Source organism: Triturus cristatus, chromosome 5_2 (assembly GCF_964204655.1).
Source record: "Triturus cristatus chromosome 5_2, aTriCri1.1, whole genome shotgun sequence".
In the NCBI taxonomy this organism is placed as follows: Eukaryota; Metazoa; Chordata; class Amphibia; order Caudata; family Salamandridae; genus Triturus; species Triturus cristatus.
This window is the reverse complement of record NC_140588.1, coordinates 217738402-217810490: the sequence shown is the minus strand read 5'-3', so window position 1 is coordinate 217810490 and position 72089 is coordinate 217738402.

Below are 72089 nucleotides of genomic sequence, written 5' to 3'. Positions count from 1 at the left end.
CTCCAGCCTATACAACTCAATGACATCTCCCCAGTTTGATAATCACATGAGCCATACCTCTGACCCATACTGATTTCAATATTTGGTTACACTGATCTTTTCTTCTCCTTCCTGGACACATGACATGTCTCCCCATTCGCAAAGCCCCCTAGTTGGGTGCCCTGAGCTTACGCCGCTCCTAGTGCGCCTATGCCCTCTGCACAATGTTGTTGATTACTGTCATAATATAGCTATGTATGTAAATGTGGTACGCGCTTCCTATTGATGCACGTCATGCATTGTATAGTGTATTGTTTTGTGAAAATCTTCAATAAACAGATTTCAAGCAAAAAAATTGAGCTTACCTCGTAAAGAAAGCCAATTTAGCAGACCTGGTTGGTGATTACGGGAATAATCTTGACTTTCTTTGTAGTATTAGAACATTAGAATGTTGGGAACTCCATTGTAGACAATGAAGTGGCTCAGGGCTAATAATGACTCCAACATTCCAATGTTTATCTTTCTGTTGCTCCCTTTTTAATTTAGAACATTCTACCCACAGTGAGTGGAATGTTCTAATAGGCCTTTATATTGCAGGCCCTACAGGTTGTAAATACCTTCTCCCTCTTTATAGGCCCTTGTCTGTGGTTCAGGCCCATGACTTGGGTTCAGGGTCTTTAAGAACGGGGATAGCCCTCAACAGTGGGCTATAAGGTTTGAGTATGTGGTGAAGGGTTAACCACTTTGCTTGTTGCACCTATACACACTATATTAATCAATCAATCCACTTGGATTTGTACAGCATGGCTAATCACCAGTGATGGTATCTAGGTGCTGTGTTCATGCTGGGGTCAGTCGAAAAGCCTGGCCGTGAGTCCCTTTCTGAATGCCGGGAGGGAGGATGATGTTCGGAGGTGTAGGGGGAGGACGTTCCAGGACTTGGCGGTGAGCTAGGAGAAAGAACGTCCACAACTGTAGCTTCAGGGCATGCTGGGGGTGAGCGATGGTGAGGGAGGAAGAGTGCAGCTGTCTGGGCGGTTGGTAGAAGTTCAGGTGGTGGTTGATGAATGCTGGTCCTTGGTCATGGAGGGCCTTGTAGGCGTGTATCAGTATCTTTATTGGCATCTTTTCTGGATGGGGAACCAGTGAATGTTCCTGAGGTAGGGGGATGTGGGTCCATTTGGAGAGGTCAAAGATGAGCCTGGCAGCTGAGTTCTGTAGGGTCTGGAGTCTCTTTTGCAGTTGTGTGGTGAGTCCCGCATAGAGTGCGTTGGCATAGTCCAGGCTGCTGGTGACTAGGACTTGAGTGACTGCTCTCCTGGTATTGACGAGGAGCCGTCTGAAGATCCTACGGAGCATTGGAAGGGTGTGGAAGAAGGCAGAGGTGATTGCGTTGATCTGGCGTTTCATGGTGCCACAATAAAATACAATAAAATACAAGCCAGCCTTTTTTGTTAGGAAATGCTGAGGACCCAGTGACAGGAAACTTGAAATATATTGCACGTGAAATAGGGAGAATATGACAGGCTATTTCTAAGGGGGAAGATGTTTAATGAGCAAAGTCCAAATGAGGGTCCTCTGACTTCAGAATACTGATGATGATGCTACAGAAGGATAAGTAAGGAAATGAAGCAGGAATTTAAAGTCACACCAGGAAACATGGTCGTATTTAGATTGAGTGTTACTAGAGAGCTATGTAAGCAAAGTGAAGGGAATGTTCATCAGCTTAAATAGTGCACCTCAACCATGAAAAAATATTTACATTGCCACTTCTTTCCAAAAATTTACTGTACATCAGAAGTTTGCTCATTTTAAAGAAAAGCTCTCTCATATCAGAATGCAGGTGTGCCTGGAACTTTACGATGCAGTTTGCATCAGAGGTTCATTACATTTGTGCAGTGTACACTTTATATGCATGCATGTTTGTGCACTTAGGATTTAACTCCCTGCACATATTTATCCTCTTTAACTTGGGGTTACTATTGAATGACAGTACAACAGCATTGCACCTGACATTAACATAAAGTCTACAAAGTTTTCTTAAATTTGGCTCAGCATTTATGCTCTCTGATCCATCAGTGGGCTGCTAAACAGTGTTTCATGGAAGACATCCCATGTGAATATTTTTATGTCACAATTTGCAACAAAACATATTTTAGGTGATATTCTGGGGCCGGGATAGATAACATTTAACTCGGATCGACCATATAAATAATTCGGCCAAAGGAGCTCTGTTCACTCTCAGGCACCTCAAGAAAATCAAACCCTTTATCCCTCTAGATGACTTCAAATGGGTTGTACAATCACTAGACCTCTCCAAACTTGACTATGGCAATGCTATCCTCACTAGAACCGCTAAAGTCCACCTAGCCCCCCTTAGAGCCGTTCTCAACTTGGCAGGCAGGCTCATTACCGATTGTAAACGTTTAGACCACACCTGCCTTCAAATCCCTCAATTGGTGATCCATCGAAGGGAGATGCCTTTATAAGACGGCCTGCATCACGCACAAAGCTCTCCACCAACAATCACCGTCATACCTTACTAACAAACTCAAAATAGCCCGCTGCTCCAGACTGACGAGAAGCTCCAATGCGCTCCTCCTCATCCCCCCAATACTAAAAAATAAATTCACCCAATCCCGCTCCTTTTCTGGTAATGCTCCGAACATCTGGCGACCTTTGACCCTGTCCTCAGGTAGGTCGCCTCCCAGCTGCCACACGGTCCTCCTGTGACGCTGCCCTCGCTGCTCGCTGGCTAGACCGCCTACTCCTGCTTGCCTGTGAGTCCGCCACTGTTTCTGCCCTTTGTGCCTCCGTGTCCCTCTCCCCCCTTTTGCCTTTTTACCCCTTCTCATTGTTGCCTTGCTTTGACCTTTGTGCCCCGTATCCCGCTCCCCGTTTTGCCTTCTGTGCCCCTTCTCATTGTTGCCTTGTTTTGACCTTGTGCCCCGTATCCCTCTCCCCGTTTTGCCTTCTGTGCCCCTTCTCATTGTTGCCTTGTTTTGACCTTGTGCCCCGTATCCCTCACCCCGTTTTGCCTTCTGTGCCCCTTCTAATTGTTGCCTTGTTTTGACCTTTGTGCCCCGTAACCCTCTCCCCCGTTTTGCCTTCTGTACCCCTTACCCCCTTTCCCCGCTCACCTCGGTGTCCATTCCCGCCGCTGCGTCCCTGCGGCCCCGCTGTCCCATTCGCCACCCCGCCTCCCAGCTGCTCCTCCCTCCCACAGCCCCTCATATGGAGGCCGCGCAGCGGTGAAGGGAGCGACCTTTGACCCTGTCCTCAGGTAGGTCGCCCCCCAGCCGCCACACGGTCCTCCCGTGATGCTGCCCTCGCTGCTCGCTGGCTAGACCGCCTGCTCCTGCTTGCCTGTGAGTCCGCCACTGTTTCTGCCCTTTGTGCCTCCGTGTCCCTCTCCCCCGTTTTGCCTTCTGTACCCCTTCTCATTGTTGCCTTGTTTTGACCTTGTGCCCCGTATCCCTCTCCCCGTTTTGCCTTCTGTGCCCCTACTCATTGTTGCCTTGTTTTTGACCTTGTGCCCCGTATCCCTCTCCCCGTTTTGCCTTCTGTGCCCCTTGTCATTGTTGCCTTGTTTTGACCTTTGTGCCCCGTAACCCTCTCCCCCGTTTTGCCTTCTGTACCCCTTACCCCCTTTCCCCGCTCGCCTCGGTGTCCATTCTCACCGCTGCGTCCCTGCGGCCCCGCCCCCCGCTGTCCCATTCGCCACCCCGCTCCCGCCTGCTCCTCCCTCCCACAGCCCCTCATAAGGAGGCCGCGTAGCGGGCGCACAGCGGACGCGTGCAGAGGGCGTGCTGCTGGCACGCCTAAGGCAAGCCCATCTGCGCCCGTCCGCGCCTGGCCCGCGCCCCGCGCCAGGACCCCTGGCCCCCGAAGATGCCAGCCCACACGACGGACTTACGACGCCGCCACCCTCAACGCACTCAACGCCAGACGGAACCCCGCCTGCTATCAAGCCACCCCAAAACACACCCACGGACCCTTCACCTGCCAAACCTGCAAGTTCACCCACCTCCGGACCCGCACCGCACCAGCCATGCCGAACACCAGCAACAACCACCTCAAGTGCATCCTGCTCAACACCCTCTCCGTCCACAGACACGCCGTCGAACTCTGGAACCTCCTCGACACAACATCGCCAGACGTCGCCTTCCTCACAGAAACCTGGATGAACGCCTCCTCAGCGCTCCCAACATTGCCACAGCCATCCCGGACGGATACAAGATCACTCGGAGGGACCGCGTCAACCAGACTGGAGGAGGCATCGCCATCATACACCAGAACACCATCCGCATCACGACCAACTCCAACGACACCTTCACCGCCGCCTAACACCACCACTTCCAGATACACACCGACCCCAAGACGACCCTCAGAGGCACCCTCATCTACAGACCCCCAGGACCATGCACACAATTCAGCGAAGACATCGCAAACTTCATCAGCCCGCACGCCCTCCCCTCCGCTGACTACATCCTCCTAGGGGACCTCAACTTCCACCTGGAGAACAACAAGGACTGCAACACCACCACCCTGCTGGACAACCTCGCCAACCTCGGACTCAAGCAACTGGTGAACACCCCCACCCACTACGCCGGCCACACGCTTGACCCCGTCTTCTCATCCAGCAAGCACATCTCCTTCAGCCACTCCACCGTACTTCATTGGACTGACCACAGCTGCGTCTACTTCAGATTCAGAAGAACCACGACCCACCACCACCCGCAACAGGTTCCTCGCCGGAGCTGGAGCAAGATCACCACCGAGCAGCTCACCACCTCCCTCATCCAGAACCCCCCCGCCAGCACAACGGACCCCAACGAGGCAGCCAGCAACCTCACACAGTGGCTGACCGCCTGCGCTGACGACCTCGCACCACTGAAGAACCCTCTCAGCAGACCCGGCAACAAGAAAGCCCCCTGGTTCACCGACGAACTCAAGGACTCCAAGAGGAATTGCCGCACCCTCGAGAAAGCCTGGCGCCACGACCAGACCACAGACAACATGACCGCCCTCAAGCACGCCACCCGCAAGCACCACCAGCTGATCCGCAACACCAAGAAGACAGCATTCAAAGAAAGACTGGACAACAACGCCCACAACAGCAAGGAACACTTCAACATCGTCAAAGAGCTCTCCAACCCCAGCGCCGGAAGCAACGACATCACTCCTTCACAAGACCTCTGCGACTCACTCGCCTCGTTCTTCCACCGCAAGATCACCGACATACACAACAGCTTCAGCGCACCAACCACGCACCCAACCGCCAAACCAACGCCCCCCACCACCACCCTCTGCGCCTGGACCCCGGTCAGCACCGAAGACACCACCTGCACGATGAACACCATCCACTCCGGATCACCAACCGACCCCTGCCCCCACCACGTCTTCAACAAGGCCGACTCCATCATCGCACCCCAACTCCGGGACATCATCAACACCTCCCTCCACACCGCCACCTTCCCGGAGAGCTGGAAGCACGCCGAGCTCAGCGCCCTCCTGAAGAAACCAACAGCGGACCCCACCGACCTCAAGAACTTCCGCCCCATCTCGCTCCTCCCTTTTCCTGCCAAAGTCATCGAGAAGACCGTCAACAGACAGCTCGCGGCCTTCCTCGAGATGAACGGATCCCTCGACCCCTCGCAGTCCAGTTTTCGAGCCAACCACAGCACCGAGACCGCACTGATTGCAGCCACCGATGACATCAGATCCTTGCTCGACAACGGGGAAACAGCGGCCCTCATCCTCCTGGACCTCTCTGCAGCGTTTGACACTGTCTGCCACCGCACAATAGTACAGCGCCTCGGCAACATCGGGATCCAAGAGAAGCCACTGAAGTGGATCATCTCGTTCCTCGCCGGAAGAACTCAGAGAGTCCGCCTCTCCCGTTCAGATCCGAGGCCACCGAAGTCATCTGCGGCGTACCACAAGGATCATCTCTCAGCCCAACCCTCTTCAACGTCTACATGAGCCCCCTCGCAGCCATCGTACGCCAACACAACCTCAACATCATCTCCTACGCCGACGACACCCAGCTGATCCTCTCCCTCACCAAGGACCCCGCCACCACCAGAACCAGCCTCCAGGAAGGGATGAAAGACAACGCCGAATGGATGAAGAACAGCCGCCTGAAACTGAACTCAGACAAGACGGAAGTCCTCATCCTGGGATCATCGCCCTCCGCCTGGGATGACTCCTGGTGGCCCCCTGCCCTGGGCGCCACTCCCAAGCCAACGGACCACGCACGCAACCTGGGCTTCATCCTGGACTCCTCCCTCTCGATGACCAGACAAGTCAACGCTGTCTCATCATCATGCTTCAACACCCTGCGCATGCTCCTTAAGATCTTCCAATGGATCCCCACCGAAACCAGGAAGACGGTCACCCAGGCACTCGTCACCAGCCGACTGGACTACGGGAACACCCTCTACGCCAGAACCACAGCCAAACTTCAGAAAAGACTCCAACGCATCCAGAACGCCTCCGCATGACTCGTCCTGGACCTCCCACATCTCTGGCCACCTGAGAGACCTGCACTGGCTCCCCGTCAGCAAGAGGATCACGTTCAGGCTCCTCACCCACGCACACAAGGCTCTTCACGACCTGGGCCCCAAGTACCTCAACAACCGCCTGACCTTCTACACGCCCACCCGCCAGCTATGTTCGTCCAGCCTCGCCCTCGCCGCCGTACCACGCATCCTCAGAGCCACCGCCGGAGGAAGATCCTTCTCCTACCTGGCAGCCAAGACTTGGAACTCCCTCCCCATCCACCTTCGGCTGACCCAGGGCCATCTCTCCTTCAGGAAGCAACTCAAGACCTGGCTCTTCAAGCAGTAACGGACCCCTCTCCCCCAGTGCCTTGAGACCCTTCCGGGTGAGTAGCGCGCTATACAAATACGATGATTGATTGATTGATTGATTGATTGATTGATTGGCATGCCCTCCCGAGGGACCTGCACTGCAACCTTTCCTACCTTAGCTTTAAAAAAGACCTAAAATATCACCTTCTCAACAAATTTTGGAATCTTTGATTGGCCCTGCTGTCCTTGTCTTTGCACTTACCCCGCATTGATTATCTTTCCACATACCTGGGTCTCTTTTCGATCTACTATTCACTCTTCCTTTTATGCATCCTAACTGCAGCTCACCCTGGCTCACTGCTACCCTAACAGCGCCTTACTTACACACTGTTTAGCAGTTTGTTGGGCACTCTCACCTTGTTCTCACCCCCTTTCCTACCCCTGCCCCCTACCTCTTTAATTTGTTCTTCCCAGTTGATTCTCTTTTTGTGCTCTGTGTTGTTCTCCAACATTGCATTATTCAGATGTTTTTAACCTATTTTGTGCTCTGTGGCGTTCTCTAACATTGCATTATTCAGATGTTAGTAACCTATGAAACCCTTGGAACTCTTCCGCCCTTGACTTTTGGATTGTTGTGCTTCCCTTGATTGTTATTTTTTGCTCTGGATTACTTCTTTCTTTTTCTGGTTTTGTTTTGTACATGTAAAGCGCTCTGATTCCTCTGGGTCTAGCCAGCGCTATATAAAACCCTACAAATAAAATAAATAAATAAAATAAATAGTATAAATGATAAACTCAAACTTTACCCGTCGATTTTTATATGTCTCAGCCTCCTTGGTTGCGCCAGATGTCATGTTCGAGGATCCAGGCAGTGGTCCTTCACCAACATGGGGTTGCCAGTGTGGTACTGGAAGAGCAAGGGAAACCCATCTCAAAACTGACAAAAGATCATGACACATGAGTAGGAGTTTAGTTTGTTACAACGTATCTGTAAGTTGCTGCAGTGCTGATAGTGTTTTCACTGGCATATTGGTGATACGGTAAATATATATGCAAGATGGCTGTTTTAATATTGTGGGAACTTTTTTGTGAGTATCAGGTCACTCACATTTTACTGTGCTCAGAATGTAACAGTGAGGGCCACCGGTTGCACGGGGCTTTATCTTACTGTTGAACCCAAAACAGAGCACCAGGTCCACCTTTCTAGAGCTTGATCCTCAAGGCAGTGAGATCGAGCCATCCAAGACTTACTCAGGGAGGTGGTGTGAGGTAGAGACTCATAACTCAAATGTTAATAAATCATTGTCCCGACATTGCTTTTATTTGCAGAAGAAAATGTACTTTAATCATGGCACACAACTAAATACCACACATGAAGGGCAAAAATATTATAATCAATTCGCAGTGGATTCGTGTGGAGATGAGCCATTCCTGTGTGTTGCCCCACATACTTACAAGTAGTACAACGCGATCAATGCACAACGCATTTAAATTATCCCCAAGTCTGATGAGTACAAGCTACTTTCATTTTACTAATGCAGTTTATTTGCCATTGTCAATATTGGTGAAGTCTAGCTTTTCTTACACTACCTATGTAGCAGCCCTGAGACTGTAAAAGTTATTGTGTCCCCCCAGCAACCTTGTTTGCACACTGTACTTTTAAATGATGAGATGCCGAAGTCCTACTGGATGCAGTTGTCTGAGGTAGAGACACGGTTCTCGTTAATGTGTTTGCTCCAATAGAGTCCATAGGGTACAGCTGCTCTTCCTCTTCCATGGCCCTGCTGACTCAAGCTTCCACATTGAAGGTGCTGTTGTGTGAAGGTGCACACCTCTGGTCCTGAAAAGGCGGTTCTGCATGGGGACGGCTTGGTGGAGGCTACACATGCTCATCACATTGAAGGAAATCTTCATTGCTGGATCTTCCTCGATTCAACCTCAAACCCATCACACAAGCAAGTGAAAAGTCCACCCCAGGTTGCAGCAGTGACCTCAGATGAGGGTCTTGTAATGAATAACTGTGGATGTGGTTGTTGTTTCTTCTATCACCAAGCTGTCATATTCACTTCTTTTTCTTCTGATGAAACTGCTAGATGTGGTAGCAATTGTTGATATTGTCAAGCCATCACAGACACTAATTGCCCAAGTTTGGCATCTCTATCAATCAATCAAAATTTGTACAGCGCTCAGCTGTTTCATCAGAAGCATCCCGGCATTCGTGGCTTAAGAAGACTGACATCAAGCGGCATCTATCATTAAAGGCTAATCAATGTCAAAGAGAAAGGTTTGTAACTCTCTTTTAAACATCGAGACCAAAATAGCATTATGAAGGTTGACTGGGAGAGAGTCCCACAACTTTGCAGTTAGGACTGCGAAGGAACTGCGTCCCCGTCTGATCTTTGAAAAGTTTGAGAACTGCATTCAGAGTAGACTAGTGGACCTGAGTGATCTATGCTGTTTATAGGGTCAAATTCTGTTTCTCAGATCAAGTGGACCTTCTACTGAAAACGCTCTAAACGCCAACGTGAGGTCTTTGAATTTAATGCGCTTGGTGTCTGGCAGCCAATGTAACTGATTCAGATGGGGTTAATAGACTGCCAGAGAGGAACTATTCGGATCACTCTTGCTGCTGCATTTTGAATAATCTGAAGTCTTTGAATTAGAAAGGCAGGAAGGCCCAAATAGAGACTATTGGTGTAATCCAAGCGGAAGGTAACCAGTGTATGAACCACCATTTTTCATGTGTCCTCAGGTATAAGGTATTTGGAAAACAAAGGGGTCCCCTGCAAAAAGGATAAGCCTTGGCAGGGAAATACAATATATTGGAAAACGAAAAAGCACCAGGCTCAGTACAGTGATACAAATGACACAGTGCGTTGTAACTTCAGAAACAAACCAAATTCAATGCAAAAATTATTACAAATTACTTTTATTATTATTTCTATTAATTATTCTTTTTATATTCGTCAAAAGTTTTTGTCCCTTTTTTAAAAAAAAAACATTAATATACATCGTTTAGTTCTGTTCGATTTGCATGAAATTATAATATCAATACATAAGTGATTATAAAACACAGAACAGATATGACAAAGTATAAAATTAACACTGAACAAGTATGACCAAAGTATGAAGTTGACGCGTTTTGGCAGAGCCTTCTTCAGAATGTTCTTGTCAGTGGTTACTATGAAAAGCAAAAAACAATACATGTTTCTTTAACTTCTAGTAGCACAATGAAAAAAAAATATACATTCAATTTAACACCATGCGATGTACATAAATTTGATCTGAAGTTACTTAGCTCTATTAGTCACCAATAAACAAGTAATTTACTCCTAACTAGGAACTATGAATAATAGTAATGACTAACACTGAAAACGTCCAAGATCCAAATCCAAGGAGGTACTATGGTACTGAATAGATGAAGCTTTTAACAGATAAAGAACCAAAATAACATTCATACCTATTGTGAACGCAAGAGAGTGATACAGAGTGAACGATAAACACCCAAAGAAAAGAAAATCTGAATTAAATCACCATAATAATGTCAGAAGAATGTGAAATAGGATTCGTACCTATACTCTGATGAGCTTTTTAAGTAGAAGGAGGTAGCTTAATCTGAGGGCCCACAAAAGGAGGAATGATCTTAAAAGAAAAAAAGTATTTAAATAAGAAAGCATAATGAGGGATATACTTTCGTCTCTATTTTGAGTTTGAATATGCCTAATTTAGAAAGTTAATAACAATTTATAATCAAGGTAAAACAGGTATCTTACTGTATCTTACCTACTTAAGATAAGTTGCGGTCTTAAATTGAAGTGATTACAATATCATGTGGCTTTCATTTTGATATGCTGAAATTCTAAAAGAAAAAAAAATATGTAATGAACAAAACCTTTATAATGTGATCCCCCATATGTTGCTATTACCGCACATCCTATATGGTCTTTTTAAGTTCAAAACTATTTATTGTCCTGTACTATATCGATTTTACATACCTACAATGCAATCGGATAAGGTTGAATAATAGATCAGTCTTATATTATGCCTGGTGAGCGCCCCAACTTCTCCCAACAAGTTGAAGCAAAAATCTTTACATCAAGTGATGACTGATGCCAATGGATCCTGGTCGCCGCAGTGAAATCAGTCGATATATGATTTTTTTACAAGAAACGACCTTCACAAATATTCTGAGTTATAGGTAAGGATCCCAATCCATTCTGCAATTTAAACGATAAATTGAAAAATAATCAATAATAATATATATAAATTTATCCGCATTTTACATCTCTTACATATTTACGGACCTAGTTTGAACCAAAAAATGCGTGTTGGAAGCATCTTTAATTTTGAGCCTCTTTCACTGCAAAGGATCTTTCTCTGAAGGATTGGTTACCTTAAGGGCTGATTAAGTGCCTAGTCAGTTTACTTAGAGGCCGAATTGCGCTTGTTGATGCCGGATATAGCACTCTGAGATATATGTAATAACGCCTAATATTAATGCCAATTTTCCAACTAACTATCTCTTCTTAAGTTAGAACTCTAATATATAATGACTCGCTATATAAGAGTATGCTACTGATTACTATCTAGCCTCCCGTCTATACTTGGAGGCAGGCTCCTATACATGCTACCTCGCTAGCTAACAAACTGGCGAACCCCGCCGCTGACTTGTTACATACCGGAAATAACGGCACAGATCCCTCGATCCTGCTCACGTGATGTCGTGCTGCTGAACGACACCAAATGCCATAAGCTATCCTTTATACGCTTCGGTAGATTCTGAACACCTGAACGGTGACGCATTTTTTAGAGCGCGCGTATTTTCTAGAAAAAATGTTACGAATAACGCGGCCATCTTGTAATGTGAAGAAAAGTGGATGTCAACATAGGTTTAGACAAAGCTAAAGAGAATTGTGAAGGGGAATGAATCTATTTACTTAACATTTTCTTTTTTTTAATAAAAAACAGTACTGAGCTCTAAGTCTCTCGCTATAAAAAGAACATATAATGAAATGAAAAAACAAACATAATGACGTTCTGTATCGTCAACCAATAAAAAATATAAAAAAAGAGAGGGTGTCATGGATTGGTTATCGGACACAAGATCCTATTGACAACATTAACCTGGCCAAGTGGCAAGTGGTGTCACTGAAGTATCCCTAAAAAACAAGATGGTAACTGAGCGTCCATGTGCAGGCACAGTAGTAAGGAGGATGCAAGAAGTACTACAAGATTCTTAATGTTACATTAACTTATTTAATCGCCTGATCCCATGGTATATCCATATTTAACCCCCTGTTAGCTGTGTTTAAGGTGAAAATCCAGAACACTTCCCTGAACTTTCTGATGACATCCATATTTAAACCTGCTTTATATGTGATTCTCTCAATGATATGCCATCGCATATCTTCAGGTTGATGATTCTGCTCCAAATAGTGATTAACCATTGGGGCTGTGACCTTTTTTGTTCTTATAGCTGACCTGTGCTCTGTTAGCCTGACATTCAGGGCTCTGCTTGTTTCACCCACATACCCAAGATTACATGGGCATACTATCAGGTAAATAACATTAGATGTCTTGCAATTGTTTAAACTGTTTGAATTTAGAATCTGATTGTTAAACCGAAATGTGGGGCCCTCTATTGCTAAGGCGCATGATTTACAACTGGTACATTTGTACGTGCCAACCACTGGCTGCAGGTATAAGGTGCAGCTTCTTCCTTAGGAATTTCAGTTTGGAGAAGCTTACTGATGACATCTGCTTAATTTGGGCAGAGAAGAAAAGGGCTGAGTCAAAGATTATAACAAGATTTCTGGCAGAGGCAGTGGGAACCAGGAGGAGAGGATCGTTTGGGAGGGGGGTGGTGGGGAGGAACCACAAGGACCAAAAACTTCTGTTTTATCAGAGTTCAATTTAAGGATGTTTACATCCATTCATCCGGCCACTCCCTTGAGGCACACGCAGAGTTTGTTGAGAGCAACCTTTGAATGTGCCTGAAAGGATCAAAAGATCTGGGTATCATCATTATATGCACACCTCAGGATTCAATCAGGCTAGCCAAAGGCTCCAGATATAGATTGAACAGAGTTGGGCTCAAAGTTGAGGCTTTTGAGACTCCTCATAAATGGGGTCTGGGTGAAGATTAAAAGGGTGAAGATGCACCCTTTGGGATCTGCCTTCCATAAAGGATTTTATCCACGAGAGATCCTTGCCTTGAATGATATCTTGTTTTAGTCTGTCCAGAAGGGAGGCACGTGAGAATGAATTGAATGCTGCAGATAGGTACATCCACCATCTAAGTTCTCTTTAATAAATTCAGAGACCTCCAGTAATGCAGATTCGGTACTAACACCTGATCGAAAGCCTGATTGTGAATCATGAAGAAGGCCATTTGTTTCCACAAAAGAGGATAACTGGCGATTCACCAGTTTTTCTAGGATTTTCGCTGGTGCTGGTAGAAGGGAGATAGGTCTGAAATTACTTAAAATGCTAGGGTCTCGATTCGCTTTCTCGAAGAGGGGCCAAAAGAACTATTGTTTCTGGTCGCCGGGAAATAAGCCAACTTTCAGAGTGCTTTTCCAGATTTTATTAAGCACTCTGTTAAGGAACTGGCCCATCATCCTAAGTATTCAGGATGGACACGGATCCACCGGGGAACCACATCTACCTTTCTCCAATTCATTTAAAGAAACTCCCTCCAAATCATGAGAAAGTCGATAAGAAGGGGCTTTTGGGAATGCAAGATATTTGCCTGCACTGCATGAATAGTGGATGCAGGAAAGGTACCCTACTGTTTCTGAATTTGCTCGTGGAAAAAAAGACGATAAATCAGTACAAAGTTCAAGAGAAGGACTAAAACTGCTCTGTGCAGCATCAGTAGAGAGGAATTGCTTAATATTTGACAGATGCTTTCAAGGAAGGTCTTTCTGACAGGATGCAGCATTTCTAAGCTGCAGTTCCGGAAACTGACCAGAGAAGCTGGCAATTAGCAATCTCAACCCTTGAGTGCAAAGGGACTTTCTGAGTTTCCACTGGTGAAGGGACCCCTAGCACTGGTTGATAAGAAATCGTGAAACACTAACTTGTGGATTCTGCCCCATACTAATAACAAGTTTTCAGACAAAGATTGCATATTCCACAGGTCTAGATCTGGTCTCAAGCAGTTCCCAACTTTGCATATTCCCCCCCAGACTTCTCAAGCCACAGTCTTTGCTATTTTTCCTCTAGTGGCAGCAAGAAGGATGGGTATGGTTGTGAGCTGCAAAACAAAGACACAACAGAAGTAGAGTCCTCAGCGGCGTCACTAAGGTTGGTGTCACCCAGTGCGGTAACCCATGGTGTCACCCCAGGACAGGGTGCCACGCTCCCAAGGACAAGGGGGGGGGGGGTCTGTGGGGCAGGGAGGGGCCATGTCCGGCAGATCTGCCGTCACTCTGTACTGTGTCTGCGGGGTGCCTCGTGTCCCACCGTGAATTCGTGGCACAGTCCTTACACCTTCCCTCCTTGTCACTCCTGTGCCCTTGCCCGGGGACCCCATTTACTGTACTAGCCGCCCTTTTATCTCTCTCCGCCAGTATTTTCTCAGCCCACCCCCATGGCCCCCGGTTACTCTGCATGCTCCGAGAGCACACAGTGCAGATGCTGGCGCTGTGCATACTGTGATGAACCGATCTTCTGCAGGCATCCCAAACACAAGGGGAGACAAAAAGAAAGTGCTCCCTTCCCTTCCAAAAGATATATTTTACAATAAAAACACACCGGGGTATATGGATCCTTGGTAGCCGCAAAAATATAATAGTTACAGCACGTAAAACATAATGCGTAATTGTGATAAGGGGGTTGGAGCTGCGCGCCTGCCTCAGTTGCAGAGTCTATAATCAATACGCGTTTACAGATCTATGAATGGGGAGGGGTGCCCCCCACCTGTGTGTAATGTGAAAGCCCGGTGCGCTATGCGCGCTGCCTCTAGCCGCACATCAGTTCCCATGCTCGACGTCAGCAATCACATTATGCAGAGGAGAGTTGCACCTGAAGCCCTCCGTGAACCCGCGTGGAACAGTGAGATGCTTAAATTGAGGAAGGCTGCCCTCCCTTCACTAGCCAACAACGCAGCAATGTTTCACCACCGCTTCTCCCCTCTGGGAACTGCGAGGGCCGGGGCCTCCGCCCTCCCTGTGCGCCATACCTCCACACTCCCCTACAGTGTCACCCCATGAGATGGTGTCACCCGGTGCGGTCCGCACCCCCCGCACCCCACTAGTGACACCACTGAGAGGCCTCACCACTCAGCCACCTCTCAACTTGTTTGGGATAACAGCTCTTATGAAGAACGTGGCAAGGATGACCCTAGATTTCAATGGAGTCCTCTGTCACACTCTGATCATCTGGTTCATTGCAAAGTATCTTTGGAATGCTTTGGTGGAGCCCTGCAATTAACATTGTTCTATGGTAGGTTCTCTTCAACCACTTTCTTGTGTGCCATTCCTACACAGGAGAGCCAAAATAGATTCCTAGGATGCAAAATGTAAGCACAACACACATGCTGTATGCTCATTGCACTACACCTACATTGGGAAAACATACACACAATATCCATGTCCCACACTGATGAATGAAGGATTCTGTTAAACAGGAGCAGCCAATAGGCAATTTTACCAGTGCAGCCCACAGGAAAAAGGCACTGCCCTGTATAATCTGTTGGCTGCTGCCACCACTGTCAGTGATCTCCAATGACCTCAAGCCTCACTCGTTTCAAGGGATGCTCACATATTTGGATGTCTATTTGAGCTCTGACTCACAGCAGGATATAGGTCAGACCTGGTGGGATGGGCTAAAACCTGAACTCTAAATATGCATGTTTTCACAGCCCCCTACTTGAAGGAAGGAACTGCTTTGGGCACATTAGTGTGATGCCGCTCCACATTTGTCATATAAGGCAACAATATCTCAAATGGAATTCACGTAAAAAGACAAGTACAATATATGACAGATCAATGTCAAGTGCACACAGAAGGGAGACTACAAGTATTTAAGGTATTAGCACTACATTACATTACCCAAAGTACACTGTGCACAATAGTTCTCGTGGAGAAGTGAACGGCGCAGGGTGACAAGTGTAAATAGTGACAAAAACAGCAAGCAACAGCACAAAAAAAAAATGGTTACAAAAACATAGCTCACAGATTCAGTCTGCCTTCTCGTGCCTTAGGATTCACTTCCATTGAGCTGCGGATCAGCTTCACTCCGGTTCCTCTCCCAGCCCTCGGACCTTCTTGCCAGCGGGTTGGGTAGTATCTCAACATCCGTTTTCGCCTCTACAATCGTTGCAGCCCCAGGATTAAGGATTATACTGGCTGTTCTCTTGGATTTACTCCGCTCTTACCGAACTTGTTAATCCAATCTTCTCTGGACACCATCCTCCTCAGAGTATCGCTCAGTCACTCGTGACCCCGCCCAGCACCTTTCATCATAAAGTAACCCAGTCCTGATGATGATCCTTATTCGTTCGGGTCGAAACGCCGTCGACCATTCAGTGCCTGTCTAGGCATCATCTCGGTTCCAGAAAAACAGCAAAATACCTTGAAAAAAAACTTTGTAAAAAGTCATATCTACTGTTTTTGTAACCAATTTTTATCGTTTGCACCGTTGCTTGCTGTTTTTTTTACTCTTTACACTTGTCACTCTGCGCCCTTCACTTCTCCACGAGTACTATTGTGCACAGTGTACTTTGGGTTTCCACTTAAATAATGTAATGTAATGTAGTGCTGATACAACTACTGTTCCCTCCAAATACACTGACCAATCCTTGGTCCTTCCTTAAATACTTGTGGTCTCCCTTCTCAGTGCACTTGACATTGATCTGTCATATATTGTAGTTGTCTTTTTACAAGAATTCCGGTTGAGACATTGTTGCTTTATATAACGTATTTACCCGGTCAACTGGACCATCGGGTTTTCCTCCTGTTGTTTTTTTTTGCTACATTTGTTAGGCATTTTTCCACAGAGCTCTTACATTTACCAAGTCCAGGCTTAAGTTGCTCAGCCAGTCCAAGCTTTACCTTTGCATCATGGGTCTTGTAGTTCTGAATTTATAATAGGAGTACAAGTACCAGACTGCAAAGAAGAGCACTGAGCTGGCAGAGCTACGCAGGAATGAAACTGTAAAACTTGAGAGCTTTACTTTGTTGAAGTTTTTGTATTATTCTATTAATTTTACAAAGTAATTTTACTCATGTCGTTTTCAGTGTTATTGATGTCAGATATTTAGGTGACTTCACTTCCTGTGCTGTCATCAAATATGCATCTTAGTTCTCCCTCTTAAGACATTTCAGACCTGGAGTGCTCTGCTTCCACAGCCTGGTCAGCTGACAGTAGTCATGCTGTACAAGGAGTTTGGGCATGGTGTGTGCTCCAGACCACAGACTCCAGCTCTGGGTCGCATTCTGTATAAAAGTGGGGCTTCAACGTACACGTGTGACTGTCAAGTGCGTCGAGGCTGCAGAAAATAAAAAAAATAACCAAAGTGTCCCGATAGGGTTCTCTGAGCAGGAATACCCTTTACCAATCCATTTAGAGGACCTTTCCATCTCAACATGCATTATGATGCTGTTGTAGCAACATAAACACCACCTCACACTGCGGCCAAAATCCCCAATGGCAATGAGACATACTTACATCACATTTTTGAACATGCATATAGTAAAAACCTTGCTGACTTGTGCACTTCTCCACACTATGTGCAATATTTATGCCTAATCCGCTTGGTTGTAAAATTGGAACCCAGAAAAGTGTAGAAAGTGCATACCTGGATATTTACAAATATCCCAAAATGTTACTGCATAGTGGATGGTAACCAAATTTGCATTTGCATGCCATTCGTGTCTAATCACTTTCAGCCGCGGCCCGTGGAGGGAGTTCCATGGGGCGGTAAGGCGGGGCAGGGGAGGGGCAGGGTGGGGGGTTCTAAAAACCGGAATATGGATAATTGCAGGTAAGTAAACAATTAAATAAATAAAACAAATTTCGTAGCGCGCGCTGCATCGCATTTGGCGCTAACAAGCATAGAGATAAGAAAAGTAGCGCTAACCGCGGTTATCGCTACTTTCCTTACGCCTGCTTTTAGTTTGACTTAGCCATGATATCCAATGGAAGGTGGATATCATGGTTAAGTCTGCACTGCCCTATCAGCAAGCTATTGCCAAACATGCGATTATTGCTGGATTTCCAGCGATAATCGCACAGTTGGCAGCTTGCGCCTGGAATTTTATCACTTTTGAGATAAGCGTTGATGATAGCATGCTATCTCAGCGATAAAATGTAGTGCTAGCCGGCGATAATTATCCTCGCGCTAAGCGCGCTGTGCGATAATTATCGCTGGGCTTTGCTGATATGCCCCTTAGTTGATTTGCCTAGAAATTGACTATCTTGTGCTCTGCAGCTGTACATTACTGCTTCCTTAATTATACACCGGTTTGCTGCAATAAATGAAAGCTTCAAATATTTGTTTCTCTAATCCAGAAGGGACGAACATATGCATATGATGTGTTTGCTGATTTTCTCCCTGAATCCTTATATCGGCAGGTTTTTGTTGATAGGCAGGTAATGTTAAATGCCCCTTCGAATTGTGCGATCGGAATGCAAAAAAGTTTAAATCTCAAATACCTTTTTTTACAGGCAGAGACCAGAGTGGACGATAGCTATCCCTGCGTTTTATAATAATATGAATCTACTATGTAGTTTATGTTCACTGAAGTGTTCAAACTGGCCAGTCTTCTGGTAGTTGTCAAGATGTTCGGAATCAGAGGCTTGCGCTGCACACAAAGGGCATTTGCTAAAATTGCTTAAGGTTGGTAAATTATTTTTTGTCATTATTTTTGTTATAGATTCTAAGCTCATCATGGGATTTGGAATTTCGGTGGTTCTGAGTTCCTCAGAAATTAGTTTTAAATTAATTATTTTAAGTGACAGAGTAATTGCACTCATTGTGACTATTCAAACTATTCCAGGCCACTCAAAGCTGTAAAATAATGGTGTGAGCGACAGGTGTTATTAATTTTGTATGTATTTTGACTTATTACACACTATTGTTGTGCTTATTTCAAAATTTGACAAAGAGCGCAACCATGTGGTGGGCTGTCACTAGAGGAGGTGCTGACAATTAAATGCCGGTGTTGATCAGCGGAAAGCACCGGCTCATATTAAGCACTGATGACGTGTTTATCAAAAAAATAAGGAAAGGCGAACTATGTTCAGTAGCCAAGCAATCTTCTTGCTCTTTCAAAATATAAATGAAATGATAGAACCAATATAGTAGAACCCTCATTCATATCACGATTTCAACTAAAGCGCAAATACATTTTGCCAGACAAATTTCACCTTGGAAAAACTGGGTGAGGGAAATAGTGTAATATTCAAAGCTTTGCAGCTCAGAACAGGTCAATCATGCAATACCACCATGTTAACACCCATTCTTAGTGTGGAACTCAGGACAGGGAGGCAACACCACACCCGCACCCTGTGGGGTAGGAATCTATCTGGTGCAGCATTACTTCCCACATATTTGGCCTATAGGAATGAGAACCGAAGCAACTGAGTAAGAGGTAGGGGGTACATTGTGAGTCCTGTGCAAAAAAGGAGTGTATGCACTGACCCAAATTCTGAGTAATGTGGTAATTACCACCACCTCACAATTTCCCCTGGAAAATATCCACTGGTCAAACCTGGCAAAATGCACCAGGGGAGAAAGTGCCGTTAATTTCAATACATGCAGAATGATGTGTGGAAAACAATCAGTCCACAAGTAATACCTCATATTCAATTTACTGCACCCAGTAAATACTACATCCCAGAATATCAGTATTTACTGAGTGGAGCAAATACCTCACCATTTACCCACACTTGATAGTGGGGAGCTAGGTGCAGTAGCCATGGGCCCTGGTGCAGGCAAGTAAAATTGGCCCTTTGATCAGGGCTTTAAGTGGACCGGGTCCTGCGGCAGTTCTATAAAGCAGGTGCTGAGACGGGTCCCTATCGGGCTCTCCATTTTTGCCCTCAACCTCAGTGGAAAAAAAAAATCTTAACTCTGCAGCAGTGCCACCCTTCACTGTCTTATGTAACTTCAGAGAGACTCCTTACAGTTCTTTCACAGTCTCATCATTTTAGAACTAAGGGGCATATTATCAAGCACTGCGTTAAAATTATCGCCGCTTTAGCGGCAGAAAACTGCTGCTAAAGCGGCGATAACGGGCTTGATAATATGCCGCAGAGAATTCCCATAGAAGCCCATGTTGACACCAGAACATGGGCTTCTATGGGAATTCTCTAGGGCATATTATCAAGGCCATTATCGCCTCTAGCGGCAGTTTTCTGCCGCTAAAGCGGCGATAATTTTAACGCAGTGCTTGATAATATGCCCCTAAAACATTTTCAATAGCATATACAACGAAGCCATAGTTGGTGCTTTTTTTATCTCATGCCACTAACAGCCATTGACAAAGCCAATAGTCCCATCTTTCTGTAGGTGCAATTTTACTTATTGTATTATATATCTGGATGTAATGCAGAGACAGCAACATACCAGTCGGACGGCACACACTGCTAAACACAGATTTTTAATGTGAGTTTTTAAGCCACGTCCTTAATTACATCGGCCACGCCCCTTTGAGAAACCCCCATTTTTTCATCTCACTTACAGCCCTGCCTTTGACTATAGTTGGTGCTGCAAAATACAGCATTCGTCATGGCTCAATGGGGCCCTTAGGGTTGGGGGTTTGGTGTCACTGCACCTTCTGCACCAACGGTAGCTAGCTACCCTCCTGGCTAAGTGTTTTTAATTCAGGACCACTTCAGTCACCGCTCATTTTTGGGGCAAATCCTCAGCCATCGAATTCGGAACCTGCCGCATGAACACAGCTTTAGAAGCTTCGCCTCACTTTTCTCTGCAGACTCTAAAAATAAACCAGAGCAAATGACACACATATCTGCAGATTGAGAATCCTCATTCAGAGTGGGCCCACCAATCCAGTCAGAACGGGCTATTTTTAGCCTCGGCGTCTAAATGCTGTATACATTAGAGATCGTTATTGAATGAAACACGCGCCCACGCACATCCTGTCGGCTGCTGTTAGAGGAATATTATTCCTTTCATGCAGTTCAACGGCATGCAGGCGAGCAGGAGAGAAAATCATATGTTCGACATCAAATGAAGGCGAATAAGCAAACTGCAGGGGGAAAACGTGCAATTACTTCTCTTTTTACTATACTGGAAGCACAACAGGTGGAAAGCATGAGACCTTATTTTACAAGACGAGGTTGTTTTGGGGAAAACAATGGCGGTATTTTCTTTGTGTGTGTTTAAGCCGCCTTCCCTCGTGAACCAATTTCGGAGCAGAAAACTGCGTTTTGTAATTTAGAAGGGGATGTTTCCGGCACCGACACGCGGCGTGCACACTGTGAAGGGAAAAAGAATGGGGCCGGCTCAACAGCAGAGCTGAGAGTGTTTACCAAGAGCCTGAGTGGAGAGAGGAGTGAGTCTGTGTGGAATCCAGCAGAACAAAGAACGCACGAGAGTGCAGGGAAAAGCTCTGGGCAGGCCGCATTCAGCAACCATTGCCAATGCACCTGCGAGTGCCACCAGGCTGAGGTATTTCAGAGATTTATGACTGAGGTTAGCAGAAAAGCAAATAAAGGTTTCATTTAAAAGCCACCTCAAACAAGAAGATAACAAGCATTTGGCAAAACCAATAGATCTTAAAGGAATGTTATATATATTAATGTGAAGCATTACGAGTGGATAGCACGGGTCAGGTGACAGTTGCACTGTAACGCCAGACCTAAAAATCCATGTAGGCTAATGACTGCCCTCCTCTCATCTGTGCTGCTGCCAGAGACAATCAACATACATTATCTAGTTATATAAGACACTTTAATAGCGTTCCAATGTCAGTTGCGTTTCCCCTGAAAGTTCAAGCTTAGGCAGCTGGACAAATAAACAAAATGATCGCAGTTGCATGGAGGGTAAGCACTTTTTTGTGGAAGCACATCATTTCTGCCCGATCAAAACATGTTCTGTGGGCTCCCAACATTTAGGCGAAGCCACAGCCCCTCTCTGGGGATGCTCATATAGCTGTCTGGAAACAGCCGCGTTGTTCAGCCCGAGCATCAAAAAGTATGCCTAGCCTCTTCCATGCGCCGTCCGTTCTGCGCACGCGTGGAATTGGCAGCATAGCGGGGAAATTTGCGCCGCGTCGAAGCGGTTAACCTATACAGTGGAACATAGACGACGAGTCACCTATTGGCCAGTTAGTGGAAGAGCCATCATGCACAATTTGACTCTGCAGTGACATCACAGAATCAACCTATTGCCCCACTCCACAAATCCCAACTGACCCACATTACCTCTATGTTCTTTGTCCGTCATTACTTGAGAGGTGACTCTCACTTCCAAAACAGGAAAAAATCAGGAGTGCTGAAACTGGAAGTCCGACCCATTGTATACGGGACACTAAATCTGGGTTGACATTCCCAGCATCCTCCTATTTCTTCCTGTCTCAATATGAGACTGAGATAATGAAGTCAGGAATAAAAGGCCTCTATTTGGCTTAGCTCTCCAGCAGAGGCTCTGATATTCACCAATGCCAGGATTGGGTGAGGGTAAACCTAACTCCGCCATGGGATCAACAAGGTTGAGGGAGTATGGTATGATCCCTGGCACAAGACATGCTCTTGATGTCTCTTGTAATGTATCCCTGAGGACATCAGTCTTTCTGATCCCACTAGTGAGGGTAGATTTGGGGAGTTAAATGTTGTGGACTTGTAAAGCGCACAGCTGCCCCAGCAACGGGGCGTCCCGGCGCTGTAGACCGCTGGGGAACCCGTCCTAGCTATCCCTGTGAGATGGTCCCTTTCTGGGTATCTCCAAGGTGAAACCAGGCATCCCCGGCGTCTGTGGGGGGCCGTTGTAGAGATGAGGCAAGCTTAATGCCCAGAGTTGCCGAGTGTGTTCCTGGTTAGAGTAGGTACCGAGGCGAGAATTATCGAGTCCGTTTTGACCCTGGTCCACGACCCTGCCGCGTCGGGAATTGAACCCTGGTCCCTGGCCGATTCTCTGCTTACGGGTCTGCCGCCTCTAACCAGTGAGCCACACCTACTCCCATCAACCCGCCTCACTAGACATAGGGGCTGTATTACAGAAAGTGCCCCATGGGATTCAATGTGTATATGTGTGTCTGCGCTCACCAGGAGCACTCATATAACAAATGCTGTTATAGAGGCAAAAAACTGTCGGGAGGCGCACAGACTGTGCACCGCATTGAGGTGGCACAGTCAGTGCGTCCCCCGAGGGTGCTCCTTGAGAGCGCACACATGGGTCCAGACCCCATCCAGGCATCCCCCTCTTCAAGGAGGGGCCACACTGTCTCCAGAAAAAGATGGAGCCATGGTTTTGGCTTGTGGACCTATCTTTCACTAATGCACTCTCCTCAGTACAAGCATAAACTGTCAGAGTTTGTCCCTGTGCTTAGTACAGTGTTTTTAGTAATCACATGCACTGTCTCTGTCCATCCATGTGTTCCGAATTAAGAGTGCACTGCGGCGCACAGAGAGAGAGAGCGCCCAATTAGGAATTCTGGCATTAACTTTCTTTCTTCTTTTTTTAGATCAGGTGAGGGCTGATTTGTCCAGGCACTGGCCCACACAGCCCAACCTCAAATTCTAAAAGTATTCTATCCACGGTGGGTTTGAGCCTGAATACTGCACCTATGGGTGTAGTTTTGATGTTTGGGCTGTCAGAAAGAGGGTAACCCCACCACACCTTTCTGTCTCCCTAGATGCCCAGTGATAGGACACCAATCCTTGGTATCTGGTTGGCTTTCTGTTCACTAGATAAGAGGTGAACCCTCCAATTTTCCACTATAGGGGGCAGATAGAAAGTCTGTGCCCAGTGCTGTGGGCTGTAATATATTGCCAGGATGGGCAAGCCACACACCCCATTCTATTTCTCACTTTTTCCCTGATAGGTGGTGGGTGTTCTGACCCCTACCCTGGGATGAGGAGACAGGGAGTAAATGCCCGAAGCTGCCCCATGAGGTGAGCTGAAAGACCACTAGATTACCAAAGGAAAACATGAGGAAAGGGATGGAATCAGGCGTTTGTCCTTCTTGGCATCAGGCACGTACCCTGGGTACTAGACAGTATGTCTGCGCCCATGGGGAGGTGTAATGCAGGCTTTCCACTTTTCCAGTCCATATGTCAAAACTACACCTAAAGAAATCGCAATTTCTTCTCAATATACATGATAAATGGCTGCAGTATTCGGGTTCTGGGTCAGATGCAACGTAGAAGCCCTTTCAATTTTGGCCATTTCTAAAATTTAAAGACCCGGGTGAATACATGGTGTAGCTTGATTGGATCCCAGCACATTTTCTTACTCAGAATTTTCGGCAAGCATACAAAATAATCCTAAAGCATCCAATTTCCTCTATATTTCCACAAGATATGGGTTCCTACTTTTGGCCCAGGGTGTCAGCACCAAGGAAGACCTACTAATTCTAGGAATTTCTGAAACGTATAGAACCAGGGGAATCCAGGGAGGTGTGGCTTGCTTGGATCCCCACACATTTGCTTACCCAGAATGGCCTGGTGTTAAATATGTGAAATTCTCACACCCAGTTTCCACTCTTTTTCTATGTGGGATGGCTACAACATTTTAGCCTGTGGTCACAGAAAACCCAGGTATCCCTACCAATTCTGGGCAGTTCTGAAACATAACGACTCGGGGAATCCAGGCTGGTGTGATTTGCATGGATTCCCCCACATCATTTTAGTCAGAATATCCTGTGAACCTCAAAGTATTGATCTAATGCTCCATATTGTTGCAACAGAAAACTCAGGGACTCCTTCTAGTGGTTAAAGTCTTACCTCCCTGCATTTACATATTTCTTCTAATTATAACGCTGCACCCAAGGGTGGGTGGACATAATGCTCATCATAGGAAGGTACTAAAACTGTAAACAGGGCCAGCTCTCAATAGGATTGACTGGGACAGCGCCCTGGGCGGAAAAACAATTTGGTGTTTGTTGTGGGGGGCTGGCTGTCATTGTAGTGTGATGGCAGGAGGTGTGAGGAATATGGAATGAGGGCAGGGTGTTGATGGGGTGCTAACAATTATGCTGAGGTGCATGGAGAGATAATTACAAAGACTTTAACAGGACTCAATAGAGACCAAGTGGGATGGACGAGTTGATGTTTGCATAACATTAAGTCAAGCAGTTCCCTGCTGCACCCCTTGGTATATTGGTTCCCCGGGCCTGGGCCCAGCTCACCCATGCCCAAGGCCGGTCCTGGCTGTAACCATATGAAGACCTCATTGACACCAGGTTGACTTCCTATGGTCCACATTCTGACTGTGGGGTATAGTTCTTTTGAAGAGGTATGAAAATGCTGGGTGGTAGGACTGTTATTGATCCTTGCAAATCTTGAATTTCAATCCCACAGAACTGTGAGGAAAAAGTATAAGTTTAGCCAAGTTAGAATTTTGAAGTGTGTTCTGGGTAAAAAAAAGTAATTGGATTAATATAAACCACCTAACCCTAGATCCCCTTGTTGTCTAATATACAGAAATGTCTTGGGTTGGTATTTTTTCATGCATCTCCAAATACTGTAGCTTCCCACAGCAGATGAGTAAATTTCAAATGACAAACTTTGATGTTTCCATGTTGCATTATGGGGCCTTTCCTATCACAGGTGATAGACCCACCCACGCAAGTGGGATACTGTTTTTACCAGGATAAGTGTGGTAGGAATTTTCTCAATCGCCCTAGATTCTGAAACTCTCTCTCACAGAAATGTGAGGAAAAATCTGAGATTTTAGCCAAAGATTGACATGTGCATAACATTCTTCCTAAAAAAAACAGTGAGTGGGATCCATGCAAACTACCCTGGACTCACATGAATAGTCTTTAGAAATGCTTGCGATTGGTAGGTTTCCCTGGGTGTGCTGGATCCAGCCCAAGTTCCTCTGCAACCCACAACCTAAGATGCCAGGCTTGGTCCAAACTGCGATAGCATGGTGGTCAAAAGAGCAAAAGGTTGGAATGCTACCCAGAACGATTGAAAGTGGTTAGAAAAGCTGTAAGCTTCCTCCCATCACCTTTTGTGTGTCTGATGTACCGCCCTAAGTGGCAAAGGTATGCTCAGATGCAGGTCCCGTGCTCAATGTGCCATTGGAACCAAGCTACACCCAACTGAAGAGTCCCAAACAGGGCGAAACCGGTCTTGTGTTCTGGTTCAGGGAGGACCAGGCCTGGTAGTTTGGACTAGACTGTTCATTTTGAGACAAGGTCAAGCCTGACTTGCATATAGTTGGGTCCAAACTGACATGGCATGGTGGGTACAATAATTAGGGGTTGAACTGCTACCCAAGCAATTGCCAGTGGTTAGACAAATTGCCAGCATTCCTCCCATCACCTTTTGTGTTTTTGCTGCATCAAATAATACCTGAAAGATCATTTCTGTCAGATATGTTATTTATCAAAGCTACCAAATCTTTCTTTGTGATATCTTTTTTACTGTTTGGAGTGTGGTCTCTAGTACAGTGCCCCTTTTCTACTTTTTTCACCTACCTCACTGCCTTTCCCCTTCTCTTTATTTAGCTTTTTTTTTACATTTGCTAGTAATTCTGTATTGGCATAGAAAATTGAACAAAGAAAGTATAAGTTAAAAAAAAAGGAAATATGGTTGGTAAGTTAAGATGGGTGCTGGCCGAGCCCAGATGCCAATATTGCTGCTACCAACATCCCTGGAAATAGTGAATTTTCACAGAAAGATCCTGATGTTTCCATGCGGCAATCTGGGACGTTCTGCACTGTAGGCAATAGGACCGCCCACTAAAGTGGGGTAAGTTGTTATCAGGAGGAATGTGAGAGCACTGGGTGGTAGGAATTTGTAGATTTCCACAGATAGATTCTGGAGCTGTCTCTCACAGAAATGGTAGGAAAATGTGTGCTTTTAGCCAGAATTTGACATTTGCAATGCATTTCGGGTACCAAAATGTAGGGGCATGCATGCAACTCACACAATGCTAGACTCCTATGGGTACTTGGAGGCCCTCTCCCCCCATCTCTTGTTTCAATCAGCCCAACCCCTGCTCCAATGTGAACTTTGAGGCTTGGGAGAGGCCCCTGCCACCAACGGATGCCTCAGCTGCCTTTCCCTTCGGCCTGGACGTTTTGTCGCCTTCCCCTTGGGGCCTGCTCTGGCTACCTGGGGAGGGGGTCTGTATCAGCCTGCTCGGGGCTCCTCTGTGACATCTGCCTTTTGTGCCCTGCAGAGAACTCTGGGGCAGTTTTACAAGGAACAGACGCATCTGCATAGATGCGTCAGTTTCCTTACGCTAGTGCCAAATGTCCTTGCGCCACCATGGATGCGCTGTATTTACAATACAGTGCTCCATGGCTCAAGGATTAACAGAAGCGTCAGAAATACTGACGCATCTGTTGGCACAAAAGTGATGTATTGTTGGAGTTGCTCATGAAAGTGACACAACTCCAGCAATGTACCACAACAGGTAGGTTAGTCCCATACGAAAAGCCCTGCGCCATTTCTTACACCTGGTCTGAGCAGGCATGGGGATTCTGATGGAGTGAAAGCATAAAATGACGCAGTGAAATGTTGTAAATGCCATGGGGTCAGTTCTACATGACTTTTTGCATGGGAACCCCTAGCCTGCATACATTATACCTGGCGCAGGTAAGCTCTAAGCTCACGGACCTGGAGGACAAGAGCTGGAGGTATAATGTCAGTTCCTTCGGGCTCCAGGAGATGGTAGAACAGGATGATGCTGGGCGCTTCCTCTGTGATACTCTCCCACATCTCATGTGACTGTCCTTCACCCTCCTCTGGAGCTAAAGCATGCACATCGCATATGGACCCATCGTCCGTGCCCGCGGGCAAACCTTGTCGGTTCATTGCTTGTTGTCTGCATCATGTCCAGGTCCAGTAGATACTGACCATGGCCAGCACCCACGGCTCCTACAACCACGAGGGCCTCGAGATCCACATCATGGGGGAATACTCAAGGGAGACAAATGACAAGTGTCATGCCTTCCTGATTCTCTGCCTAGCCATTAAGAATGGACATGATGGAGCTGGCGCATATGTGGATGGCAGCTCAAAAGACTTTCTGGATCTGGATGATCTCAAGGCCTTCCTCGATTCCTTTCATGACCTAGACATGGAAACGGCTCCACCCTCTTCTTCTCCCCTGCCAGATGGGGATCTGCCTCCTTACAAACCCCCGGGCCACCAACGTAGGCCAGGCAGATTGTAGGAGTGGTGTTTCCCTACCCCTTCCCAAAGCAGGAAGGACAGAGCCATCAGGGCGGTGATGAAACTTATAAAGGTGATGGGCAGGGACAAGTCCAATTCCCCACCGAAATCCTCTGAGATGTTTGGTCCAGACGAGGATGATGGAATGGTGTTCCTGTGGCTGACAACGCCACCGACTGGCTGAGCACTATTGTTGTTTTTGTTCTCCCTTGCCTCCGCTGTTGGACACACGTCTGTTATTTACTCCGACCTGCACAAGGAAATGTTACTTGATTACTGTTTCTGGTTTCTATCTCTTTCTGGGGCAATTTTGGTGTGGGGGGTCTCGTGTGGCTCTCTGTAGTTCTGTTGCTCCATGCTTTCTCTATTAGGTACTGCGATGATGTTGTTATTATTGTCCTTGTTTTTATACTCTCTGTTCCATTTTCTTGCGTGGTGTGGGAGAAGTTGCGTTTCGTTCTGCTGAATATGTGACGTTAAAATGCATGCGATTACATAGCAAGACGTTGCACCGCAAAACTTTACCCAACTTTCTGTTGGGGGAGCGCTGGAAGTTGGAATAGATTAATTTTCTATTCCAACTCCAGTGTGTGCAACAGAAAGGAAGGTGTTGGAGTTAAATCCAACACCTTCTACCCACTGCTGCACACCTTTTACGTTGCAACGGCATGCGATGTAATCGCATGCGTTGTAATGGTTGCGTTAAAAAGGCTGTTTCCCCGTTCTGCTAGGCTTCCTTCTTGTGGTTTCTTGACCTATGAGGTTGGGTCAGTTCCCCCCTTTGCCTCTGTGGATGGGGATGCACATATTATTGACTCCATTCTGCCCGATGAACCATCACTTGTTCATTGTTATCAAGTTTCCTCCTGGGTTTGGGGTTCTCTGGGGAGTCGGGGGGGGGGTTCTTGGGGCCTCTTTGTGGTTCTGCTGCTCACTGTTTTCTAAATTGGGGATTGGGATTATCACGCTGCCCTCCTTTACTCTGCTCCACTCTATTCACTCAGAATGTGAGAGAGGTTTTGTATAGAGTGTTGTGAGGGTCCCCTCCTATTGTCCTCTGACCTTCCAGATCATGACTGCGCCCCATCATCAAGGCGCTCTCCCCCCTTCTCCCAGCCCACCCCCATGCTGGCTCCTCAGATCTCTGGGGCCCCTCCCCCGGGACCATACATTGTTCTTTTTGCATCGCCTGTCTCTCTGACTTGGCCCACTCCTGAGGTTCTTGGGTGGTGGGCAGGTTATTTAGCTCTGCCCGTTAAAGAAATTCTCCCTCTACGTCTCTCATGAGCAGGTTTCCAGTTTCTCTTCCTTTTCCCCTACCCCTTCAGCCACTCCCCCGCCCTCAGCCCCCTTCCTTTCCCCTTCCCTCCTTCCAACCTCCGGTCAATCCCCTACCCACCTTCTCTCTGCATCCCCTTCCACTTGTGCTCCAATGACTATGGCAGCCGCGTCCTTGGCAGCTCGGTCTTGGAATTTCCATGCCCTCACTCATTACATCAAGAGGAAGAAGGTCCTAGCCTATCTGAACTCAAGAAAGCTGACATTGTGTTGTTGCAGAAGATGCACCTTATGAGTTCTGAGGCTGATAAGCTTAGACAGGACTGGGTGGGAAAGGTGTTCCATAGCAGCCGCACCGCTCAGGCACTCCCTGGGATACTCCTCTACCGTGCAAGTGCGGAGTGACCACCCTCCTGTGGAGGTCACACCCCTGCTCTGTTCTCAAGACGTGGTCAGATCCAGAGCAAAGGTATGTCATTGCCTGCCTAAAGATCAAGGACCCAAGACGGCTTTCCTTCTCCACCTTAACCGTGTACTCATGGAACTGGGTTCCATCCCTCTGGTTCTGGGCGGAGGGGAGACTGGAATGCCACCACGATCCCAGTCCTGGACCACACTGGCCCCTTCGACAGGTAGGCAAGCCTGGATAGTGCCCTCATACATGAGGTCTGTTGGACGTATGGCACCAACACCATCCGACCGATAAGTCCTACACACACCTGTCACCAGTACTTGGCACCCAATCCCAAATGGACTATTTCTTGCTCTCAGGTTTTTGCAGGGTTCCAAGTACGGTGATTTTTTCCTCCAAATTGTTTTTTATCTATATCATTTTCACAGTTTTTTGAATTTTTTATCGATTTTTGCATGTTTATTTTTTATGGATTAATTCTACATCATGGACATCAGCTGCAAAACTGTAAGCTATATTTTATTTTTACTTTTTAGAGTTGGTTTCTGTTTTGTAATGATTCTTTAATTTCAGTGTGTAGAGTCTGGCAGATTGTCGCTTTCTTCATATCTAAGTATTTTGTTGCAAATAATGCAATAATAATTTAAAAAGTGTTTGTACAGGTTAGTTAGTTGTAACTTTGATTGTATTGGTTGTTTTGTTCAATGCTTGAATTTCATTACAATCTTTATTCGATTTTATAGATAAAATCACAAAAGACAAAACATTTCATTTAAAAACAACATATAGAATATCAGTATCATAGTCATTCATGTTTTAAAACTCCCACCAGAAAGCGCACAAGAAAAATGCAGGTAAAAGGTGAATTCAACAGCTGTAAAAAAAAGTAAGGCTGGTCTAACTTGGTTAAATTTAAGCGGTGATAAATTCGGGCGTATAAAATTGTGGCACAGGTAACTATACTTTGGGCAAAACATAACCACATGTAATGTGTCATTAATCGAGATGTTATCGCAGTTGCATGGGGGCAGGTCTGAGTATTTGAAACAACTCAGATTAAAAGGGACCAGTCGATGAAATAAGTTTAACATAAAATAGGTGAGCAATCGGCGTTGATGGCGAGGTATGCCCCAGCTCAGATAAGGTTCAATGTTACTAACTGTTTTCACCAACAGTGCGTGTCGTATAGAGTGTTTTGTTAAAGCGACATCTTGGCGTTCTGACCTGAACTTGTCCATAAATGCAGATTCGACCCATTTTCCATTGGCACAGGTTATGTTTGTGGTGTTATCAAACTTATCAGGGCACCCGATAGCCCGCAAACTGCGTGCCACATACGCCAACCATGGAATCCGTAGGGGCCTGTCTAATTGTAAGCTGTCTTGCATGATTAATCTACCAAAACCCAACTCCTCCTTTGTCCAGATCGAGTTCCAGAGTTTTAATGGATTAAGTCGAAGCCGATCAGCTACGTAATCCATACCAAGTTCTTCGTGGACTATTTCATAGGGTGAGCTTTGGCAAACGCCCAGGAGACTCCTTAAAAACGTATTTTCTGCCACTTGAAGTGGAGCAACCTGGCCGTATCCCCAGATTCCGGTGTCATTACATACTAACGGGATACATTTAGCCTTGTAAATCTCCAGAGCCGATTGGATTTGTGTGCGCCCCATTCGACGGGAAAAAATCCCTGACACCGAATATAGCCCTGCTAAAGGAGGAAACATTTTGATTAATGAGCAAGTGCGAATTAAGCTCTGAATCCAGTTGAATCCCCAGATACTTGAACTTATCCACCCTTCTAATATGCTAGCCATCTATTACATATTTCATTGTTTTTATTTTTTTGATAGGCCAAAGTTCATGGCATGCGATTTAGAGAAATTAGTGGATAGTGTAAGAAACTGGCTCTATATATACTACACCAAAATGAGGTATAGTGTGTATAGAGTCCTAGTGTCCCCAGAGGTAGGCAGAGGTTCAAGTTAGATAGAATCTTACTCTCTAATAGTGGTAGTTTGGTCGAGCAGTAAGGCAGTATCAGAGGACAGTGTTAAGCATTTGATGTACACACTCAGTCAGCAAATGAATTCACACACTCAAGAACTGAACTCTAGGCCAATTGTTGCTGTATAAAAATATATACTGTTGTTTTATTTTTCTAGAACCAAGCAAGCCTGGCACAGGTAAGCATATAAATACTTTGCAGTAATATGATACTTTGTTTGTAATACAGTTAAAAAATGCAGTAGAAATTATACTGGTTTTGGTTTACAGATAATGTAGCAGATTGCAAGACTTAGCAGGTTTAGTACATTACAATAAATAGACGTTTTCAATAAATTGCAGGTAAGTTACTTTTTCGTTACTTTTTCTAACTCAGTGCTGGATGCCTAGATTCAGTACTGGGAGATTTCCTGAAAACAGTTGAGAAAATGCGTTTTTGTTATTTGTGTGATTTTTAAAGAATATTTTCAGATTTCAAAACTCCACACTTAACAACTTTTTTGAGCAGTACATTGAAATGAATGGGCTTCAACAGTAAATTGCAGGTAAGTAACTTTTATGATACTTTTTTTAACTCAGTGCTGGATGCCTAGATTTAGCACTGGGACATTTCCTGAAAACAGTTGAGAAAATGCATTTTGGTTATTATTTCGATTTTTAATGAATATTTCAAGTTTTCGAAAATCCACACAGTTGTTTTTTCGAAGAAAATTGTCAAAGTTATTCTATGGAAGAAAAACAGGTTATCGGTTTGCAGGTAAGTAAACGACTGTGGGGGTTAAGGTTCTGGGGTTAGACTCAGGGGTCCCCCAGGGTCAGTGATGCACTGTGATTGCACCCTCAGTGGCACAAGGGCGGCCGGGTGCAGAGTGTTGCGGCCCAATGTTATCCTATGGAGGATAGGGGGCTTCCAGTTGGTGGCTGCTGGCTAGCAGGCCACACGGCTGTGGGAGCAAAGCTCCTAGGGTTTATCTCAGGGCAAGTTGGGGACCAAAGTGGCACCAATGGTGCACCCTCAGCGTCACTAGGGCAGTCGGGTGCAGGGGGCTGTTTTGAGGTCAGGTGCCCTGTTGTTTCCAATGGAGAACCTCCGGGAAAAAGAAGCACTGCAGGCTTGGGGACGAGGATCTTCTGGGTGCGACCACCACTTCGAGGGGTAAGTTGGGATGTTGTGGGTTGGTTAGGCACCGTTGGTTTGGGCACACAAGGCCTTGGGGCGTCGGGTGCATGGGTGTCTTTTGACATCGGATTTTCTTCCCAGCTGTGGTCGCGGTAGGGGGGTCCTCTGGATTGAGGCTGCAGGCGTCGTCAGGAGGCTTGAGGCAGGTCAGGGGTCGCTAGATCTCGGGTCAGGATTTCCGGAGGGACCTCCTCGTGGTGTTGGTTCACTCAAGCTCGGGCCGGGGTCGGGGGGTGCAGAGTGTGCTGTATTCGTGGTCTCTAGCTGGCACCAGAAGCTGCAGTTTAAACACGTCCGGTGTTGTCGGGAGATAGAGTCCTGGAAGTGAAAGCAGGCAGGACCTCCGGGGTTTGTGAGGTTGCTGGCTGCAGGACTCTCTGGGATTTTCACAAAAGCAGGTTCGAGGGGAGACAGGCCTGTAGGGCTGGGGCCAAGTAAGTGGGCGTCGTCCTCTTGTTGGCTCTGCACGGCTATTTGCCCCTTCTTCTTATCTTCTTTTCTTGTGGTTTCTAATTGGAGGAGGGAAGGTTCAGGGTGCCCCCTAAATACTAAATTTAAGGGCGTTACAGATAGGTAAAGGGCAGGGACCAATGGGTCCCTTCCCTGGGGTGGGTACACCCCCTATTCTGCCACTCTCCAGTGGGAGGGGGGCAGGAGCCTGTCCCTGGTTGGCTGAGTCCCCCCATCCTCAAGATGGCCGGGACTCGAGGTTGTGCTTCACCTCGCCTTCCCCACCGGAGGGGTGGAGTTGGCAGAGGTGGGCACACCTCTTTTCCTCACTTGTTTTTGCCCCCGGTTCTCCCGCCCTAAGTGGGGGGTAGAACAAGTGGGGACCAGTTGTTGAAAGCGGAAAATGGTCTGGAGAGTCTCACAAAGGCAGCAGGCCTTTAAAGTCTCTCCTACGTGAACCCTGCCCATCCTGGGGGAGGAGGCTTGGCACCTCGTCCCAGGATGTGCATTGTTTCAGGCCCCCGAAAGCAGCGAGCTCTCAACGCAGGGATCCAGAAACATGTCTGGTGGTGGCAGCCTAAGCAGCCACTCAGTCAGGTCACTAGTAGTTGGTCGAATTTCAGGGGGCATCTCTAAGATGCCCTCTGTTTTGCATTTTACATTAAATCCCACACTGGCATCAGTGCGGATTTAATGTGCTGAGAAGTCTGATACCAAACTTCCCAGTCTTCAGTTTAGCCATTATGGTGCTGTGGAGTTCGTAATGACAAACTCCCAGAACCATATACTCTTAATGGCAGCACTGTACTTACAGTTCCCAGGAATGGCCTTGGGCACCGTAGGGGTACAGGGCTCATGCACCTGTACCCTCACCACTGGCATAGGGCACCCAGCTAGAGGGGTGACTGATGTATGCCGGGGCAGTGGTTTGTGGGCATGGCACACAGGGATGTGTGACATGTTGACTCTTCACTTTGTTCTGCAACAAGGCACTCAGGCTGCCAAGGCAGTGTGTGAGTGTCAGGGTACAGGGCCTCTGAGGATGGCACAATAAGTGCTGCAGCCCTTAGAGGCCTTCTATGGTCACAGTGCCCTGGGTACATGTGGTACCATTTACCAGGGGCTGACATGTGGCCAGAGATGCCAATTGGGTTTGTTTTTGGGGAAAGAACACAGTCCCTGGGAACCTGATTCGCAGGAATCCAGGGCACACCATGAAAAAGTGCATCAGTAGTCTGGCAAAAAGTGTGGGGGTTACTTCAACAGAAACCCACTTTCCTATAGATAGGTCAAGACTATTCATAAAATTAATAAAAAGGGAAAGAAGCTTATTCGTCGTTGTCCGCATACAGTAAGGCAGGAATGGGATGGCCACCTACTCTGGGGACATCAACACTCGCAACAGTCAGGACCTGCTCTAAGCTGTTGATATAAAATATGAATAGGAAAGGAGCTAAAATGAATCCCTGCCGTACCACTTGCTGAAGTTTAAAGTGCTTAGTGCATTCCCCATTAGGGATATACCTAACACTGGCAGAGAGGCCGTTGTGCAAATCACGCAATACATTTATTAAAACTATATCAACATCCATCCGTTCCATCATCGACCAGAGCTTAGAGCGGTTAACTCTATCAAAGGCCGTGCTGAGGTCCATGAAGGCCAGATAGATGGCCCCCTTCTTGGCATTAGTATACTTGCAAGTTAAAAGTTAGAGGATCAAGGTCTGTTCGATTGTTCCACGACCAGGGTGAAACCCATACTGGAGGTCAGACAAAAACTCTCGCACCTCGGCCCAATCTGTGAGGCGGTTTAATAAAATTCTGCCAATAATTTACACCTCCGAGTCTATGAGGGAAATGGGTCTAAAACAGGCCGGGTCTGATCTATTGCCCTTTTTAAAGACAGGGACTGGTATAGACTGGGACCATGTAGAGGGAAGATGATTAGATACAGCAGAGTTTAAGTGCAGTGTCATCATCGGGGCCAACAGTTCTATACAATCCTTGTATAGGTCACCAGGTACCTCATCAGGCCCTGGAGCCTTGTTTAAAGGCTCCAGACTGGGAAATGGCATATTTGACCTCCAAGAGGCTAAAAGTTAGATTACGGTCTGTCCGGGGGCCCACTACAGGCTTCAGCTTTCCCTCAAGGCTGAAAATGGCACTGAAACGATCCACCCAGGCCTGAGATGGAATGGTACATGCCTGCTTAGTAAGCTGGTCTACATGAAAAAGGGGTGAGTTGATGACATCCCAGAAGGCTGCGCTATTGCTCTGCTGTCCAGCCACCACCAACTTGTCCCAGGTCTCTGCTTTGATTTGGGCTTTACGATCGTTACAGGCTTTCTTAAAGGCTGACCTGGCATTCTTAACCTTTTCCTGATAGAGAGGCTTAGCATGCAAGAGATTCCACAGGTCCTTGTGGGCTCTAGAGCATTGTCTGTCAAACTATCTAACCACACAGGTGGTCGGCGAGGCAACGATTTTAAGGAGTGCCGACTTAATAAACCTGCAGATATTAGTAAATGACACCAAGATCCTCTGTGGTGGCACTGCATCTCACAGACAGGTCTGAAAATCGGCATGATACGAGACAATCAGGTTTTTGGCAAAGGCCGATGGTACAATGCTGGCCCACTTTATCCTGCAACCCTGATAAGCCAGTGTAGTGGGTGCCTGGTAAGTGGGCGTAGAGCTCACCACTATGTTGTCCCAATAAAATGAAGCAATTATTGGGTATGGTTGCTCAGATAGTGTTGAAAAACCTCAAAGTCTAAAAGTGTGGAAAACAGACAACCGGAGACAAAAATATAATCAATCACACCACAGTGCCCTCCCCCCTCAAAGGTGGGCATGTAGGACTCAACAGGTTCATGTTTGTTTGCCAATAAGTTCACCAAATTAAACTCGGAGAGAAGGTTGTTTGCCGCTTCCCCTTGGTGTGAGTGTTTAAAATGTGCCTGGGTTACAAATGGCCCCTCAAAATCAGATTCCTGACTGTAAGAACAGGAGCGGCATGGGTGCAGGTTAAAATCTCTCACCAACATAATTAGGGTGAAAAGGGGGTCTGATAAAATAAATCATCCATAAAACATTTAAGACTAGCCATCGCTTCTATTTCATCTTTCGGGGGAACTGCGTTATAAAAATTAATGAGGAGTAGTCTATGTTTGTTAGGGAATATTAAAAGGGTGCCCAAAATAGTTTTGCATTTGGAATTTATCACCTGAACTTTACAGTTATATTCTAATTTAATTACCATCACTAGCGCGACCATTAGAGGAACGGGTGGTTAAAACTGAGTGGGAGGAATAGCCATCAAGATACAAACAACCCTTGGTGTCCCATGTTTCCTGTAGACAGATCAGACTAAAGTTCTTCAGCATGTCCAGCCAGTCGACATCAGTACTCTGGACCCCGGCTATATTCCAACAGATGACCTGAATGGAATCTTGAGTCACAAACACGGGATCCTCAGTTGGGTTGGGATGGGTCTGAGGGTCTATGATCGGAGTAGAGTTCAGTCAATCTGGGTCATCAAGCTCAATCAATGGAAGGAAACGGTTGCTCAGTAACAGAGGAGTGGTATTAGATATGGCTTGGGAATTTGCAAGGTGACGCCATGGCTTGCCCTGTGGCAAAGTCGAATATCTCAAGCTCCCAAAGTTGGAGTTATTGTGGGGGTAAAAAAAGCCCAGTGGGAGAGCTGTTATACGGTCTGAGGGTGCGCCCATCGAACATAAGGCGCGAAAAATTAAGCCCGCCTCCAAGGGGTTGCTGAAGCTCACTATAATACAGTCTCCCACCACCGTTTTCCGACATTGGCCTATCCAACCCACCCTACGGACCATTATGATCTTCTTTGTCAGCATCTGCAGTAGGGGGGGGATAAGAGGCGTTGGTTCTGGTTGCCAGCCAGTGAACAGTCTTGTTTTTCAATTCATCGTAATTTTCCTCTGACCCCCTCCTCAAAGGGGGCACGTCCACCAACAGAATGACATAGGGTGTGGCCACTGGGGGCAGCTGGATAGTGCTATTGGAGGGGCAGTATGACGACTGTGATTTTTGGGATGAGGCAGAAGCGGACAAATCAGGGTTACTCCTGCTGGATTGCTGTACCTGGCACCTGCAGCCCAGATTTTGCCTCCGTGATCCTTGACACGTCGGGTAAATTAGGAGAATAAGATCGCAAGGACGGTTGCAGTGGGACTGCCGATAAGACCAAGGCCTGAACTTGAGCTTGATCCTGGGGAGTTACTCCTACCCTTCTACTAACAGTGGTGTCACTGGGAAGAGTACTTAGGCCTATATTTAGGAAAGTGTGCTGGAGATCAGAAAACTGACTGCTTATACTTGAATATAGAGTGTCCACTGACCTCTTCAATGATCCGACTATTTGCTCATGTGCAAAAATCCGGGTGTCAAACGCATTTAGGGCTGAGATAATTTTCGTTTTAAGAGCTTTAAAGGACGCTAAGAGACTGTCAGCTGGAGTATCCTTCCCGTGGCTACGGAATAGTCCACTACAGAAGTAGATGGAACACTCACACGCTCTGGAATAGTCTTCCTGCTCAATTTGGTAGATACAGGCAACACCGGGGTGGAATTTTTGCGCCTGGTTCCCAGTTTACGCGTTTCAGCGGGGCATTTCAACACAGGGTCCCTTGGTGTGGGCAAGGGATCTTATTTGAGGAGCCAGCTATGGGGTCGAGGTCAATGGGGAGGGGGACAAGAGGAGGACTGGCTATATGGTTGTTTGGGTCAACCAGCCTTGAATTTGATCTGCTATCTCAGCTGTCGAGCTAAGCGCCAGGACATCTTCGGGTAACCGCTATACTCTATAAATTTATTTAACATACATATGAGAACTTACAATCTTCTCGCAGAGAGGTTAATGGAACCCAAAATTATGAAATGATAGAAAGGGATTCCCACTCAAACAAAGCAAAAAAGTGAAAGAAAGAATCATGCCCAAGTGGGTGAAATCGTATATTGTACAAGATTCCTAACTGTGAACGGACAAGTGTCCAAACATTTGGTCAGAATCTCAAACAGGTCTGTGGAAAATGTCTGTTCCCCTTCACAGATGGCCCACTGCACCATGCCAAACAATAAATTTAAAGGATTTGATCAAATGAAAATGTAAAACTGTGTCAAACATTCTTATCTGTGGACACCCTTCTTCACACTTGAAATATGTACAAACCATTAAAAATATGGATACTGCAGAAGGGAGAGTTGTATACATTACAAATATCACAGCCCATGCCACCCAGTTAATTCTCTAGGTGAACTCTCAGTTCCTCTTCCACATTCCAACCCATTAGACCCTTCATATCCAAATCCATAATGTACCAAAATTCCATTCTTCTAAGTGCCTGGACCCTCTTACCCCCCTCACTGTCTTTAGAAGTTTAATCAGTGGCATAGTAAATCATCTTTTTTCTATCACTATAATGTTCCTTGAAATGTCTTGACATCGGATAGAGGAGGTCCCTATTGTCTATGGCTCGCATGCATTCAAGAAACCTTTTGTTTGCCTGATGTATGGTATTACCAAGATATATTTTCTTACACTAACATTCCAGCATGTAAACTAGAAATTGTGATGTACATGTTTCTTGGTACCCTGGCTGTATGGTATATTATATCCTGTTCTTCCTGGAGTGTTCTTTCAGGTCTTACACCTGTCACATGGGAAAAAACCCTTAAGTCTGCTTGTAATGATATCTCCTTTGGGTGTAATGTCACTCCAGACCAGACTATCCCTCAGAGAGCAGTTCTTTTGTAGGTGAAGCCGGGTTTCTGCTGCAAGAGGGAGCCAATTGCAGGATCATTGTAAAGTATATTCCAGTTCTTGTGAATTACATTCCCTACTTCCCTGGATCTGCTGTTGAAAGTGGTCACTAACCTCATGGAACCCTCTTAATTATTATCCTGATATAATTTAGACTGAAATAAAATGTTTTCTCTATCTTTCTTCTCTGCCCTTTCAATAGCTCTGGCCAGCACCCCCTGGGAATAACCTCTTGCCCGAAACCTCTGTAGCATATTCTCCTGGTCTTTGACAAAGGCAGTTTCTGAATTAAAATTCCTCTTAGTTCTAAGTAATTCCCCATAGAGGATTCTCCACTTGATGGTTTCCACACTGCTGCTCAATGGATGAAGGAGGCTGTTGCCTGCTTTGGTTTCCTGAACAAGCTTGTGGAGAGTCTGCCATTCTTGATCTCTATAAGTACATCATGGAATTAAATCCTGTGTTTACAAGTGGTACAAGTAAAGTCCAGATTGATCTTATTATCCTTAAGATTCTCTACAAATCCCCAGGGGGATTGCTCAGATTCTTTCCTAGTGATGAATAGATCATCAATAAAACATAACTAGAAGATAGCATGTTCTATATCTTTGGGTGCATCTTCTGTGGGTATCTGCTTCTCCTGCAAAACAAGAAAAGGCTGGTATAGCTGGGAGCAAAGCAGGCACCCATCACCATGCCCCTAAGTTGTTTTCTAGATGGCATCTTCAAACATTAAAATGTTGTTCCGACAGTACTCTATCATCTATAATAACATGTGGGGCATGTAATGTATGGTACTTGTTCTTCATTGTGTTGGATGTTAGTATATTTAAGTAAGAACCACCCAGAAGGCTGAACTGTACCTATTAGGGTTCGTGAAATCGTATGATCATTTTTTTATTGACCAGGTTTTGGTTTGACCTCTTCCATCTTCTTCTTGCCCAATCATGGGGGGTGTACAAGGGACAGAGTCTGCTGCCCTGTGGCTGCGACGGAAAGTCTCCACAGGACATGCTTCACTTCTTGATGTTTTGCAGCTTTTATGACTCACCCAGAAAGTCCTTCATCATCCCGATCCTTCAAAAGGCTAATTTTAGGCAAGTGCACCCCACTTACATTCTTTTACAAATGCTCGTGGGTAGTACAGTCTTGTATGTGCTTAGTTTTTTAAAATTTGCAGTCAGACTTAAGACTAGTTGTGATTAATGAGTGTGTTTTTAACATATTAATTATGACACGATGCCCTTTGTAACTCTTTGCACACCATTTTGCCTACTATCTATTTTTACTGAATGTGATTACCTGTTGTCAATTTGTCTGACCCTTTTATCTGGTTTTGCTAGTGTGACCTTTGTGTTTCTTACACCTGGCTTCTTCACATTTAGCCTAGGTCATTTTCTCATTTTATATGGGTCATGAGGAATGTTTTCTTTACACTTTATGTGAGCTTTTATGGTTTTAACACATGAAACCAAATAAAGTTTGATTTGATTGATTGGTATTGCGAGCAGACATGTAAAGTCATGAGCATATAGTCATTATCCCATTCAATATCAATGCTGTAATTTGAGATGTCATCAGTGATATCATAAATGATGTCATAGAACATGTCATGAGTGATGTCATATGGGCGGTAATAACCAGTGCATGGTGGGGCGCAAGTTATAGTTAGTGCTACTAACTATAACTGCTGAATTTCTGTGGTTTTTTATAATTTAAAACGTTGTCACTGGGAAATTCACCTAACTGTAACATTACCCTTTGTTTTTTTCAGTGAATTTCTACGTTTTTTAAAAATGAATCAGATGTTTTTATTACACATAACTGTAACATTACTTTAACCCTTGGTTTTATCAGTGAACTTCTAGTTTTTTTTCTAAGTTAATTAATTATTTTTGTCAGTGTATCTATGGTAGAATCACTTTATAATGTATGTTGTGTTTAGACATTATTTTACAAAAATTATGTTTTATTTTATTGTAACAAAATAGGATATGGTTCACAGTTTGCTAAATCTTTGTAAAGTGGCAGGGTCACTTAGTAGATTTCAATGCGACTCTCAATAGAGAGTCTTGCAGGATTGTACATGGCCCCACAGTAAGCTTTAGCTGTAGAAGCTTGCAAAATGACTCTTGAGAGAGTGAAAGCACACAAACACCTGCCTCGGTGCATTTATTTTTTCGAGTCTCGCGAGCACAAACGCTTAGCATATGTCTCATGGATAACAGTCCTGTATTTTTGGGTGTGGGTAGTAGAGTCTGCAAACACATAAACCTTTTTGCTGACACCTCTTTCTTCAGATAGATTTTCTCTGTGCGTCCCTACTTTTTTAGGATTCCATGAGAGTCCTGCAAGATAGCACATTTTGGGGGGGAATACATTTCACACATTCTTTCATTACTGTAATGATACTTTATAGTTCCCACTACTGGGGTAGGGAGAGAAAGTGGCCTCTCCATTAAGAGCTTTTCAGACTATAACAGGGTGTAAGAAGAGACTGCCCTCTCCACTGACACCTTTCCTCATGGTGACCAGTATGCATAGTAGTGTGTAGGAGGGACCATCTGTTTCCTGGCACATTTCTCTCAGATATCGGGTGACAATAGTAGGATATGGGGAGAGACTGGCTCCTCTGCGTAGACCTCTCTCTGTAATGATGGTTGGACATAGTAGGGTTTGGGGAAGGATTGTGCTCTCCTATCAGACCTCTCTCTCAGATGATGGTTGTGTTTAGTAGGGTGTGTGAGGAACTGGCCTCTTTGCTGAGACCTCTATTTGTAATGATTGATGTGCATAGTAGGGTGTGGGGAGGGACTGGGCTCTCTTTTTAGACCTTTCTCTCAAATGACAGTTGTGTATAGTAGGGTGTGTGCAGGGACTGGCCTCTTTTGTGAGACCTCTCGCTGCAATGACGGGTGTGCATAGTAGGGTTTGGGGAGGAACTGGGCTCTCCTTTCAGACCTCTCTCTCCGATGGCTAGTGTGCATGGTAGGGTGTCGGGAGGGACTAGGCTCTCCCTTCAGACCTCTATCTCAGATGACGTGTGTGCATTGTAGGGTGTGTGGCTGAGCCTTAACACTACTCACAACTCTTCCCAAGCCAATGAGATAAATAGTAGACTTTGATAAACACCATCTCCAGTAAGACTCCTTCCTGCATTAACAAGTGTGCATAACAGAGTGTATTCAAGCATAACCTACACCTTCCTACTTTCCACGATTCTGCAAGAGTCTTGCTAGATTGTAAAACATTTTGAAAATAAGAGTAAACTATTTACTCATCACAGTACTTATCTGTTAGACAATTCTTCTCAAAACAATGGGCCACAATATGCATTTGTACTAACAGTGTGTAATGAGAACTCATCTACTCCTTTTTGTTATTCACGATTCCAAGAAACTCAATAGAGATAATAAAAAATAATTAAAAAATATATACATTTATTTTCTTCACAATAGTTATCCCTGAGACACCCCCTCTCTAAATGTAGAGGGACAGCATACCTTTCTGTTGGCCCCTAGTACAGCTTTTTTACTTCATTTCTTCAACATCTCCAATTTTTCACAGTAAACAGTAATGGAGGCCATTTCATTTCTAAAATGTCAACAGTCAGCCAATCAGAGCGCTTGGGGCATGGCTTGGAGCACAATGTTGGCAGTCTTCTTTCTCTGAGCTCCACTCCACTGAGCCAAAAGCCCCGCTGATCTCGTAGCAGGCCTGACAGAATCCGGCTTCCCTGGCATCCTCATACAGTGGGGGAGCCATTGGCAGCAAATTGGGGGCAGTACATGCTCCCCTCCGCCCTCCGATCGTGGAGGAAAGATTTTAGCAACCTTGGGGCCCTTGGTGTCGGCACCACGAGGGGTCGTGCCAACCGTAAAGGATGCAGCGGTAATGAGCGACCCACATAGAGAACGGGAGAGGAGGATGGCAGCAGTCAGCTGGGGCTGGCCAAGGGGGCTCCCCTTGGGCCCTGGAATGAAGTAGTGGCAAACTACAGAGACTGCCTCTGTAGGGCCTGAGACCTACAAACTGAATATGAGATGTCGGGCAGCCAGTACCCTAGGTACTTCCAGATGCAGCACATATTTAAGGGACATGGCCCCTCACTGAACGGCCTATCGGAGGAATCCCTGTTGGAATACAGGGTGTTATTGTCCCCCTTGCATAGGCATGCTATTTCCTTGGTCTATTCTACTTTATTGGCACATAGTCCGTCAGACTTGACCTCTCTTAGGGACCGTTGAGAATGAGTTCTGGGAATCTTGAAAGATGATGCCTGGGGTGAAGCATGTTGATATCCACATGAGCTGGCGATAAGGGCTGGGTTCCGTTTGGTCCAATTGAGGCTCCACTGCAGGGAGTACAGGGAGTTTTTGCTGTAGCCCTGCCTAAAGAAGTTGATGGAAAATGCATGGAGATTTTGCATTTTAAGACCTTTCTTTTTTCTCAGACACCAATAGACGGATCACCGCAAAACTTTCCAGGAAGGAGCTGAGGTGAATGAACTTTTTTATCTGAAAGTTTCATGAAGATTTGTCAAATGGGCCCAAAGTTATTGGCAAACCAATAAACTCCCCATCTATGGAAAAGCAGACCTAACTATAACTACCTAGTGGCGACAGCCACTAGGTAATAAGAGTGTGTGTGGGTGTGTGTGTGAGTTAGTTTTTGTAAAAACTATAAGTACCCACTGGCGAATATATGTCTATGTGCGTATGTGTATGTACGAGTGTATGTAATTTTTTCACATTTACTTAAGTTAATGTTCTGTTTTAATATATATTCAAGATATGTAGCATACATTAGTAAATTTAGCAGCACAAAAACTCAAATTTAGCGGTGCAAAATTTTTAATTTTGCTGCATTTTAACAGTAAATTATTTTACTTTTCCTTTTTAAAATATTGCCCCAAACTGGCCCCGCCACATGCTCACTGTCGGTGGGCCCAAAATCTTTCTTTTTTTAAAATAATACTGCCCTCAGCAGGTCTCGCCACACGCCCATGGGCGGTAGGCCTGAATTCTTTCTTTTTTTAAACAAAAATTGCCCCAGCAGGTCCCGCTGCAAGCCCACAGGCATCGGGCCCAAATTCCTTCTGTTTTTTTTAAATATTGCCCCCAGCGTGACCCGCCACTTGCCCACGGGTGACGGGCCAGAATTATTTATTTATTTATTTATTTTAAACAAAATTTGTCCCTAGCTGGTCCCACCGCATGCCCATGGGCCACGGGCCCGAATTATTATTCGTTTTTCTTTTTTTTAAATGTTCCTCCCAGGGCCCACTGCATTGTGCTCTCCATTTCTACAACAAACCCTCAGCAGTCATACCATCCACGTTCAGTCTGTGGATGGTGGGAGTGCTGAGGGTGAGGGAGCAGAAGCATAAGTAGAGAAACTGTATCTTGTCGGGACGGGACAAAACTTAACTGTTATTTTGTGTCCCAGTTCAAGCAGAAGCCGTGTCCTGTTTTTCTTCTTCTGTCTTCTGTTTTTCCCTTCCGTCTTCGCTCGTCCTTCTTCCCTTTTGTCTTCTTCTGTTCTTCTTCTTTCTTCAGCAGGATGTGATTCAGCAGCAGGCAGGTGAGTGAACAAACACCTCACCTGCCACCAGCCCACCCCGCCTCTTTTTATTTGGCTCAGCGGTCACACTGGGCTTATAAAAGAAGGGGTTGCATTCTTTGAATTTTGCAGGCACTTTTGTAAAAACCCCTGGCTTTTTACAAAACTGCCATTTTAGTAATGTTTCTGCAAATCACTAAATCGCCAAATCCCGGAAGGTCTGTATATTTCTTTTATAGGTGCTCTGTCATTTGTTTAACTTTTTTTAAAGTTGATTTAATGGTATTTTTTTGTATAGTGTTGGTTTAATATTATTTATAACATATGTATAATTTTTTGTGTTTGTGTATTTAATTTATTGTAGCTTTATAGCCTTATTTTTCTGTTTAGTTTAATGATATTTGAATTTAGTTTCAGTTGTGTATATATTAATGGCTGCATTTGAGAACTCTATATTGTTGTTTTCAATGTTTTGTCAGTGTTCCTTATGTTTAAGATGTTTGCAATACTGACAGCAGTATGCAATACAGTACAAGATGAGCTAATGACAGGTCTGCATATGGAGAGACTATGAATATGAGTAAATGGTTTGAGCATGGGGGCATATAGGCATTGGAATGCGACTTCCGGGCATGTGGGAGAAGGGGGGGGGGGAAATTCGTTATAGTAAGTTAGTTGTAAAATGATAAGACGTATTTATTCAAATTTGTTCGATTTCATATTGACACATCTTGGCTGATTTCTGAAAACCGTATATGGGTAATAATGACGAATACTGCCCCATAGAAATAAACCTTACCTATTGTGCACATGAAGCAATGCACTGTCACTTAAGGTGTATGAAAGGGTACTAAGGACCCTACCAGGAATTTATGTTCAAATGATGGAACTGTATATGATGTGTTGCATGATTATAATGTAACGATGTAAGGGCTTTTTTTTTTTTACATATGATAATGTTTATTAAAATCAATAAAATATGTTTAAAAAAAAAAGATGTTTGCAATACTATGTATTTCTTTATTTCTGTTACCTGAATCAGGGTGTTTCAGATATTATTAACGGCGATATTTTGTACTCGCCATTTGTGTTTTATTGTATAAGTAAAGAAGGATGATATTTTTGTTAATTATATTTTTGGGCGATATTTTTGTACATCAATATTGTTGTGACCAACATTATGTCATACAATCACTATAGTGTTTCTTATCTTAACATATTGGGTGTTTGCCTCTTTTTGTTTTCACATGATCTAGTGGCAATTTTTTAAAATAATTTTTATACTGAATTTTCTTTTTTTGTTGTATGTGAACTTAGTTTTGGCAAAGCACTGTACAGAGTTTTTGTTTTCAGGACATTTACATAATAACTGATCGTTGCATGTGGACTTACACAAACAGTTACAAGGGCATGATAAAAGCATGCTAGACAGTTAAAGAAGCTGAATGGATTTGGTGGTTACCTAAAATGTGTACGTTTTACATGTCCAATACATAGAAGTTAAGCATATGTGTGGCCATTCTGTGGGTTTATATGCTAGAGTTCGTGGTTAATGCTCTTGTTGGGTTGGATGCTGTGCATGAAGGCTGATGTTCTTGGTGGTTGCAAGAGATGTACAAAAGTTAAGTGCATACAGAAGGTTAGTACATTTTCATTGGTTACTATATATGAATTTCAGTGCTTATCCAGAAGCATTGCCCCGGCTGGGTATGTATAGGGGGCAGATTTACAAGCTCCCTGCGCCACCAGTACGTCACTTTTCGTGACGTACAGGTGGCGCAGGGGACTCCTCCATATTTACAAGGAGAGGAAAAGCCACCCTACGTGACTTTTCCTCTCCTTGTAAATACCGCCCCTTCACACGCAGCACTTTGCATTGAAGGGGCGTTCCATAGGTGTTGCTGTGGGTGCTCCCACGCAACACCCATGGAACAAGACACATCTCCAGATTTACGAGAAATCGTAAATCTGGAGATTCGTGTGAATGCTACGCCACCCTAGAGGAGAAATGTTTTAATTTCTCCTCGTTTTTTCCTCTTTCAATATGTGCTGCACTCTACAGCACACATTGAAAGAGGAAAATGCCTGTAGTGATTGTTTTTGTGCACAAAAACAATCTCCTCACGACGCAGGCATCCTTGCACCATGTTGCAAGGGTGTCTGTGCCGGCGCATGGCTGCAGTTTGTGCGCCAGCGCAGGGGGAAGCACAGAGATGCGACATATTCTTGTACATATGTCGCATCCCTGTGCTTCGGAAATGCTGCAGCGTGGCGCAGTCAAATGGCTTGCGGTGCCACGCTGCGGCACTTCCTCGTAGATCTGCCCCAGGATCTTCAGGGCCTTCCGGTGAATTGGAGGGATGGTGTGGAAATGGAACCGTGTTCATGCAGATTAAGGATGTCACACTAAGTGGCCTTATGCTTCTTTGAAGGCGGTGGATGGTGTTATGTTGCCAGTAGGGTGCTTTCAAATCGCTCCTGAAGGTTAATGTGGATGAAACGAGAGGTAGTTTTGTGTTAAGGTTGAGAATGTGGACATTTGTGGAATCACCGCATTTGCAAGTCCATTTTACAAACATAAAATTCACAAAATCAGGATTGGGATTTTATGCCTGTAAACAGGTCAATTTGCGCACCAAAAATCAAATTATGTGCCCAGAATGTTTTGTGAACGGAGCTCACAAGGAAGAGAGGAGATTTCCACAAATTATTCATAACGAAAAATATAAGTACACGATATAAGAATGGCCCATGTAAGGAATAAATATGGCACTTTCATGGACATTTAACACAAATGACTTTAACTGTGGCACACCACGCAAAGTACCCTTTTTCCTGGTGCTTTAGTAGCCCTGAAATCCAAGAAATGAATACATATATTCGGGGGATATTTGATTATTCTTCAGTCTGAGAATAAATATCACATTAGCTCTTGCATGACTAGTGGCTGTATCTTGATCAAAGTACACCTGTACAAATATTGGACTGTGCATGTTCTTTGCACATTGCAGCTATGTTTTCCGTATTTATTCAACTGATTATCAGGTTGCACACATTCCCTTTGTTGTTATTAGCCACTGAACTACATCATGAACATGTGCGCTGCAGGAGCGGCTTCTCCGCTAAGGCGGCGGAGCGTCGCCCCACTGCCTTCCAGCACTGCAAAAAAGGAATAATAAAATGATAATAAGGCGATGTTATTATAATTTTATTTTTTCTGTGCTGAGGCTGTTTTGCGGGGTGAGGCTGGGCTGGGCAGAGCAGGGGGAGGAGTGGTGGCACTCTCTAAGTGCGCATGACTTTTTTGCTAGCCGTCTTGGGCTGGCCAAACAGTTATGCGCACTTTGCATGTTGTCCACTGGCTGTATTGTCCAGCCTGTGTGGAGAACATGCCCAGGCTACCAGTCCCTGTCTGAACCCCAAACCACAGAGTTCAGACCAATCACAAAGCTGCATTGCAGAGTTGTGATTGGTTTAGGGGATCCTGGGTGCTTCCTGCTTCCACAGAAAGAAGTAGATGGAGAGGACGAAGGAGAGGCAGTGGCTAGCCAACTGGCCAGCTGGCAGATAGGTAATCTTATTTGATTTTTCATATGCACTTTTCATCTGTTAACGCACATTTCATAATGTTGTGACTTACTAGGTGTATGGCAAAAAAAGCATTTGTCTAGCTCTTATTTTTTACCATATTCTCACTTAGGAACAACTTCTTAAATTGCGCCCTAAATGGTGAAAGATGTCATTTGCACTTCTGCACTAACCACAACAGAAGGTTGGTGTAAGGTGCAGAAATCACAGAAATATTGTTACACCTGTGCAGACAAAGGTGCATAAAACAAATGTGCACAGGATCATATTGCTCACTATATATTCCAGGGTGCATACAAGGAATGCATGCTAACACAGTGCTAAGCTGTGCAAGTATTTTAAGACCTTGTAGTGTCAACTTCCTGCCTCAAAAATGTGGGTGTAGGCAGGCATTTAAGAGGGAAATCCGAAAAGGTGAATTGGGAACAAACACTTTTTGATGCACATGTGGGTTTGAATGGCGGGTGACACCATCAAACTCCAAGGAGATGTACACCTAAAGCTTTATGCGAGCTAGTGGACCGCTTCATGCTCTTTATGAGCAATCTAGATCTGACCACAAAATTCCAGCAAGTCACAAATCATGGCTTCTGGGCCTGGTAAAAGTACCTCAAGCCTATTTATTTCTAATGGACAGTCTCTGGTTGGTGTTAGAGAGTTTAGTTACTTGGGAATCACATTTAACTCTGCAGATACCTGGCACTCACATGTGACTTCTTGTCTCTTGAATCTCAGCAAATCAGTGGGAGTAGTTTTTTAATTTTTCCAGCCCCTCACGCAAAAGTAATATTTTTCCCTTGTTAAGAATGTACAACGCTCAATGTATCCCTGGAGCAGTGTACGGGGCAAGGGTTTGGGGTTACTACAATGCCGTTTCACTTCAGTTTAATGAAACCCATATCTTTTGAAGGTTTTTTACACCTCCCTCCCTCCAACAGCTTCGAGTTATATCATCCACGCAGAACTTGATCAGCAATACATTGAGGACATTGTCCATTTGGCACCCTTGCTGCTTTGGATCAGTATCTAGGTGAAACCCCATGCCGAGCTATGCAGGGAGGGAAACAACCTTTACAACGCAGTCATTACATCGCACTACATTTACAACGCAGTCATTACATCACAACGTCCTTTACAACGCATGTCACTACAACGCAGCCATTACATTGCATGTCACTACAACGCATGACACTACAACGCATGTCACTACAGCGCAGGCATTACATCGCATGTCATTACAACGCATACCATTACAACACATAGTACCCCTACACTATCCAACACTTACCCTACTGTTGCACCCCCTGGAGTTAGAATAGTAACTTTTACCCCTACACTGTCCAACACTTATCCTACTGTTGCACACATTGGAGTTAGAATAGTAGTTTTTACCCCTACACTATCCAACACTTACCTTAAATGCAATGTAATGGTATGCGTTGTAAAGGTATAATGCGATGCCATGGAATGCGTTGTAAATGTAGTTTTAAAAAATTCATTGTAATGGCATGCGATGTAAATGTATGTGTTGTAAAGGATGTTGCGAAATAAAAACTGCGTTGTAAAGGCATGCGTTGTAAATGTACGCGTTGTAACGTCATACATTCATGCAGGGATATTATTTTGGATTGTCTCAGCCTGGATAAAGGATGAGCTATACCATGGCTGAGTTACATATCTAACTCTATGAAGGCCTTGGGGTTGTTCTCTCTCTTTTCTCTACCTACAGCTATAAAGAAAGAGGATAAATTCATGGTTAAGCGTTTATATCTTCAGCTCTGTGTAGAAAGGAGATTTGCATTGGAGAGTGCGAAAAGCGCAGTTTCACTTTATTCTAGGCTGCTCGCTTCCCCTGAGCCAGTTTTCTATCTTGCACTTCAATTAACTCATTGGGAGCGTTCTTTGCTTTTTTGGTTTTAGCTCTAACACTGTATAGCGTCTTTTGTGTTTTGCTGGTTCTTATAGCAACTTGGCGAGCTCTGAAACACTTTTCCCTTGTGATAACCTCTCTGAACAGTCCTTGTTGCATTGCATCTTTTTTTGCGCTTACTATTAATATGCACGAATGGACTTTATCAAGCCTTTGGTAGAAACCCTGGGTTATCGCAGTGAAGCGCTATATCCTCTGCAATTGTCAAGCACTCCGAATATCTATTTTAGAATACACTCTTTTTTAAAAAGCTGCTATCAAAGTTAGGAGAACGGTGGAGGGTTATTATATTGCTTAAGGTTGTGAGGGATTTCTTTTATATGATTGGCACACATGGCTTGTGCAATTTTCTTTTCTCCCTTTTACCTTTTCAATCTTGCTTTTAGCTGTTTTACTATTGACAATTTGCACATTTAATCTCCTATATGAGAACCTTATGTATTTATTTGTGGTTGATGATATCCATTGATTGAGATATTTTGCTGTTCTAATGAATTTTATTCATTTGATGTTTCAATTATGGAATTTCTCGTTTAACGATTTTGAATTACTATGTCGTGCAATGTTGTTTCCTTGTCTTTTATAGCCTGTCTGGCCCAATAAAGAATTACTGAACTAATTTGAACTGTGTAAACATTTTGGGCCATATGTACAAGGGAAGTGGCGGAGTGTGTCGTTAGCCTCCTAGGATTAACAACAAGCTCCGCCACTTCAGAAACGCAGGGCTGCACCATATTTACTAGAATATGGTGCCGGCCTGCATTTCCTCCTGCGCAGGTGTTAAGTTTAGCAGCTTAGCGCCAACACAGGCACCCTTGCACCATAGTGCAAGGGTGACTGTGTGCAGGGGAAGATTGTTTATGTACAGGAAGGTCCCCCTTCCTGCACATGAACAATCTTGAAATTCCGTTTTATAACTTCTATGTGTGCAGCTTAATGCAGCACACACAGAAATTGCAAAACGGCATTTTAAAACAATGATTGTTTATGTCAAGGAAGGGGGACCTTCCTGTACATAAACAATCATTGGCCTTTTGCGGTTTTCATGTGTGCTGCACAAAGCAGCACTCATGAAAACAGCGATAACAAGGAGATATTAACATTTCTCCTCGTTTCGCCATGTTAAGACCAGGTTTTCCCTGGTATTAATTCTGGTGCTGCCTCCTATTTAAGCCTCCCTTGTAAATAGGAGGCAGCGTCAAAATCAATGGGTGTTGCAGTGGAACGCCCACTGCAACACCCATTGCCCTCCCCTTTCACGCTCAGCATAGCGTGAAAGGGTGCCTTATTTACAAGGCGTCGTTAAGCCACGTTAAGTGGCTTAACGCCACCTTGTAAATCAGGCGAAGCCCCTATCACCACAGGAATGTCGAAAAAAGTGAAGTTCTCATGGTGATAGGGGCTTGTACCTATGCCCCTTTGTTTGTCAGGCGGGTGTATAAATGTTTAAAAAGTTTAACCAGTCAAATGTGGGTGGCTTGACAGGTATGCTTATTTCTCTGAATTAATGCAGGACCTGCAGGAGTAACATCCCTCAGAAACAGGTCTAGGTAACTAGTTTCTATATTCCGAGGTCGTGCTGACGTCAGCTCATGAACTAAGTCAGAGAATTTCAGAATTAAGAGAATGCGCTTTAGGCATGGCAACAAATTTAGACCCAGCAGACTGTGTTCTGTACTATACCTGTGCGCGAGTTCATGAAACAGCCCCATAGATTAAAAGTGCTTTTGTAATTGTACAGGTTTTACGTATTTCAGAGTGAACATGAAACCACTAAAAATATCGTTCTGACTTATGTGGTGCCTTAATCATTATCCCTTGAAATGGGCGGCACCTGGCATGTCACTTTGAGTGATGTGTCTTTCAGGGCGCCGCAAACAAGCTAAGCTGCCGGTAGGCGCTGCCAGCCACCCACTCAGAGCTGTTACCTCATCCATTCTGCTCTTCCGGGGTGCCCTCACTGCTCTGCGACCCTCTGCTTCCTGACAGCGCGAGGCCACCTGAGCCACACCGGAAGCCCTCGGACTGCTCCTGAGGAGAATGCAATAACGCTGCCAGTGTACAGGCTGCGGCTGGAAATAGCATCAGAGAAGTGGCGGGAATCTTTACCAACGACGAAAAGCCAGCGAACGAATACACCCTGGCTATAAATGTCATGGACCTGGAAGATATATCCACCTACCTTTAGAAACAGATATTTCAGTAATTTGTGTTTCCAAATGTTACCTTTTAGAAATGAAAATGTAGCACAACAGCGTAATATATGAATGGTAAAAGTTTAATGAGGCCTAAAAATAGGAAATCACAATAATTAGATTATTAGTAAGCTCGTTAGAATTGATATGAAGAGAATGTCATAGACTGATATGTTCCGGATAAAAAAAGCAAAGATGTACAAATGACTCATTCGGTAAGGGTTGTTCTGGTCCTGGCCGTAAATAACTGCTACAGATGATTCATCAATATACTTTTTTTTACTGTATCAAGAACCTGTCCACATGACTCACCCATGAAGGATTATTGGAGTGGGAATCGTCCAATGTCCATTGCGTCGAATGTGGGATAGAAAACCCCTACCTTGCAGCAATGGTCAAAATCTCCATTTGAGGGGGACATTCTAAGTTGTGGGGCGGCTCCTCTGCTATGGCGGAGGAGCGTCGCCCCTCTGTCAGACCCAGCAGCTAAAAAAATAAAACGATATTTGATTATTGTTTTATTTTTAAGCAGCTGGCTCAGCCGGCGTGTTTAGGGAGGGGCGGGCAGGGGCATGGGAGGGGGTAGGAGGAGTGCTATGTGCACTTTCTATGGGACATATTATCAAGGATGGCGTTAAAAATTATCTCCGGTTTAGCGGCAGAAAACTGCCACTAAAGTGGCGATAATGGGCTTGATAATCTGCCCTAGAGAATTCCAATAGAAGTCCATGTTCTGGTGTGAACATGGGCTTCTATTGGAATTCTCCAGGGAATATTATCAAGCCCATTATCGCCGCTTTAGCGGGAGTTTTCTGCCGCTAAATCGGCGATAATTTTAACGCCGTCCTTGATAATATGCCCCTAAGTGCGCATATGTGTTTGGCCGGCCATCTCAGGCTGATCAAAACACACATGTGCACTTAGGTTTCCCCAGCCAAGCTGCATTGAGCAGCCGGACTGGAGAAACCCCACAGACTCCCCGACCTCAACGGAGCGTCTTTTTTTAGCCCGCTCAGGCCAATTGCAGCCCCAGTGCCTGCTGGGACACAGAAGAGAAAGCACCCGGCACAACGCAGCTGTCAACTTAAGGTACGTTTTTTCTTCTTTTTTTTTTCTTCTTACCCCCCTCCCTTCTCCCCCGCCCCACTACCTTTTGTATGTGGCAACCACCACTCTTGTAATTTCCCAAGGGTGGGCGCAAGATGAGCGAGCAGCAGGCTGTGAGTCGGTGCAGGCAGAGTAGGGCGTTGAAAGAGCAGGGCAGGCCAAAAGGGGGTCAGTTGAAAGCAGGGTCTAGTTATGAACAGTGGGTAGAAGTGCTTAATTTGAGCCGTGGTTTCCGGTGCTCGGTACCAGCACTTAATTGTCAGCACCGGCTCTAGTGACAGTCGAGCACATGGTGCCGCTGACTGAGCTATGCAACAACAACCATGTTTATTAAGTCAAATGGCATTGAACATGAATAATGCCAGCCTCTCACACCATTTTTATAGCTTTGTGTGGCCTGAAATAGTGTGAATTGTCACACTTGTAGAAGTGTGATGGTTAGGTGTTGTGTTGGTAATTTTATTGGTAGTGCTGGCAGAGGAAATGGTTGGTGCAGGTTGTAGTGGCCTTCCGAGAAGGGCCCTGTCACTTAATTTTTTTACAAATTAAGCGCTGTAATGACATGGGGCCAGGGTGTGTCTAGCGGTAAGCTATAACGGAAGTTGCTGTTGTAACAAGCTGTGGGAGGTCAGGCTGAGTTATGAGAGCCGGCTGTGAACAAGGGGCAGCCTGAGAGGTGCATGGCCGGCAGTGGTTGATAGGTTCAGAAAGAGTAGACTGAGTGAAGAACTAGACAAATGCAATTGAATCAACTGGTTTCAATGAAGTCTCTCAGCTTCATACAAAACAAAACACTAAGGCCTCATTTAGAGTTGGGTGGATATTCCACTGGCCTGCTTAGTCAGCTTTTTTCTTTTTAAATCATACGCGGGAAAAGCTTGCTTCCATCTTTGCGGGTGTTGGGATCTTTTCCTTAGTTTCCTGTTTGGTGCCCCCAGTATTTCTCTGGTGGTCTGGTACTGTCAAAATGTATAACTACGTGGGTCAGACAAGTCGGTCCCTTGGATGCGTGCACTTTTAACTTGAAACAGTGCAGTTTCTTAACCAAGTGTTGTGTATTTTGCTCACAAAACATATATGGACTCCATAAGAGATTGTTCTGAGTTTATTCATTCATTTTAAGTCTTCCATAAACAATATGATTATTTCATCAATCGCTCGTTACTTCATCTCAAGCGTCGTATTTAACACACCCAATGCATTTCGGGTCATGGGTCGACCCTTCATCAGGGGTCTACAAGAAAAATACAGGAAAACCCAATGAGCCAGTCTCCAAGAGATAACAAATAGAAAGTCAAAATGCATAACTTCTCTTCTCAAGTGTCTTATAAAACATTCCTTTTTCATTGTACTCCAAACAGTGTTGACTAAAATGCAACACGCACTGATTTCAACATATGCGCATTTGATAACCACAGTAATCGGAATCAAACATACCGATACTGCATATTAAACGACAATGCATAAGCAGTACAAAAAAACACATACAAATGCAACCGCTATATCTAAAAGCTCAGACTCTCACAGCATTAGCAAAACCACCTCCTGAAGTAAACACTTACTTGCCGAGCGTGTTGGGGAAACTACGTGAACGGGCGACACATTGCTCCAAGAGAGCAGCGTAATCGTTTTCATCAAGATCGTGTATTTAACAAGTTAAACGTCAACCCATTGGTTACAAGTTAACTCTTCACGTGATTTACGACTTGACCCTAGTCACATGTTCAAAACTAGCCTATCATAACAAACTTCCTCTTCACGTGATGCGCTTCACTGCGCTCCGTATCGTTATGAGTATCGGGTCAAAAGATTATTGACAACTACGCTTATGTGGTTTCAAAAAATTGTGTTTTGCCAGGATCAATTATACATTTGAATGTAAACATACAGATATACAATGTCATTTGTTAAAACATATTTATCAAAATAAACATTCTGCTTAATGGAGCAAATGTAGTTCATGTTATATGCATGAGAGAAACAATAAAGCATTATTGGAAGGTCTGATTCATAAAAAACATGTGAGTTCAATCCTGTCATTCATCCCATGCGGTTGCATGGAATTAAGTTTTTTAATCCAGAAATATTCAGTTCTCAAACGTTGTTTGTGCGGATCCATGTCCTGGTGTATTTGAATAACTTCCAAGATTGTAAACCTGACTTGAGCGATAGTGTGTCCAGCTTCAAGCCAGTGTGTGGCCACTGTAGACTTCATATTTTTCAATCGTATATTACTTTTGTGTTCTGTCATCCTTACCTTCACTTTTCTTTCAGTTTGTCCCATGTAAATTCTACCACACGGGCACTTAATGGTGTATATCACATTCTTGGTGTCACATGTGCTAGAATGTAACAACGGTATTTTAGTACCCTTAGTCGGATGTGTGAATTAATTTCCCTGAATTACATTATTACAATGTGTACAATTTTCACACCTACGCATTCCTCTAAAGATATGTTTATCTTTTATTTCTTTTTTCCTGGACAAATATTCTTTTAGGTTCTTTGATCTTTTAAAAGCGAAGGTAATTTTTTTATCAAATAATGGTTTAACTTCCGGTTCCTGTTGGATAAGTGCCCAGTGTTTCTTCATAATGTTGGTAATTTTGATCGCCTGTGTGGAATATTTAAGTACACAAACTGTCAGACCTTTGTCTGTCTTTTCTTTACTAATGAGGAGATTCTCTCTGTCGAGATTTTCAACCTTCTTTACAGATTCTTCTAGAATGTTCATAGGATAACCGCTCTTTCGATATTTCAGGATCTGGCTATTGATTGTTGCTGGCACTTCTTCAGGATTGGAAGTGATGTGTTTTAACCGGATGAATTGCGACAAGGGTAGATGTTTTTTCAAAGATCCTTGGTGAAAACTTTTGTAGTGTAAACAGCTGTTGCGGTCTGTGACTTTAGTGTACACATTAGTTTTAATGTTATTGTTTTCTACAGTAATCAATACGTCCAGAAATGCTAATTGACGGTTGTCAATGTGATAGGTGAATTTAATCCGTTCATGGCACATGTTTAAGTGGGTAATGTTTCCTGTAGTGATTCTCTTTCTCCTGCCAGATGATGAATATGTCATCAATATATCTCTTAAAGAGAACCAAACCCTTTTTCCAAGCTGGATTGTGGAAGATAAAATCTGATTCAAACTTAGCCATGAAAATATTTGCGTAGGACGGTGCCCCCGCAAAACCCATGGATGTACCATTACATTGCTCAAAAAACATCTCTTTTCATTGAAAATAACTATGGTATAACGCAAAATGTAGAAGTTCTAACAAAAAAACCTTATTAGTTTCCTCTATGTCATTTCTTAGAAGACTCCATTCGATTACTTCCAAGCCTTCATTATGAGGAATTGAGGTATACAATGCAGTGACGTCCACTGTGCATAACCACAGTTCTTTGCCTTGTTCAATATTAATGGTCTTCAACATGTTTAGAAAAGCTGTAGTGTCCTTGATATAGGTGTCCCATTTTTGTCTGACCCACGTAGTTTTGCATTTAGTAGTAGCACTGCTAGACACAGTGTAAGGATGGAGTAGCACGCAACGAACTTTGGATGAAATCATTTTCTGAAAAGATAAAAATTTAGTGCACAGAAAAACTGAGCTGCTTTACTGTCAAAATGTATGTCAGACTGATCGCCCTAAATAGGGCAGACGGTCTAACATGCATTGATAATGGTTCTGTCACAGACAGTAAGTGAAAGGTTTCTGCTGGCAGAGTAAGCTGCGTTCTACCGAGAGAAACCCCGACCTTAGCTCTCCTCTAAATGGAGGGGATGAACAGCAAGTTTGGTGGATAGAGCAGCTTTCTGCAGATTCCCTATATCGGCCAAACTGTCAGGTCCTGATTCACAAAGAGCTTCCACACTCATGGCTGAGGCCCTGCAGTGGTGGTGGACCTCAGACCTTGGGCAGAATCTCCATGATGAGAACATTGCGGAGATTCCGACATGAGCGCGGAAGCCCTTTGTGAATCAGGCCCTCAGTGATCCACTTAATCTTGAAGCCCTATTAAAAATCAGGCAAAAGGAGCATTTTGTAGAAAACATAAATGAACTGGTGGTCAAAAGAGAAAAACAAATGTGAAAAGACAAGAGCCAATGCCCAACAACACACAGAGAGTTTGCTAAATCTCAAACCTACGAACAAGTGTGAGAGTGTAGATAAAAGAAACAGAAATAGTTCGATAGGATTTCCATCAACTGCCAAGAGAGGCCAGTGTCATCACTTGGTCATCCTTGACTCTTGCTACTGCTCCTCTAAGCCTAGAGGCAAAACTGAGTAGCAAAGATCAAAACTGGACAGTAAAGTAAAAGCCAGATTGAGAGATCGACCAAGGGTGGCCGTTCGTGTCTCGTGTGATGGACAGTGATATCGCAGTGCAAGTGAGTGAAGATTAAAAAGGGATTTGGGAGGGAGAAACAAGAATTTTAATACACATCTCTCTACCAATCCAATTAAAAGGTGTAGCGGCAACTTTTAGCAAATAGGTTGCATCTCAAAAAGGTCAACTAGTTTCAGCCTGAAGGGATTACGTTCCCGGCTTTCTTCAGGACCAGGGGTTGTAATAGCTACTGCAAAAAAGGAGCATTTTATCAGCTTAAACTACTTCGGGCCGATTCACAGAACTAATCTGAGACAAAATCCTAAACGTACTACTTTTGGTATTCACAGAAGGCATTTATTAGTAGTAAAGTTAGGATTTTGTCTTAAGTTAGGATTTTGTCTTTAGTTAGGATTTTGTCTTAAATTAGGATTTTGTTTTAAGACTAAAACGTAAGACAAACTTAAGTTTAACTTAAGTTTAACTTAACACAAAATCCTAACTTAAGATAAAATCCTAACTTAAGACAAAATCCAAACTTAAGACAAAATCCTAACTTTACTACTACTAAATGCCTAAATGACTAAATATTGTTACGTCCATCGTAGGGGTGTTGAACCCGGGTGAGGGATGGTACTAAGTCAGAGTAATTGTCAATGTAATGCCAGTCTAGAAGTTTAGATGGGGATGTCCATCACACATTCTTAAGAGAGCGCATTCCCACACAGATATAAACCAAAAGTGGGGGAAGGGGGGGTTACATCAATTATTACAAATGAAGTTGCAGAATGCTGGTGGAATATGGAACCAGCCTTACAGAAAGGAGCATCATATTGCAGATGCAGAGTATGCGTCTACAAAGTGGAAGAGGTCTGGTAAAAACCATACATGATGGAGATAGTGAGATAGTGTAGCATATCACTCCATGGAATGACATCATTCAACTCAAGTATCTGTGTAGCAAGATGGAAAATCTATTTCTGTTCCCTTCTGAACAATTTGTTTTTGTTCATTTTGGGGTGTGCCTCCAAAATTGTCAAACAATTTGGAAGTGTTGCTGCTAAGACATAGAAAATCATATGTCTTGCTTAGTAATATACAGCTGCCTGCCACAGAACTCCATAGGCCTTCCTTACGGGAGACGTACATATATTATTTAAAGGAAGTGGTGGCTTTGCCTTTAGGGATAATGGCATAGTAATACTAGCAGTGGCACACACTGCCCTGTCAGTTTACAGTGGGAGGGGTCCACTTTGTCTCTGTCACAAGCAGGGTGGCACAAAAAATGCTACAGCCTTGGGTGAACACTCTGCCATACATGGCCTGAGTACGTGGGGTAAACACAAGGAGATGATGGACGCAGTGCTGAAACTTTTCAGACACTCACCCCCAGTCACAGATCTGGATTGAATCTATCATCGTTCTTAAGCTCACTTCTCCAACTCAGTTCAGACCCAGCTATATGCAAACCACTCTTGACCCTGTGCCTCATGGGAACAGTCCAGCCCAAACTGATAAGCCAGGTCTTCCCTGAACCTGAAACAAGCATCCTGGGACCGGTTTCGGGGTAACACCCCTCATCAGCCAGCCCAGCTTGAATCTAGTGGCAAAGTGAGCTAGGGACCCACGTCTGGGCATACCCTGCCAACTTAGGGCGAACAAAGCAAACACAAGGAGATGATGGATGAAGTGCTGAAGCTTTCAGACACTCATCCCCAGTCACAGATCTGGGTTGAATCCATCATCATTCTTTAGCTCACTTTGCCACCTCAGTTCAGACCCAGCTATATGCAAATCAGTCTTGACCCTATGCCTCATGGGAACAGTCCAGCCCGAACTGCCAAGCCAGGTCTTCCCTGAACCGGAAACAAGCATCCAGGCACCGGTTTCATCAACCAGGCTAGCTTGAATCCAGTGGCAAAATGAGCAAGGGACCCACGTCTGGGCATACCCTGCCAAATTAGAGCAAACAAAGCGAACACAAGGAGATGATGGATGGAGTGCTGAAGCTTTCAGACACTCACCCCCAGTCACAGATCTAGGTTTAATCTAACATCGTTCTTTAGCTCACTTCGCCACCTCAGTTCAGACCCAGCTATATGCAAATCAGTCTTGACCCTGTGCCTCATAGGAACAGTCCAGCCCGAACTGCCAAGCCAGGTCTTCCCTGAACCGGACACAAGCATCCTGGAACCGGTTTCGGGGTAACACCCCTCATCAGCCAGGCTAGCTTGATTCCAGTGTCAAAGTGAGCAAGGGACCCACGTCTCGGCATACCCTGCCAAATTAGAGTGAACAAAGCAAAATCAAGGAGATGATGGATGGAGTGCTGAAGCTTTTCAGACACACCCCCAGTCACAGATCTGGGTTGAATCCATCATCGTTCTTTAGCTCACTTCGCCACCTCAGTTCAGACCCAGCTATATGCAAATCAGTTTTGACCCTGTGCCTCATGGGAACAGTCCAGCCTGAACTGTCAAGTCAGGTCTTCCCTCAACCGGAAACAAGCATACTGGGACCGGCTTTGGGGTAACACCCCTCATCAGCCAGGCCAGCTTGAGTCCAGTGGCAAAGTGAGCAAGGGACCCACCTGGGGACCATACACTAGGGACTTGTAAGTAAATCAGTACTTGCTAATTGGGTGTATCAAATCCAACATAACTTTCTTTAGGATAGGTTAGAACACTGGTTCTGTTTCTGGTTAGCAGGCCTTAGTGCACTTTCAGAGTCAAAAAACCAGCAGCACTAGTCCAAAAATGTGAGGGTGAACATGCAAAAAAGAGGCATTTCCTTACATGACTCCCCTCCAGATGAAAGGTTATGAGCAACCAACCCCTATTCTGGTTATTCTTAGTTTGGGGTTCTCTCCATTCATCTGCATCAACCATCTGAGAGGCCTGTGCTCAGTTTGAACTATCAAGTGAGTCACAAACAGGTAGAGTCTTAGCTTCTTCAGGGACCAAACCACAGCAAAGGCTTCCCTCTCAATTTTGCTCCAACGCTGCTCTCTGGGGAGGAGTTGCCTGCTAATAAAGGCAACTGGTTGATCTTGACCCCGGTCATTTAACTGTGACAGTACTGCCCCAATCCCATCTACTGACGCACCAGTTTGGACACAAACCCTTTTCTAAAGTCAGGTGCTTTAAGGACAGGTGCTGAGCACATAGCTTTCTTTTTTTTTTTTTTTTTTGTTTTTAAAAGTTTTTATTGAACAATAATTCGATTACAAGCACGGGCCTACAACCACCAGGGCCGGCCGCTAAGTACAGAATGAAATATACATTTATCAAAGCTGCAGTCGGTTCCCGGGGGTCGGCCCCGTAGTGAGTCCGGATAGTTCTAGAGGCACAGGAGACTTAGATCCAAAAAACACAGAAAACTAAAAGAAAAACAAAAGGCGAGGCATAAAGACAAACGGCGCAGGTCAGGCTTCCTCCGGGGAACTCCAGGTCAGACCATTAAGCAGCACACGAAAGGAAGGAGTACCGGGAGGCTGGGGGCGGGGGGGGGGGCCAAGGGAGCTGAACGTCCATATGTAGTCATTCCGAAAGGTGCCAGGAACCGTCAAGGGTCAGGGGGACATGGCGATATCGGTGTCCACCAGGGGGGGCGTACAGATACCCCCGCGATATGCATTCCATTGCCCCCAGATTCTGCCCCATGTCCCCGGCCTACCACGGGCAACATACACAGTCTTCTCCCTGAACATACACCAGTCCATATTCTCCTTCCATACTGACACGGTGGGCGGCCGCTGGGCACCCCAAAGCTGCGCTATATCTCTCTTGGCAATCATGTTCCCCAGGGCCGCCCACCGAGTCTGAGCCGCGCTATAATCATTGGGCTCCCACACATTCAGGACACAGCGACGCACCTCCGGCAGCAGCACAACCCCAGTGACCTGTCCCATAACCGTATGTACCCGGCGCCAGTAGTCCGCCACCTCGCGGCACTCCCACAGGATATGGAGAAAGGTGGCACTGAGCCCACAACCCCGCTTACAGAGCCCATCGTCGGAATATCCCATCGAGACCAAGCGAGGACCTGTCACATACACCCGGTGAAGAATCTTAAGCTGTACCAACCGGAGACGGGCTGGAATGGCGACCTCTTTGGGGGACGACAGTGCAGACTGCCAGTCCTCGTCGTCCAATTCCACCCCATCCCCCGTCCAAGCCTCCCGAAGGCGCACCAAGAGGTCAGCCCGATGATTAATCAGTTTCTTATAAATTAAAGAAATAGTGCTGTCCGGGACATGTCCGTCAAGTATGCGATCCTCGAGGGGCGAGGAAACCGGGATCGTGGTCCCCTCTCCAAAGACCGAGAGCAGGGCGTGTCGAACCTGGGCATAGCGGAAGAACTCCCTGTCCGTAAGCTCATATTCGGCCTGAAGAGCCGCGAAAGTCTTAACCGCGCCCTTATGCCACAGGTCTCCCACTTTGCTGATACCAATCGTGTCCCACTGGTCAAACCCCTTCGTAGTCCAGAGGCTCCCCAGGCGATCGGAGGCAAACAGAGGAGTAGCACATGTCAGTCGCTCACCCCAGCCCGTGGCCGCAGTGGCGGCCCTCCAGGTCCGCACAGCAATCTTAGTAGGACCCGTAAGGGTCCGGCCAGCCGAGCGGGAGTACAGCGCCCTGTTATAGTCCCCGCCGGGAAGCAGGAACTTGTCCATCTCATACGCCGGGTTCAGGCCAGGCGCATACGTGACATGGTTGATGGCCGAAAGCTGCGCGGCCCAATAATACCTGCGAATGTCGGGAAGCGCGATGCCCCCGTCATACCAGGGGAGAGTAAGCTTAGCAAGAGCAATACGCGCCCGCCCGTCCCACATCAGTCTCCTCTGCAGGCTCTCCACCTCCCGAAAGTAGGCCACTGGGATGACGTCGAAGGAATTCTGGAGTGCATAGAGGAACCTGGGAAGGGACATCATTTTGAACAGCGCGGCCCGACCCAGCGGGGACAGGGGCAGCCTGCACCACCGGGCCGTATCCTCTCGCAATCGCCGAAGCGGACGCAGGAGATTCAGCTCATAGCGAGCCACCGGGTCCAGCGAAACGTGTATCCCCAGATACTTAAAGCCGCTCAGTGATACCTGGATCGGAAGCCGAGGCGGTAGGAGTGGAGGACCACCGGAGATCGGATAGACGCAGGATTTAGACCAATTGATCGTGAGACCGGAATTATTCCCAAAGGAAGTCAGAACGTCAAAGAGGACGTTGAGCGACTGCCGCGGTGAGGTGAGATATAGGAGAATATCGTCCGCATACAGCGAAACCCGATCTTCAAAGCCCGGGGCCCACCGGATCCCTCGAAGCGAGGGCTCCCAGCGGAGCCAAGCCGCGAGTGGCTCCAGGGCGAGAGCGAAGAGCAAAGGGGACAACGGGCATCCCTGCCTCGTGCCCCTGCCGAGGGCAAAGGGCCGAGAGACCCGCCCGTTCACCACCACCTGAGCCATGGGTCCCGTGTACAGAAGCTTCACCCAGCCAATAAATCCTTCCCCAAAGCCAAATTTAGCCAAGACAGCCCAGAGGAATGGCCACTCGATGGTGTCAAAAGCCATCGTGGCATCCAAAGAAACCAGCACGGCCGGTTCGGAGAGGAGCTCCGCCCTGGCAAGGGCGCCATGAAGACGCCGCAAGTTAAGAGCGGTGTTACGATGCGGGATGAATCCGCATTGGTCCGGATGAATCAGATCGCACACGACGCTCAACAGACGATTGGCAAGGACTTTCGCCAGGATCTTAGGCTCCGCATTTAGCAGTGAAATAGGCCGGTAAGAAGTACAGCGATCTCGCGGCTTGTCCTCCTTGGGGATAACGACTATCGTGGCCAAACGCTGATCGGCCGGGAGGGAACCCGCCGCCAGAGACTCACGGAACATGCGACTGAGGAAGGGCGCAAGCTTGTCAGGGCGCAATTTATATAGCTCAATGGGCAGACCGTTGGGACCCATAGCCTTGCCCGAGCGAAGGGAGCGGATCGCGGTCGCTATTTCATCCACCGACAAGGGGGCGTCCAGCCGCTCACGGTCCTCAACGGACAGGCAGGGCAAGGCGATATCCCTCAGTAGAAGGCGAGAGTCGTCCTCATCCCTGTCAGTCACTGGGGAGTACACAGCCCGGAGGTGGTCGGCAAAACATTCCACAATCTCGTCAGGCTCCGTCACACACACACCATCCGCAGCACACAACTCCGGGACCACACGATTCACTCTCTCCTTCCTGTCCAGCCACGCGATCAACTTTCCCGCCTTGTCCCCGGCATCGTACAGTCGACCCTGCTGCTCCCTATACATAGTTTTGGCCGCGTCAGTGACCAGGGACCTATATTCAAACTGTTTCAGGCTGAGGGCATGGAGCCCGTCCGGAGTAACATTCGCCTCCAAGGCCGACTCCAGCCCCAAGATGTCAGTCTCCAGCCTCACCACTGCCTCACTCTTGACCCTCTTAGCCACCACTATCTGGGAAAGGGCGTGTCCGCGGATCACGGTTTTAAAGGCTTCCCACAGGGACATTGCAGAAGTCACCGACCCCTCGTTATCCAGGAAGTATTGGTCCATAGCCTTAACCAGGCTGTCACGAGTCGTAGGGTCTCGCAGGTACCATGGGTTAATGGGAGCGATCCGCCCTGCAGACCGCGGCCCGGTGGCAAAAACAAGCCACAGCGGAGAATGGTCGGAGATACCCCGCGCCAGGTGCCTGACCTCTCGAATCCGACCAGTCTGCGCCGCGGGCATAAGGAAGTAGTCTAACCTAGAGAGACTCCCATGCGCCCCCGAGTGAAAGGTGAATTGGCATTGGGTCGGATGCATTAATCTCCAACTATCCACCAGGCCGAAGGTCTCCAGCATCCCACCCAGCCATGCCTGGGCAGCGGGGAGGGTCCTTGGTGGGTGACGATCCAGTTCACCCGAAACCACAGAATTAAAGTCCCCGCCCATGAGCAGGAGGCTGTCCGGAAGGTCAAGCAGCATTCGACCCAAGTCAGTGAAGGTGGAGTTCTGGAGGCCCGGGGGGACGTAAACTGAAACCAGGGCAAGGGGCTGCCCCTCCCACCTCCCAATCAAACACACATAGCGCCCTCTGTCATCCGAGACTATCTTAGTGATCTCCACCGGAAGTGAGGTTCGCAGCAGAATGCCCACCCCCCTGGAACCAGTTGTGAAACCAGAATGGGCCACGAGGCGGTATCCCCCCCTGTTCATTGCATGACAAACATTGCCAACCAGATGCGTCTCCTGGAGAAACACCACATCAGGAGTCAAACGACGCAAATACTGCAGTACTACACCCCGCTTGATACGGTCCCCCAACCCATTAACGTTCCATGACATAAGCCTCAACCCGTCCCCCCCCATCCCCCCCAATAGATCAAGGGTCCCCCAGCCTGCAGCACAGTTCCCAAATGTGGACAAAAATCAGTACCTCGCCCTGTAAACAAAAAACACACAGCAAAACAAACCCTCCTCCCCCCCAACCCCACCCCAGGACCAACTCCCCCCACCCTGCACCCCTGCGGGCCAAAAAACCCCCCCAACTTGCAGTGTGCCTGTCGCCCCACTAACCCCATTCTACGAAAAGAACCCAGAGGAGGTAAGGGACCCGTCCCCGCCCGCCCCCCTCACTGGTCCTGGTAAAACACAATATGCAAATGAAATAAGACCCGACTGTACAGTGCAAAAAGGCAAAATCAAGGACCAAAAGTCATTCTAAAGGGGACCCATCACCTGCGGTGCCCGCAGAGGGTCCGGGACGGCCACCTCCGTCCGGCAGAGAGTCCAGCCAGTCACTTACAGCCACAGGAGAGTCAAAAAAGGCTGTCCGATCCCCATGTTCCACTCGGAGTTTTGCAGGGTAGAGCATCGAATACTTTAGGCCCAGCTCACGGAGACGACGCTTCACCCCTTGGAATCCCATCCGTTGTTTCTGGACCAGTTGCGTGAAGTCCGGGTAAAAATTGATGGTCGAGTTCTCATGACGAACCGGGCCGTGGGTCCGTGAGGCCTGCAGAATAGCGTCGCGGTCCCTGTAATAGAACAGTTTGGCCACGATAGGCCTCGGGGGGGCCCCCGGCCGTGGCCGACCGCCCGGAACTCGATGGGCCCGCTCCACGGCGAAGAACTTACTTAGGCCAGCCGAGGACAACTGTTTCAGGATAAGTTCCTCGACCACGAGGTCAACCGGGCGGCCGTCAGAGGACTCCGGTACACCTATGACGCGGATGTTGTTGCGTCGGGCCCGTCCCTCGAAGTCCTCAAGCCGCCGGGCCATATGGTCGTTAACCACCCTGATGTCTCCAAGCGCGGCCCGCAGATCCGACACCTCCGCACCGAGGGTGGAGGTCCGTGCGTCGAGAGCCTGGACCTTCTCGTTAGTTTTGGAGAGGTCGGCCCGGATCAGGGTGACATCGATCGCGACAGTGTCAATCTTACGGGCCAGGGCCTCATATTGCGTCGCGATGGTTTCCCTGATGCCATCAATGGCGCCCATAATGTCCTGCAAGGATAGTTCCGTAGTGGCGGTCGCGCCTCCTTCCGCAGTATCCGAGGGGAGGCCGGCAGCGCCAGAGGGCCCCCTGCCCTGGGTGTAGCGGTCCATGTTATTGCTCTGGACTGCCCCCCCGCGGAGGGAAGCCTTGGTCTTGCGGCCCTCGGGACCCCCTTTGCCCCCCATGTGAACACGGTCACCCGAGGGGACCTCCAATCAAGAGGTGTAAGGCACCAGCATGAAGACCACAAAATGTCGGTATAGGGGGTCCGAGGCGATAGGCGCTCTAGTGGCAGATGAAAGAAAACCTCATGCAGAGGCCCAGGAAGCACCTCTCCACCCCGAGCGCACCTCCCTGCCGGTCTCCTGAAGTGCAAAACCGAAACCGAAAGTGGTGGATCGGCAGCTGGCACCGCGCTGAAGCCGCTGTTGTTCAATTGCAGCCCGGTCCCTCGGGTCACCTTCACCCCGGTCACCTCCGTCGGGTGGGTCCCAAAAGTTCCGACGACGACAACTCAGGATTCCCAGGTCCGATTTGAGTTTTGAAAAGAGATATACGCTCAGCTGGTCTTTATCTCCCAGATTCCATAAGCCACGTCAGGATATTCTCAGGATAAATTCCGAGGAGCAGAGAGGGTCCGGAGAGCCCTGTGCTCACGCGACCATCTTGGATGCGCGCTAGGCTCCTCCTGGCACATAGCTTTCTTAAGGGTGTCAGAGTCCTTTTGACATAAGTTAATCCATATGACTTTCCTTGGCTGTTTCTTGGAGGTTAGCTCTGTTAAAGGTGCCACTATAGTACCATCACTATTACGATTCTCCTTTAGTACCCAGTCAGGCCTGAATATACTCTGGCTTGGGTCTGAGTCTTTGGGGCTTCCTAGGCCAGAATTGTCAGGATTTTGGGTTGGATATGGCCTCCACCTACTTGGTGGCCCAAGTACACTACAGACCCTTGCCCTATCTAGCACTTACTTGCCGTGATAGTTAGCCCTGCCTGTTGTAGGGCTTGAAGCACTTCCTTGAGGTGGATCAGGTGATCATCCCAGGTGGAACTAAATGCAAGTATATAATCCAGATATGCTGCACTGAAGATTTCCAGGCCCAAAAGTACTTTATTCACCAACCTCTGGAAGGAGGCAGGTGCATTTGTCAAATCAAAGGGTATCAATTTAAACCGAAAGTGGCCTCTGGGGTTGAAAAGACAGACCTCTCCTTTGCTCTAAGTGTGAGGGCTATCTGCCAATAACCTGATGTCAGGTCAAAGGTACTCAGATATATGGCAGCCCCCATTCTATCAATGAGCTATTCAGCTCTTGGGATGGGATGAGCATCAGTTTTTGTGACTGTAATTAGACCTCTATAGTCCATACAGAATCTTAACTTGGGTTTCCCTCCTTTAGGATTGGGTTTGGACACCAGAACCACTGGGCTGGTACAAGGACTACTAGAGGGTTCAATAACCCCTAGCTCTAGCATTTCTGCAACTTCTGTTTTAATACTGGCCTTAACCAGGCCTGACAGTCTGTAAATATTACTTTTAACAAGTAAAATGTCACCTGTGTCCACATCATGTGTGCACCATGTTTCTCAAACTGGGGTCAATGAACACAAGTCAGCAACTGCCCAAGCAAGTTGCAACAGTCCCTCTGCTGCTGACTTCTGAAAGTGGTAGAGAGAACTACTTCCTCCATTGAACCATCTTTGACATTTGTTGACATCAGGTCTGGGAGAGGTTCACTTTTTTCCCCTCTTCACCATCTGTCACCATGAGCATTGTAATGACAGATCTGTCATGATGTAATTTGAGCCTATTCACATGACTCACACTATGGGGGTATCTTAGCATACCTAAGTCCACCAAGTATGTGACTTCTCCCTTCTTTTGCAAGATAGGGTAAGACCCAGTCCTTTTGTCTTGGAGTGCTCTGGGTATTACAGGCTCCAACACCCAGACCAATTGCTCAGCCTGGTATTCCACCGGGAACCTTTTGGCCATACCAGTGCTTTTCAAGATCCTGGCTGGCCTCCAAGTTTTGTTTGCCTTTTTCATGTACTCTGCAAATCTGGAGCGACGGTCTAGCGCATAATCTAGGATGCCCATTTTGGGCTCCTTCAGAGATCTCTCCCAACCTTCTCTAATCAAACTTAAAGGACCCCTGAGAGCAGTTCAAATGGGCTGAATCCTATTCTTTTCTGGGGAGCCTTCCTGTAGGCAATCAACAGACAAGGGAGACGAATATCCCATCTCCTCTTGAGTTGATCAGGTAAACCCATTATCATGCCTTTCATGGTCTTGTTAAATCTTTCAACAAGACCCTTACCTTATGGATGGTATGGTGAACTTTTGGCACCCCACACTCATCCAACATTGCTTTCAGGTAGGTAGATATGAAGTTTGTGGGAGAGAATGTGGCCTAACAGCTAGGGTGGCCGACCTCGGAGCTGGGGAAGAGGGTTCGAGTCTCGGCAGGGACACTCAACTTTCTGTGATTCTTGGCAAATCACTTAATCTCCCCGTGCCTAACAAAAATGTGTGCATCTGTAACATATCTGGTGGTCATGTAAAGTGCTCTGATACCTTCGGGTCTAGTTTGTGCTATGTAAAACTCCACAAAAAAAAATTAATTTTGCACCTCTATCTGAAATAACCTCCTTTGGAAAACCCACCCTGGTAAAAATACCAAGTAAGGCTCTAGTAACTGCAAGGGCAGTGGCTGTCCTAAAGGGTATGGCTTCTGGATATCTAGTGGCATGATCCGCTACCAGTAGGATGAACCTATGCCCAGAGGTAGTAGATGAGTCTAGGAGACCAACTATGTCAACCCCCATCCTCTCAAAGGGAGTCCCCACCACTGGAAGTGATATGAGGGGAGCCGTTGGCTTGGTACCTATCTTGACAATGGCTTGACAAGCAACACAGGAGCAATAAAACTCCTCTGGCTTTCCTGACATCTGAGGCCAATACCAGTGATTGGCCAACTTGTCCCAGGTTTTTGGTCTGCCCCAGATGTCCAGCTAAGGGGACATCATGGGCTAGGTTAAGGAGGAACTATCTGTACTGTTGAGGGACAACCGCCCTCCTAGTTTCCCCTGGTTTGGGTTCCCTTGCCTCACTATACAGAAAGCCCTCCTCCCAGTATATCCTATGGGTACCACTAACATCTCCTTCCTCCTATCTGACAATCAACTGTCTCATGCCTTCAAGAGTGGGACAGGACTGCTCTCCCTTGGTCATGTCGTCTCTGGAGGGGCCCCCTGCTCTTTGAAATTCTGCCAGCTCAGGAAAGTGCTTCAGGGCAGTTCCCTTCTCTTCAGAGACCAAGCGTTCCCCCTGAGGGTTGGGCTCCTTCAAGCTCTGAGGGCTTTTGGAAGAGGCCTTCCCAGGCTTCCTCCCTCTCCTCTTGTTGCTAGAGATACACAGTCCCTTGACTTTGCCTTAAGATGTCCTGTGTGCTAGTGGAGACTCACACCCACTCAGGAAGACCCAGCATTGCTAGATGAGTCCTTCTCTGCACGCATTGACCAAGTAGAAGTTTCAAGGTCGTTACCCAATAGACACTCCACTGGGATGGAAGGAGACACAGCTACTCTCAGGGGCCAGTAACCCATCCCCACTCAAACTCTACCACAACTATGTAATGTGATTTGTAAAATTGTTAGAGTTCACTATCTCATGCACCTCATCATGTAGAATCTGTCTTGGGTAAATCAGCTTGGCCATAACCATGGTTATGGTGGTATATGTATCCTTAAGGCCTGAACTTCTACCCTATTGATTTTTGGCCACTGCTTGTACTTTATCATCCAGTCAGGCCAGTGGGCAAGGGTTCAAACTTCCTCACCACTCAGGGACACTAATATGGCTTCAGTGTAACCCCTGCAATCCCCAGGGCCAACTTTCACCCCAATCCCTACATTACCAGTTGCCTTAGAACTATCACCAGTGTGTGATTTCTTTGTGCATGTAGGATCTCCTTTCTTCTGCCCTGGCTGACTACAGTCATAACACAACCCTGCCTTTGATGGGTCATAGTTCTTTCCCTGGTCCCCCTCCCCTTTTGGAATTGGGACGTGGCTCTGGGCTCCCAACCTTTGGCATCCTTTGGGGCCTCTTTAGGTTTTTAACTCTTTTTAAACTTACACCCATCCTTCCCCTGAAGGAGGGGCCTGCCCACCTTGTTGCTTATACCTCCTTGGGACTTCTTGGGTACCCTATTGCGCATACACTCGTCAGCTATCTTTCCCAGATCCCTAGGGCTAGATAGCTTAGAGTGTTCCAGATGTTGTTGTAACTTCTCTGAGGCACAATTAGTAAGAATGTGTTTTTTAACCACTAAATTGTATAAGCCCTCATAGACCTCTACCTTGTTATCTTTAATCAAGCTCTCCATTGACTTCACAGAGGCATCTACAAAGTCCACCTATTTCTGTGTTACTCCCTTGTGAATACCCCAAACCTCCTGTCTGTACTCCTCAGGGGTAAGATCAAATAGCTCAATGAGTGTCTCCCTCATGTTAGTGTAAGATTCTGCCACCTCATTCTCAAGTGTAAGCAGTCTATCTTTCCCACCTGTAGGTATGAATTCCCATAGTAAGGACACCCAGTGCTGTGCACTCACCCACCACACCTAAGAGCTCTGTCATTGGATGCTAGCCACTTGTCTGTGTCATCCCCTTCAGTGTATTTAGGTACCATCCCATTGGGCAACATGCCGTCATAAACACCACCTGTGTTAACCTCTGCTTCTTTGCTGCCACCATTCCTCTAGTCTCTTATCAGTGGTTATCAACTTATGAGATGTCTGGTACAGATAAACACAAGTTCAGGATCCCACCACTAGACACCAATGTGAGGATCTGGGTTCACTATATGATATGGCTATGGGGCCTTATCATTGTGTACACTCGTAGATACTGCGCTGGATCCAGTAAGTATTGTTTACTTAATCTTAGCTCAACCCAGGGTAGCTGTGGCTGTGAGCAGTACGGCTTGGCCAAGGAACTTAGTGTAAAGCATTTAACAGCTTATTAAAAACAAGATTCCCTTATGTGCCGTGTTACTGAACTCAAGTAGTGTACACTGAACCAAATCCCACCATTCAATACTAAATATCTAACTGGTCTATTCAATTAAAAATACATTTTATTTCATTCAGTACAATCGCAGCATTTCGGGTTGTCTTTTTATTTTCTTGCCACCTCTAAAAGTAAGGTGTAAAATACAATACATTTTTTTTTATATAAACATAGACTCTTTTGGTTCAGTGCACACCCTCCGTCAAGATATAATGATTATAGCCAATGAGTTGAGACAAGGTTGGTAGTCAATTAGTAAACCTTAGTCACTGTACTTGCTTTTAGTTAAATTTAAAAAGTAAGTAAAAAGTGAACCGATGGAATCTCACCTATTTGTTTTAACAGGGAAATTCCAAATGTGCAGACATATTTAAATCGCATTGCACCTTTTCAAAGTTATGTTTTCTTCAAATGCTATCCTTTATGGTATCCTAAAGATAATGAACTTATTGGTAATATCATCTTGCTAATAGTCCAATAACATTATTAAATAACCCTTCACAAAACTTACTTGAGAAAAGTGGATTTTGTCAGACTAAGTAGGACCGCTGGGGCAGCAATC